Here is a 72,089-nt window from a genome sequence, read left to right as displayed (position 1 = left end):
GAGAATGGGCTCTCCTGTATATTTCGGGCTAAAGGCAACATTCTTTTACACAAGGGGCGGAGCCAGCACGACTCAGCACAGGCAACAGAGCGGATCTAATATGGAGTCAGAGCTGTTCTTCCCTGTTACACACTCACACGTGCTGTGTTTCTCCAACACGTCTCGTTCTGCCACCACCAAAAAATCCCCCACAAAAACCCAAAGCCAGGAACGTGCTTTCTCCTCTACCATGACCAGTCTTTCCTGGAGAATTTGCTAGAATTCAGGGATTTCCGCAAAAGAGCTAAGTGGACAAATGGGGAGCCGTGCTTCAGCTCGCATATGTTAAACATATTTCTCCTGTTAGGCACAATGTATTTAGCTGTGAGAATAGAAACTACGCCTCCACTTTCCTCGCTTCCTGAGAACTTTATCTGAAGCGTTTCTAAGTGGATCTAGAAACTACGATATGGACACAAACGCCATCCGCACAATCTGGGACTTTTGAGCCACAAAGCAAAATGATGTCCTCTGATGAAAATTTAGTTTTTTTTTTTTCTGATTGACACAAGATGAAGAGGGTCCCTTTTGCTCTTTCATCTGGGAGCTTGGTGTTTTGGACGTCAGCAAATACCTCAGACCACTTTTCGTCTTCACAGACCCTTGTGTTCTTATTCCCAATTTTGGTAAAGGAAAAAAATATATGTAATGTGGTAAGGGTGGTTATATAAATAGGAGAAAAGGAATGATTTGGAGCTAGGCATAGCCTAGTCTAATGTAACGCTCTTTATGAGACCATGAAGTCCCTGTGATTATTTCCAGTTTGCAAATGTGGAAACTGAGCTCGTAAGTGATGGGAATGGAATGATAATTCAGCCCTGTTTACTTGCAAAGCCCATGTTCTTTCTTCCTCCGCTGCTCTCCTGCTGGTGGTTTTGGCTTGGTGGTGTGCCCACGGCTGCTACCAAATTTACTCCTATCCCAGTATTGGAAAGGAATACGGGAGAAACGAAAAGCAAAACTAGGCAGCTCATGCAGGAAAAGTAATCATGCCTGGCTCCTCTTCCAATTTCAGGAGCTCTGTTGAGACTACGGGGGTTTTACTTAATATTCTCTCCCTTAACGGATTACAAGTTGACACATGAAACCACAGGGAAGTCTTTGAATCATCTGAATACCATCCCCCCACCCCCGGCCTTAATATATTCTGAAGTTAAAAGAATGCTCTTAAGAGGTTTTTGTCCCCAGGGTTCCATCCTTGGCTCAAGGGGCCTCATTCCAGAGCTTCACCCAGCCTGTTCCCTGGAGTTGCGGATTCATTTATGGAGGTGTCTGCTAGAGCTCTCCACCTGGATATCCTTCAGGCACTACAGCACAACAAGTCTGAATCTGAACCCCTCTTCCTCTTGTAGTTCCATCTTGGGGGCTGGTACCTCTGTGTCTCCAAGCACCTGGGCTGCAGACCCTGGAGTCTCACCCCCTCCCTCTTCTCAGCCTTCTCCCATTCAAATCCCCAAACCCTGCCTCCCAGACCCGGCGCATCGTCCTTTCCTCACGCTCACATGAAAATGCAGGAGTCATGAGTGACCGTGGCGTATATTTATTTATGTGCCTATTTTCCCAAGCATTCTGTGAGCAGCATGGAGGCAGGGGACATCCTTGATTTCATCATTCAGTAGCATCACCTAAGATCTCCATAAATATTTGTTGGATTAATATTGTTGAGTGAATGCTGTGTAGATGCAAAATGCTATATAAGCAGGAGATGCAACAAGGGTGCGTGAGGAGAAGTGGGCAGAGAGATGTAGGTATAGCTTATCTTGTCCATAAGCACTGCCATGAATTAACTGTGCTGGCGTCCGGTCCCTTAGGACTCTGAGGGAGAATCTGTCCCTTGCCTTTGTCACAGCTCCAGGTGATTGCTGGCAATCTTTGGCATTCCTTGGCTTGTAGATACGTCATTCCAAACTCTGCCTTCCTGTCTCGTGACCTTCCTCATGTGTGTGTCTGTGTCCAAATGTCTCCTCTTCATAAGGAGGACAGACATATTGGATTAAGGCTCACCCATGTGACCTCATCTGGCAGGACTTCAACACATGAATTTGGGGGAAGGAGGGACACACTTCAACACAAGCCAAGATGGAAAAGTTGAGGAGTCTTAAGGAAGAAAAACTCTGGAGGCAGAAGACCTTTCAAAGGGACAGTGGTCATCCCCTTATCCGCTATCTCCCAGTCCCCAACCAATGACCCAATGACGATGAGTGACGTATTGGTGGAATTCGTCAGGGAGCCAGCGCTATGAGTCTTCAACACATGGAGCCCTCAGGCTCCACACATACAGCAAATCTTAAGTTTGTTGGTGATGTTTGTTCATGAAAAAACAACTCTAAGAAGGTTGGCCATGAATAACCAAAGAGCAGTTGAAGGGAATCTTCTCTTTGTAGAGTTATTCTGCCAAACAGAGGAAGAAGAAAGAACAGATTATTAACATTCCGCAACCCCTGTTGAAATAATGGACCCGGCATCGCACACGGTGTCTCGTGACATCATTCAAGGAAGGACAGCTGGACTTTGATCTCCTGCTGGAACAACATGCCCTGGGTCGTTTTCTTGCCAAAATTCAAATCAGAACTGATCAAGCCTGTCGATCTGACTCCCAGTTTACAGAAAACGCAAAAGACAGAGAAAATTATTAAACGGGTACCACGAAGACGTAATTGGTAAAAGCCAAACTAGGAAGCACTGTGGGATGAAAGAAACTAGTTTATCTTTTTTTTTTAGCATCTTTATTGGAGTATAATTGCTTTACAATGGTGTGTTAGTTTCTGCTTCATAACAAAGTGAATCAGTTATACATATACATATGTTCCCATATCTCTTCCCTCTTGCGTCTCCCTCCCTCCCACCCTCCCTATCCCACCCCTCTAGGTGGTCACAAAGCACCAGGCTGATCTCCCTGTGCTATGCGGCTGCTTCCCACTAGCTATCTATTTTACGTTTAGTAGTGTATATATGTCCATGCCACTCTCTCACTTTGTCACAGCTTACCCTTCCTCCTCCCCATATCTTCAAGTCCATTCTTTAGTAGGTTTGTGTCTTTGTTCCCGTCTTACCCCTAGGTTCTTCATGACCTTTTTTTTTTTTTCTTAGATTCCATATATATGTGTTAGCATACGGTATTTGTTTTTCTCTTTCTGACTTACTTCACTCTGTATGACAGACCCTAGGTCCATCCACCTCACTACAAATAACTCAACTGGGCATATACCCTGAGAAAACCATAATTCAAAAAGAGTCATGTACGAAAATGTTCATTGTAGCTCTATTTACAATAGCCCGGAGATGGAAGCAACCTAAGTGTCCATCAGCAGATGAATGGATAAAGAAGATGTGGCACATATATACAATGGAATATTACTCAGCCATAAAAAGGAACAAAATAGTTTTTCCATAAATATTAAAGGAAAAAAAAAAGATGGAGGGAGGCTGTAGGGATTAAAAGACACTTTAGAGATACTGGAACCAGCAACCATGTGAGGAGATATTTCAGCTGCTAATTCAAACCAAAACACATAATATTAAAAAATAAAATCATAGAGATGTGGTTGGATGACGCATGATGTAGGGGAGGCAGGTGGAGATTTGAACACTGAGTGGATTTTTGATGATATCAAGGACTTATTGTTATCTTAAGACAGTGGTATCATAGTTATGTCAAAGAAAGGATCCTTATCTTTTAGAGATATGCTCTGAAATATTTATGAATAAAAGAATAAAGGTTGGGGAAAGTGGATGGAGGTGTACATAGAGTCAGATTGGCCCTGAGTGATCACACTGGTCTCACCTGGAGAATACAGAATGCTCTATTTCAGGTCAGATGCTTTCTACCTTAATTCCGTCTGCTACCATAATTCCCCTTTGTCACGTAACCTAACATATCCACAGGTTCTGTGGTTAAGACATGGACATCTTTAGGAGGGGGCCATAATTTCATTATCCTGCCCACAACCTGTATATACAAAACGAGTGATACTAGCATGCCAATAAAATGGAAACTGAATTACAGAGGAATTTAAAACATCTATGCTATACTAGCTGTTTTCTCTTTCCAGTAGAATTCATTAAACCGAGTTACCGCCTGCAGATTGTAGATTTGAGAGCTACTTCCACAGAAGAGGTGAGTAATTAAAGCCGTCGTGGGAAAAATACTCTTTGTAAAGACAGACAAGGAATCAGAAATGCCTGTCCAATGCCTCCCTTGCCCACTCCTGCTTTTAAACTGATAGAATGTTAGCTATAAAGGTACCCTTAATGGTCGGTCTTCTAAACCAGACCGTAGCATTCACAGATGAGGGAGCTGTGTCCTCAGATGTCATCATTTGTTCCGACTCTCGATCCAGGAACAGCTGGGAATGAACATCTCCCTGGTCTCCATCATCAATTCCGGACCATTTCTCCTCTCCTCGCGTGTGAAATTTCATACTCCTTTGATGTGTAATATTCTCTCCTGAGCAGTAAGTGTGCCTGGAGCTCTGCCAAGGGATGCTGGGCTAGAGCCTGTATCTGGGCAAGGATGGTCCAGGAATCAAGGGAAGGTCAGAAGCACCGATCCTATGAGTGTTCGGAGAGCAAGGATTGGAGTGGACACAGAGGGGTGGCAGCAGAGAGCCAGCCAGCCCCAGTGCCCTGGAGCATCTTGAGCTCACCAAGGTGATGGGATGGAGAGAATGGAGCATTTTAATTGGATGTTCAGGCTGAGCCAGTGACTAGAGGGGATCTGTGACATCACCAAGCCCGAGGCCCCCTAGCATCTGGCCTGCACCATCTGGTCGTACTACTTCTTCCTCTCACATCTCTGTCATCTACCAACCTCCTGTTCCATCCCTCCCTCTCACTGATGACTTGGAGAACCGACTCAGTCTTCCTCTCTGCACTGGGTTGGATAATGTCCCCCCCCCCCGCCCAATTCACGTCCAGCCAGAACCTTAGAATGCAGTCTTATTTGGAAATAATGTTTTGCAGATATAATTTGTGATGATGAGTTAGTGCATGAGGGCGGGACCTAAATTCAGTGTGACAGGTGTCCTTATGAGAAGAGGACAGAGGCACCACGACACAGAGAGGATAGCAGCATGTAAAGATGGAGACAGAGATTAGAGTGATACACCTACAGGCCAAGGATTTCCGGCCACCACCAAAAGCCAGGAGAAAGGCGCGGAACAGACCCTTTCTGTGAGCCTTCAGAGGAAGCAGGGCACTGCTGAAGCCTTGATTTGGGACTTCTGGGCTCCAGAACTGTGAGAGAATAAATTTCTCTTGTTCTAAGCCACCCAGCATGGGGTACTTTGTTACAGCAGCTGCAGGAAACTAATACACTAATACCCTCTCCATCCTGTATCCTACCACAATCCCAGGAGACTTAACCTTCCAGGAAGACAACCCTTCCAACAGTCACAGCTAGAGATTTTTGACTCCCCTTTAAGTCCGCTTTGCTTCAGTCACCCACACCAAGGGACACACCCTCATCTTAGCAGCACCTGGAATAATCTCACTCCAGAAACTTGTTGAGTCTGACCGCGTCCTTCTACCCTGCACTTGTCACAATGTTATTCCAAGTACAAGTTCTCTTCAACCTTATAGTGACATATGGGAATGATGACTCCCAATTTTCTTCAGCTTTGTATCCACTCCCTTTGTCATGTGAATGTTCAGTGCCTCTCATGAGATAGGCAGAGTCGATTTCTCTGCCTCTTGAGTCTAGGCTGGCCCCGGGACTTGCTTTGGACCGTAGAATATGGTACAAGTGATAGTGTGTTACTCCCAAGCCTCAGGAGACCTTGTGCGTCTCCACTGGGTCTCCCTGGTGGTCCTGACCGTGAGGGCACAAGCCTGAGCTATGCTGCCGGACAGTGAAAAACACGTGGAACAAAGGCCAGCCCACATCAGCCAACACCCAACCCACCCACGTGAGCCAGGCTGGCAGAATCCCCCAGAGTCACTTGGCCACGGACCACCCCAGATGTGTGAGCCACAGACGCTCGCTGGTCACCGGGATTTGCGAAGGTCTGTGGCTGCGCGTTACTGCACTTAGCCGGATCACAACTTCAAGACCTGCTTCATTACATCCATTTCTTCTGAGTTCTGTTTTTCCCCTTCCTAGTCTGGACCCCGTCATCAGGCATTGGATCCAACCATATGCCATTGGTTCCAACCATATGCCATTGGTTCCAACCATATGCCATTGGTTCCATAATGTGTACTTTTTGTATTTTAACATCTCTGATCTCAGGATATCTTACAGTTGATTGTGTCCAGCTGCAACAGTGATGTATTTGCTCTTCCTGATCTGTCCTAGAGAAGCAAGTACTTACAAAGCTTTAACACTTGCAGGATGGCTATCAGTGGTTTGGGGAAAAAGCAGAGACCATCGTCGAGAACTCTTTCCAGAAAGGCAGCCTCACCCACTGCCCCCAATCACACGTGGTTACCAGGTGTGTGGGAAAACCTGGAAATTGATGATTTGGTCTCAAAACGTTTCGGTGGAGCTGAACTCTGAATGTGACGAGGTGCGCAAACACCCTCGCCAACTTTGTTTGTGTTTTCCTTTTCTGCATATGCACATGGAGAGAGATGATATGAATCTCTACATGTAAATAAGTCCGAAAGAGTGCCTTTAATATGCATGTATTATGCACATTCTACGTGATAACACAGTATTCAGACCACAATTTAAGTGTTGGCATCATTTCTTTCTTAAAGGAACCTAAAATAGTGACAGGTCTTACCACTGATGCCGTCGTAGATGGGATGACACACAGATTCTCAGGAGCATCCCTGAGTCCTTGCATGGCTCTTGCCTGCCAGACCTGCCCAGCAACACTCCAAGCTGGGATGGATGGAATGGCACCTCTGACCTCACCCAGCCCACGGCTGCTCTTGTGATTTCCAGGGGCTGTGGCCCTCCACGCACACACCACATGACTCCAGGCTGCTCTGCTTTATCCCCGTGGCTTCGTCTGTACGGAATGAACTCTCTTAAGTGCCTGCCCTGAGCCTCAGACCCGTCACTCCTTCAGTCTCCCCCATGGCAACATAAGGCAATCCCAGCCTTCTGTTGGCTCACCCTCCCCAAACCCTGGAATCATTCTCCACATCTCTCATTCTCTCAAATCCCACATCTAATTGGCCAGCCAATCCCGCCAGGAATATCTGCTCATAGAACCTCAACAATTCCCACCTCCCTCAAAGCAGACCAAAGAATTTTCAGTGGTCACTACAGCTCAGTATGGTGGATCCCCCATCCCGTCCATAACTTCCTCTTCCACCCCTCTTCCCACGTTCATTCTGCATTCTTGCCTGTTTTTGTTGGATAGGCAGTCCCTGCCTCAGGACCTTTGCACTATCTGGTCTGCTATCTGCAGCACTCCTCTCCCTGACATCCCTACGATTCACCTCATCACCTCCTCTAGGGTTTGACTCCAATCCCACCTGCTCAGTGACAACTTTCCTTGCAACCTTATTTAAAAAGGGGACACCCCAGCCTTGTTTTTCCTGTTTTTTCCTTGTCATTTTAGCACTCATCAGTAACAAATTCTGTAGTTTACATACCATCTGGTCATCGATGCCACCCGTCCACAAATGTAAGCTTCATGATAGCAGGTTTTGTTCACTCATTTATCCCCAGGGTCTACAACTGCACATGGCACATAATAGAGGCTCAATAACCTTTTGAGTGAGTGTTTGTGGAATGAATTTCCTCTTAGCATTACTTACTTCTTTCAGTCCTTTGCCTTTTCCCACAAGAATCGGCTCCTCCAAGCAGCCTTCCCTGACCCCAGCCCAGCCCACACTCACCCCAACCTGGAATTCCTCTTTTTTTTTTTTTTTGCGGTACGCGGGCCTCTCACTGCTGTGGCCTCTCCCGTTGCGCAGCACAGGCTCCAGACGCGCAGGCTCAGCGGCCATGGCTCACGGGCCCAGCCGCTCCGCGGCATGTGGGATCTTCCCGGACCGGGGCACGACCCCGCGACCCCTGCATCGGCAGGCGGACTCTCGACCACTGCGCCACCAGGGAAGCCCTGGAATTCCTCTTTGATGTTTCCATAATACCTCACTCATATTCCTACCATTCATACACCTTGTTCTTTTGTAATGATCTGTTTATATGACGTAACATAAGTAAGCCACCGCCAGCGGAGACTGCCACATGGCAGCCCTTGTAAGAAGCAGTTATCAGCATCCTTACTAGTACGCATCTTCCTCTCCACTCCCCGAGTGGGAAGCTCTTGGACACCAGCGCTCAGCAGAGAGCTCTGGACATAGCAGGGACCACATACACATACAGAGAGAATGGAAAGATTATCCGATGCTCCTTCCAACTCAGATAAGGAACTGAGTCACATGCACCTCGGAGTATTTCTTGCCCTCTTTAAATCTGTACTCCACAGACAGCACACACTAAGTATCTGAATCAAATGAAGTGCCAGGGAGTTTTCAGTATTCATAGCTAGGGCTGCCCTTTTCCCCCAAATCTGTTTAATACCATTGCACTGAGAGCCTCGTAGACACACTCCCCAACACGTGAGCCGGTCAAAAGTCATCCATCCTCTTCATGGCTTTGAAAATCCCTTCAGGATTATGAATGAACACTTCAAGGGTGTATTATAAATTCAGACGTGTCTGTCAGGCTTTCAAGTGTCTCCGCGGGAACCTCTTACTCAGGCAAACCTGAGGTAAAAGGCTTCCCCACCTTTCCAAAGGCGCCCCTCCCCCAGCATTTTCCAAGCCTAAAGTTAAAGAAAAAGGGAAACCACCTGCTTGCGCGTCTAAAAAGCCCCTTCGTTTTGCATGAGGCAGATTTTTTTATTGCTCCAGTGTCACAGAATCGAACACAATCACCTGCTCAACTTACGTGGACATCCATCCCAAGGTACGTTGTTCTCACCGCTTTGCCCCAAACACAGCAAGCAACATAAGCCCGAATCTTTTTCATGCAGAAGACAAGCACGGAAGCCAGTTAGCTGAGCAAGTTAAGGAGAGAAATGAGGGTGGAAATAAAAAATCAGAGAGCAAAGGGAAGAAGGGGTGAGTGCAAAGGGATTTTTGTTATGGATCCTGCACCCCGTGCACTAGAGAAACTTTCCTTGTCGATGGCATACGTGGCAGTGACCCAGATGAGCGGGGATTCAGCCTGGAGTTACTAAGAAGGGCAGAGCACCGGACCGTTTCTCCCCTCCACCCCCAGATCTCTGACTCTGCCCTGGGTCCAGCCTTTCATCACTTCCCCTCACACGAGACTGTTTCAGTTTCTTTGAGTGCCTCCTGGGATGATCTAGCTTATCTCCTTGTGGACTTGTATTTTCCACGTGTATTTTCTGCAGCCCTATTAGATTAAAATCCCCATGATAAAAAGGACAACCTTTTCTGTCTTGTTCACAGTGGCATCTTCCGTGCCTAGAACGGTGCCTGTCCCGTGCACTCAGGAAACTGAGTCTTGAACGATGGCAAACCAGCCCCTTGGCCAGCATGGGATGTGGTATTCCTGTATCATGGTCCCAGTGCACCTCTGTCCCCCGCAGGGCCCACAGCCCCACATGCCTGCACTCATCCTGGGTTGTAATTTCCCACTGGGTCCACTCGAAGGCCACGTCTCTTTCCAAACTGAAGGTGTCTTTCTCCCCTGAGGTTTATCCGACAAGGCCTAGATGTTCAGGTTTCAGATTGTAGAAGAGGTAACAGAAAGCGTTTCAAGTGTTGGGACCATGTCCCCAGTTTATATTAAAAAAAAAATTATAAAGGCATTTATACCCAGTAAGGGGGTTCAAACATGAGTGACTTGGATGGGGTCTCTGGGGTAAGAAACGCTTCTGTTGAACAGAATATTTGCAAAGGACACATTTAGAGAGACGAGATGAGTGCAGACCAACCTTGAAGTGGTCGGAAGTGACCTTTCCCTCTGGCCACTGGTTATAGGAGCTCTGGGCAAAATTTTAACCACCTGCTTGGTCCTGAGTACCCAGCCACTTGCTGCTGGGTCTCATTCCCTGTGGGAGGGAAGGGCCCCTTCACAGGGACTCTTTTAGCTGAGAAGTCACTCTGGTCTTCTACTGCCCTCAGAGACGGTCTCCTTCAACACACAAGTCACACACACACATACATATACACACATACACACACAGATACATATACACACATACACGGATACACGCATGTAAATATACACACATACACACACATATATGCACACATATACACATGCACACATATACACGCATACGCACACATATGCACACATATACATACACAGGCATGCACGCATATACACACACACATATACAGACTCACATACACACACACACACAGAATTGTATTCATCTTCAGTATTTACGTATTAGGATGTAAATACCCTGCCTGGACAGGGCCTGATTTGGGGGCAAGCGGAAGCCTGGAACATCATTGAGTGGGGCTCAGTCTGAGGTCTGCGAGGGTGGGGTAGCCCCCAGAGTGATGCCGCCTTCAGTTTGGCAGCCCAAGCCCCTCGCAGCCTCCCCTGAGTCAGACCCCAGTGTCTGGACGTCGACTTTCTTTTGAGAACTCAGAAGGTTTGACCACATGGGGCCAGAATCCTCACGTGGACCCGGAGGCTGGCTCTGAGGTGGACCTGGCCCTGGAAATGGAGCGGGGACCCCTCCACCCGCTGTGACCTCATACCTGATAGTTCCTCTTTGTCATCACCTGCCTGGCTCCTGGAGGCTCTTGTAATTCTGCCCCTTCTCAGGATAAAACTGCATAGCATTTTGTTTGTTTCTTTATTTGGTCATCTTGAAAATACTTATTTAATAGTTGCAAATTTTATATAATATAATTTTATTTACTTTTTGTAGATTATATACATGTTACACATGTATATATGTATGTATATATAGAGAGAGAGTTTTTATGTTTTTTCACTTTTTTTTAAGTATAGTTGATTTACAGTGATGTGTTAGTTTCAGGTGTACAGCAAAGTGACTCAGTTATTCATATCTATTCTTTTTCAGCTTCTTTTCTCCTATAGGTTATCACAGAATATTGAGCCGAGTTCCCTGTGCTCTACAGTAAGTCCTTGTTTTTTTTATCTCTTTTATATATACTAGTGTGTATATGTTAATCCCAAACTCCTAATTTATCCCTCCCCCCTTTTCCCCTTTGGTAACCATAAGTTTGTTTTCTATGTCTGTGAGTCTATTTCCATTTTGTATATAAGTTCATTTGTATCTTTTTTTTTTTTAGATTCTACATATAAACAGTATATGATATTTATCTTTCTCTGTCTGACTTACTTCACTTAGTATGTAACCTCTAGGTCCATCCATGTTGCTGCAAACGGCATTATTTCATTCTTGTCCATCTGTCAATGGACATTCATGTTGCTCCCATGTCTTGGCTATTGTGAATAGAGCTGCAGTAAACATAGGGGTGCATGTATCTTTTTGAATTAGAGTTTTCTCTGAATACATGCCCAGGAGTGGGATTGCTGGATCCTATGGTAGCTCTATTTTTTGTTTTGTGAGGAACCTCCATACTGTTCTCCACAGTGGCTGCACCAGTTTACATTCCCACCAACAGTGTAGGAGGGCTCCTTTTCAGAGAGAGTTTTTAAAGCCACATGTACCACTTTATCTGCACATACTTATGTATTTCTAACAGATAAGAATTTTTTTGAAATATACCACAGTACCACTGTCATATTCAAAAAAATGATCAGTAATTCATTAATATAATACCCAGACTGTGCTCAATTTCCTCAATTATTGCTGAAGGTTTTTTTGTTGTTGTTAAAGACTGTTGGTTTTCCCACCATTTATAAATTTGTATTTTTGTATCATTAATATGAAACCAAAAACAAAAACAGAAGAAAATACAGAGGAAAAGACCAAAAGCCCCTCTTTACACAGCTTATGCCCACACAGATTCACTGTCCCTCCCTGTGCCATAAAGTTACCATTATTAAGATTTCTGTGTGTGCCGCCATTTCCTCAGCCCAACATTCGCGCGAGGAAATGAACACACGCGTCTATTTTTGTACTAGTACGATCGTGATGTGCTTGCTTGTCGGCTCCGTGCTTTTTTCCACTAAATATACGTCTTGGAGACTTTTCTGTGAGCTTCTGTAAACCTTAGCTGTTCTTTTAATGGCTCCATACTCATCCGAAATATGAAATACGTTCGTTAACCACGTGTGAACATCTGGCTTCCTTTTTATTTTATTTTATTTGCAATTACAAAAATAATGCAATGAACCTCTTTGTCCTTACACCTATGTGCCCTTATGCAAGTACTTTTGGAGAACGGTTTTCTAGGAATTACTGCTGAGACCATGCTCGGTGTTCTCTGACATGATTATGAAGGGGTTGGAGTGTGGTTCTGAGTTAAAATTTCCAATGGGATAACTAAAGGCGTGGGTGACACAGCAGCGTGACAGTCCTTCAGATGGAGTGCGAATCAACCCAATGCATCATCTTACTATGTTAGCTCCTTTGACAAGATAATGTTTACAGTAATTTCTACACTCCAGTGCTGGCATGAAATAACGTTTTATTTATAATTTCTAATAAATGTCACATCAAATATCAAATTTATGATATTTAATAAAGTACTCATTTATCAAGAGCAATAGTTTTCCAATTAATGATTATTATTTTATGGCAGCGTGAGGCAGGGAGGCATCTTTTGCTGTACTATAAAGTAGCCCTTTGATTGGAAGAGTTTGGGAAGTATCTAACAGGGCGCGTCTGGAGACCTAATTAACCACCTTAAAGCTGGTGAAATAACGAATTAGGAGTGGTCCTTTGTTATCATCACAAACTATAATCAGAACAGGGGAAATATACATTTGGAAGAGCTTATCAACAATATGGTCTCAAGAAATGAGCACCTGACCGAGATAAGTTATAGACTCCTGCCCTTGGAGTATTTCCTGGAAGCAGCTGTATCTCGAGGAGGGACAAGTTTTTGTTCAAAGACGGCGGCATGGGCTATGTAACATCTTAATGCTCCTTTGGTTTTCGGAGGCTCTGTACTTTATCCGACTTCCTAAACAATGGAGTTTCTAAGAGATTGTTAGTTTTTGTGCTGCATGCCTAAGTTTCATGCTCTAAATCCTCTGAGGTGGCCTCTGTTTCTAGAAAAGAGTGTGGAACTATTTCCTGAGCACTATTTCTTTCTTCTCATGCTTTTCTCTCCTCTTCCCTCCTTCTCAGCACTTTAACTCATTGCCCAAAATTATTCTGCATCTTCCTTCCTAAAACTAGCCTTTCAGTGAAGGTGTTGAGCTGAGGTCATAGATGTGAGACGGGGAAACGTGATTCAGACGTAAATGGAGATATACGTCTGCAGGAGCCAGCAGGGTTAGCAAGACTGTGAAGCACCCAGTGTCCCTACGTCCCGTTCCTTACTTTTGGAAGGCTGTCTAATAACCTGAAAGTCTAATAGGAGCCAGGCAGTCAGGGGAAGAGGGGAAGCCGGTGAGGTGCTGATGGGAAATCCTTTCCAATGATGTCTTCTGGCTGTGCATGCACCTGGGAGGGGACCGAGGGAAGTGGGTCAGGATGAACGCACTGCTGCCTCCTGCAGACTCCTTGTGACAAAAATAGCTCTAAGGAGCCGCTTTCATTGTGTGCAGCTGCCTGTCCATTCAGACACTCTGAGGCGGCTCCTGGCAATGAAATACTGGTTAGGCCACACGACAAATCAGAACGTGAGCTGACCGAGATCACGCTCGGTGTTCTCCGACGTGATTATGCAGGGGTTGGGTTATTGTCTTGTTCTGTTTTTGCTTTGCCCTGTTTGGAGATGGCATATTGTGTTGGTTCACAAGGAGGCGACCACACGAGAATGGAGATTTTAGGCACGGCAGGTCAAAGGTCTCAGAGACCAAATATGGAAACCAAAAAAAGTCCAACCAAACCAGACCAAATGGGGAAAATCTTCTAAAAGAGCCTTGTTCCACCAGAAGCCACCTTTCTTGATCAAGAAAGTCACCTCAAGAGGAATGTTGCTAAGCACAGCTTTGTGTCCCCCCAACACTCAGTGTTGAAATCTAATCCCCAGTGAGATGGTATTAGGAGGAGGGTCCTTCAGGAGATGATCAGGTCATGCGGGTGGAGCCCCCATGAATGGGATTAGTGCCCTAAAAGAAGAGCCAGCTTGCTTTCTCTGTCAAGTGAGGACACAGTGAGGCGTGGCTGTCACCCAGAACCTGACGGTACCGGCACCCTGATCTTGGGCTCCCAGACTCTAGAACTGTGAGAAATAAATATTTCTAGTTTAACCTACACAGCCCATGGTAATTAGTTGTAGCAGCCTGAACCCACTAAGGCACTCAGTAAATGAGTTGCCTCTCTCAGAAACAAATGTCCATATTGATTAAACCTTGCCTACCACTGGGATGGGTTCCTGGGACCCAGGGCAAAAGGCCAAAGGCAGAATGACTAAAATTGCAAAGCCCTCAGGATGTGGCAGAGGCTCCCAAGAATCCGTTCTTCCCCGATTCCCTATTTCTTTGTAGAAATAGATCCTCCTGGGTTTGAAGTGAACACTTAGGGAGAGTCTGCACATGGGGTGGCGTGTGCAGCTCTGGAGCCATCCGGTATTGAGGAAGGGCTCTAACTGCTCATCCTTTATGCCTCTTCCCCTTCCGGCGGGCTGAGCGCCCATGGGGTGCTGGTGAAACAGCTGCTACCGGGCAGATGTGGGTGAGGCTCTAGGGATTGGAAGAGCCATGAGACGGAAGGAACCTGGGTCACTGGATAAGCTCGTGGAGCAGACAGACCTGCCCACCCTGGGCCACCCACCTCTGTGACTCTACAAGTGGCAGAAATAAATTAAATGTTCATCAGTCAGTATACTTCTGCCTCTTATTGCAGCTTTGCCTGCATCCTAACTAAAATATAGAAAAAACTAAGAACGGCCCTGGATAATTCTGCTTTACTCCCAGGAAAGTATAATCAGCAGGCACTTGTTGGTTGGATGCATATGATCTGGGGCCTCTGGCCGCGTCTTGCTTTATTTCTGAAACCACACAATGTGTTCATGACACACACATGGCAGGGAAGGGTTGACATGACATTTTTTGTAAAAAAATGGTTTTTGTAACACAAAATGTTATTTTTGTTAGCATGCAATGGTTTTATTATTGTTATTTTTAAATGAATAAATAATTATTTTAACAACTGTCAGTTTTAATTTCCAACAAGGTATACAATATAGCCTACCTGCACAAAAGCCCTCTGGGGTCCTCAGTAATTATTAAGTGTATAAACAGGTCTTGAGACCCAAAGTTTGAGAAGTGTTACTGTCAGTCAAGAGTCTCCAGAAACACCTTGGATTTGCTTTTCTCTGTTCACTATATCACAGCCCACGTATACACATACACAACCCACACACGCGCACACACACACATGATCCGTCGTGTCTGACTTTCTCCTTTAGAGCAGGTGGAGATTTCTCTGCCCACAGCTTCCCCGTGAAATGCCTCCTTGAATGAAGACAGTTCCTGTCCACCTAGTACGTAAAGTCACTGCCTCAGATGACAACATGGCATGGCTGTAGGTATTTAAGTAACAATAGCTACACTGATGAGAAAAATATGTGACTATTAATACTATTTTTTTCCTCCTCTCCCCATTTTCCAGTTAAGGTGTTGTTTAGATGCATCAACCCATCCCAGGAGCAAGGCCCTTCGTCTTCCTTCTGCTGACCCTCTTGTTCAAAATAGCACTGGCAGTAACCCCCTGTGACTCCCCCAGACTTCCCAATTAAATTCTAGAAGACGGGGAAAAGAGGAAACATCCAACACTTAATACTAAGACTGACCACAACTCACTGCCACAACTCTACGCCCCCCAGGAAATAGACCCTTCACTCATGTACCTGTGGACCAGTGATGAAACAACAACTGGGCACAAAGAAGCTTTAATACATTCAAAAAATGTTGACATTGGCCATGTTTTCTGACCAGAATGCAAGAGGAATTATAAAGGTTTAAATAAGAAACCCAGTTTTCTAACAATAAAAATGTACCTTCTAAAAGTCTCTTGAGGAGTAGAGGAAACAGTGTTTCAATTAGAGACATAAGAAGAATAATGACAAAAACATGAAATATTAAAATGTATTGGATATGTCCAAAGCTGATCTCACGGGAAGTTTTACTAATCCCCAATTAGTTCAATATTTTAAAAAAGAAAGAATACTTCAGAGAAAAAGAGCAAAACAGAGACACCCATTTAAATCAAGAATCTAACAAAGGTAACAAATAATATATCAAAGTGATTTGTACACACACATATTTCTCCAAAGAATATAATACAATAAAATGAGGAATAAATGCAAATATGAAAAATAATTCAAGTAAAAAGGTGAAATAAATCGAAGTAAAAGAAACAAATCGATGATACAAGAAACCCAAACATTTTCTAAATATACTTAAAAATACACAACACATACACACCCTTTATATATTTGTTGTTCTTATTTTGTTTTCCAGGAATAATGTATAAAACCAGGAAGAAAACTAAAATATTTTTCTGAGGCTCATCTAAAAAGGACCTCAATAAATGTACAGGTTCTTCAGGAAGAATAAAGTAAAGCTCTCAGTACTAGCCAAATTCATTAAAAACTGTAACGCATTTTAATAAAAACTTTCCATGCAATTATTATCGGCTTCCTCTTTTATCAGCCCCTCTACCAGGGTGGTTGGGATCCTCCTAGGAAGAAGTGAGTGGCCTGTGTGGACTGGAGGAATGCTATCCTTGTGAGATACAGTGGTGTGATTTCTCAATTTATTTTACTTAAGTCAGTGATTCCCAAGTCTTTGATTTGGCGGGTCTGGGGTGAGGCTTGTTCTATACTTGCACCCAATTCCCTGGGCGATGCTGATGCTGCCAGCCCAGTGACCACACTTGGAGAACCAGGGGTCTAAGTCAATGGACGGTCTCAGCTGCAGGAAAACTAAACATCAGTGGAAACTTAGCCAAATGAATTTTCACCAGCGGAAAGCAAAGAACCACAACAAAGTAATTTCTAATTTTGCCCCAACGAGGGGAGAACAGAAGAAGTTTGGTATCAGCTTCAAGTGTCACGCTGTGAAGTCTCACTGGCCCTTCTCTTGGTGAGCCGGGCTGGATAGGTTTTCAGAGATGTCTACCGCTGGGAAACATTACAGTAACCCCCTGCCCCTGGACACAGTTCAAAACAAAAGGTAAGTAAAGGTCCAGCAAATGTCCAGGATTTCCCATGCAGACTGGTCTTTAATGCTCCCTTTGAAATATCAGACTCTTAAAGTTGCATTTTTGGCGGCCCCACTTTTTTGGCATCTCAGACACGTTATTAGTCGGTCTATTAGGTATCCCGGCACCGGTCAGAGAGGAAATCTCTGCGGTGACTTATGCCGCCGGGGAGAGAAGCGCGTGCTCAGGACGTAGCATTGTTGATCTGCCTGAAGCTGGATCGGGTGTCTGGTGCCCGGCTTCCTGCACTTGGGAAGGCCGCGTCAAGGTCAGAGTCCCTAGGTTGGTGTCTTTTGCTGGGTTGCAGTCTGAGCCGGAGCAGGGGAGAGGGCTCCCACCGCTCTCTTAGGGGACTGGCTTGCCTGTTCCCAGGATGTAAGGCCAGCCTGTGTCGAGGCCCCGTCTCTTACCAGATACGGACCCACCCCAAGCCCCAGCTGCGTGAACTTGGGCTGCCCTCTGCAGAGACCCCTGAAGGCAAGCCAGGCAGGGGAGGTGTGGAGGGGGAGGGGAGACACCCATAGACGCCTGGATCGTACAGGGCTTCTCAGGTGGAGCCCGGCATCACAGAGAGAGGAAAATACCACCGTGGTCCAGTTAGGGCCAGCCCTCGCCTACTTACAACCCTCCTGGGTGTCTCCCAGGATGTGCTGTGCCCCACCGCTGAGGTTTGCCCTCTCGTGGGGAGGGGTTACCACCATCCAGCCCTCTTTTCCTAAGAAAGCATCCCTCAGCCTTCTTGAGAGCTTGTCTTGGAGACCTACTTCCCACTACAGAAGCCCAAACAGCTTCCTGTCCTTTCTGACCCGGCTCAGCCTGGGGATGGCAGCCGGGTAGGCCTGGCCAGCAGAATGGGATTTTTGAAAATCATGACAAATGACCTAAGGTCGCCGTCTCTGCTTTCCTGGACGCAGGACGGTCAGAGGTCCCCCAGACTCTGCTCCGCGGCCAGCGGGCCAGGCATTGGCCGGGACGACCCTGGACGAGCTCGGAGGCGGGTGGGGTTGAGCAGCCAGGTCCCGGCAAACAGCTGTTGAGACTTTTGAAGCCGGCGCTTCACTCCAGGCCCGGGGGCAGTTGTTTCTGCCTGCTTGTCCCCAAACGCCTGAGTCAGCACGAGGGGTGGACCACGGTGGGGAGGGGGAAGGGCCCGGCTCTGTCTGCTGCGTTTCATCTGGAATTCGGGTCGCAGTCCATTGGAAGATGACGTCACTGGAGAAACAGCTCTGCCTCCTTGATGCTGGAGCAACCGAACCTCCGTGTTCCGTGCCTTCAATCATCAGGGTTGCCCCCTGTGTCCAGGAAAAAGGGAGGAGCGGGGTGGACCACATCCATCAACGGACCCTCAGCAGGTGCAGCCCCCCCCCCAGCCCCCGCCCCCCCCAGACTACAGACAGCCAGGGCGGGACCACGCAGGCAGAGCCCCCTGCGATCTCTCCAGAAGATGCAGACACGTGATAACCCCGAGACAAACACAGGCGGCACATGGCGGTACATGCCCTGCATTTCAGAGCCTAAATCCTGAAGCCACAGGACCCTGGTGACTGTTTTGTTTGATGTCACGTGACAAGACTCCACGCTCTGCTCCCAGAGGGACTGCGGCGTGGAGAGAGCGTTTAGGGTGGCCGGCCTGGGAGCAGGTCACCATCACCCATTACCTCCTGATGCTGTGCTGCTTCTGCTGTGTCTCTGAAGTGGCTACAACTGGCTGACACAGCGAAAGCCCTTCGTCCCAGAGTGACTTGCCATTGGGAGGGCTGGGGGGGGAAGACAGGAAAGGTGTCCCCTGGGACCGTCCCAGGTGCACTGGGTACCACCTGGAGGCTCTGTGCCCACCCCAGGGTGCTTCTCTGAGCCCCACTCTTCACCCTGTTCAGATCATTGTACCCACAGATTTCACATTTCTTTTTTTTTTTTTTTTTTGCGGTATGCGGGCCTCTCACTGTTGTGGCCTTTCCCGTTGCGGAGCACAGGCTCCGGACGCGCAGGCCCAGCGGCCATGGCTCACAGGCCCAGCCGTTCCGCGGCATGTGGGATCTTCCCGGACCGGGGCACGAACCCGCGTCCCCTGCATCGGCAGGCGGACTTTCAACCACTGCGCCACCAGGGAAGCCCAGATTTCACATTTCTTAAGCCAAAAAAAGACATGGGGTCGTGCCTCCCATGGGAGCAGGACTTGGGAGAAGGCCACACTCACTGCCTTTCCAAAAATCCCTGAGGGGCAAATTCCATTGCATGCACTGGGGCGGGAGAGAATGCTGGCGACCAGACCAAACTGGAGGCACGTACACTGGTCCAGATGGTAGGTGGGGGTTGAAAAATCGGCTCGTGGCTCACGGAAAAGCAGAGCAGGAGAGCGCTCTTACAGACCAGTGCAGAACAGATATTCCTTGGATACAGGGACAGGGAAGGAGGGATTCAAGATGGTGCCAAGGATCAAGAAGATGTGGTACGTGTGTACAATGGAACACTACTCAGCCATAAAAAAGAATGAAACAATGCCACGTGCAGCAACATGGATGGACCTAGAGATGATCATACTAAGCGAAGTAAGTCAGACAGAGAAAGACAAATACCATGTGTTATCAGCTATATGTGGAATCTAAAATATGACACAAATGAACCTGCCTATGAAACAGAAACAGACTCACGGACGTAGGGAAGAGACTGGTGGTTGTCAAGGGGGAGGAGGTTAGGGGAGGGATGGAGTGGGAGGTTGGGGTCAGCAGATACAAACTATTATATATAGGATGGGTGAACAACAAGGTGCTACTGTAGAGCATCGAGAACTACATTCAATATCCTGTGATAGACCATCATGGAAAAGAATACAAAAAAGAATATATATACATATATGTATGTATGTATAACAGAATCGCTTTGCTGTACAGCAGAAATTAACACAACATTGTAAATCAATGATACTCACATTTTAAAAATGGTGGCCAAGGGTTTGGGTTTGGATAAGGATGTGCTATTCATGGATTGAGACGGCAGGGGTGGACCGCAGCTGCCAGTCTCCCTGGCCCTGAGTCACAGGCGATGCTCTGGACAGGTGCATGGACTGCGGTCCTCACTGCCCCGAGAAGCACGGCCACGGGTCCTCATTTTCCAGTGAGCCCGGCGAACGTGCGATGACTCGCCCGAGGCCATGCAGCCCGTGGATACCAGGAGGCGGGGTCTGGACTCAGCCCGGGCGACTCGAGCATCTGTGTCGTCACAGCCACTCGTTAAACATACTTTGTTTTTCGCCTCCCGGGGCTACCGTAACAAATGAGCGCCAAGTCGATGGCTTAAAATAACAGAAGTTTGTTCTCTTACTGTTCAGGGGCCCAGAACTGTGAGGCCAAGGTGTGGGCGGGGCTGTGCTCTGTCCACGGACCTCCTTCCTCCCTCCTCCAGCTCCTGGTGATGCCAGGCTCCTCGGCTGGTGTCCACATCACTCCAATCTCAGCCTCCATCTTCACCTGGTCCTCTGCCCCGTGTTTCTGCGTCTCAAATCTCCCACTCCTTTCTTTTTTTGGCGGGGGGGTGGCTTGCGGGATCTTAGTTCCCCGACCAGGGATCAAACCAGGAACCTCGGCGGTGAGAGCGCAGAGTCCTAACCACTGGACCGCCCGGGAAGTCCCCTCCTTTCTCTTATAAAGACGCCTGTCATTGGACTGAGCGCACATCTTAAATTCAGAATGATCACATCCCAAGATCCTTAACTTGATTACATCTGAGAAAACCTTTTTCTTCTCAATAAGGCCACATTCCCAGAACCAGAGGTCAGGACTCAGACGTGTCTTCTGAAGGACCCAATTCAAAACCCTCCAGGGGAGTTTATTCATTCCGTTTGGGACGGGGAAATGAAAGAAATGAACCGTGAGAAACACAGGAGGGGCTGGGAACGAGGGAACACATGGGGGATCCACCTTAGGCAAGGGCACAGACTTGGGTTTAAGGCAGGAGTGAGAGAAGGGTGATGACAGTTGTCACGTATTGGGATCCACGGCGGCCTCATGCCCTCGAGCTTTGCAGGGAGGAGTGTGGCTGGTCTTGATGAGCGTGTGAGCACCCGGTGGAGCTCAGGGTCTGGGGAGGATGACACTCCATGACACGGGGCTGCCAATCAGAGGGGCTAGAAAGACCCCAGAGGAGCAGAAGGGGCCCAGCCAGCGTGGGAGAGCGTGGTTTTCTATTATAGCCCATCTGTCCTAAAGTAAGAGAAATGCTTCCCTCCTCTTTGCAAACTTTCTCCCTGGAACCATCTAATCTCTACACGAAACAAACCTACCATCCAACTGGATTAAAATATCAACCTAACAAGAAATGAAAACACACGTCCACACAGAAACTCGTACGCAAATGCTCACAGCCGCACTATTCGCAGTATCCCCAAAGTGGAAACAACCCAAGGGTCCACCAACTGGTGAGTGGATACACAAAGGTGGCCCGTCCGTACTTGGAACATTATTCAGCCTTGAAAAGGAAGGAAATTCTGATCGCCATGGATGAACCTTGGAAACATAATGCTAAGTGAAAGAAGCCAGGCACAAAAGGCCCCATGTTATATGATTACACTTATGTGAAATATCGGGGACTGATTAAACCACAGAGACAGGAAGTAGATGGGTGGCTGCCAGGAGGTGGGGGTGGTGGGGAGGAATGGGGCCGACTGTTAAATAGAAAGGCTTTTCTTTGGGGGGTGACGGAAGTGCTTTGGAACTTGATAGAGGTGCTGGCTGGACAACGCAGTGAATGCCCTACGTGCCACTGACGTGTATACTTCCAATGCTTCATTTTCTGTTATGTGACTTTCACCTCAATAATTATTTAAAGAAAAATCCACCTAAAAGTGAAGCAGGGAGGGAAGCAAGTGTGCAGTGGGACCAGTCGGGTCACCCAGGAATTCCAGGGGATCCATCAACGCGACCACCACTGTGACCAGGTGTCCCCCCCGAGCTGCAGAGCTGGGGAGAGCCTGACCTCTGCAGTCACATACCTGGGGCTCTGCAGGGCAGGTGCGGATGGCTGCAGACCCCTCTGACAGGTGAAACCTCAGGGGAAACACAGACCCCTCCTGGCAGGAGTACCGTCTCCACCTCCAGGGCAAAAGCCTTGAAATCATCAGGTTGCAAACTGCAAGCAGCCCCAGTGCAACTGGCTGCCGGCGCTATATTTAGGAGATGACACTGCAGATCCAGTTACTGCCTGAACCAATGCTTGTTCTCTCTTGACCTCTGCGAAGGGCTCCCCAGTTCTCGCCACTCACCGTTTTCTACTGTGTATTTGCTGTCTCAAAACATTCTGCGTATTGATTGAGCCATTTAGCCCATGCCAGGAGCTCTTAGGCGACCAGTGACTGCTCTGTTATTTGTGTCCTTTCTTTCTCCTTCTTTTCCTGAATCCTCATTTTCCCCTCCTGTAAAATGGGGATAACACCATATCTCTGTGGGAACGGAAGGAGATCACGTCTTTCAAACACTTTATAACCCTAATGCACATTCAGTTGTAAGCTTTGCCTTTTTTCTCCCATGCCTACCCACAGATAGACATTCAATGAATGTGGAAATGAATTAAATTCTTACATGGCAAGGAGACGTGGTTCAGTATAGCTTCTGAAGAAAACGGATGGCACTCAGAGGATGTTATGTGCTGAATGTTCGTGTCGCCCCAAAATACACATGTTAAAGCCCTAATCCCCAATGTGATGGTATTTGGAGGAGGGCCCTTTGGGAGGTGATTCAGTTGAGATGAGGTCATGAAGGTGGAGCCCCCAGGATGGGATTAGTGCCTTTATGAGAAGAGAAAACAGAGAGATTTCTGCACACACAGAGGAAAGGCTGTGTGAGGATACAGCCAGAGGGCAGCCATCCCTAAGCCAGGAAGAGCGTCGTCACCTGCACCTAAATCCACTGGCATCCTGACCATGGACTTCCAGCCTCCAGAACTGTGAGAAATAAATGTCTGTGGTTGAAGCCAGCCAATTTATGGTATTTTGTTATAGCAGCCTGAGCTAAGAGAGGGTTTACCTGGGGAGAGTTTAAAGGAGGGATTCTTTTTTTTTTGCAGCACGCGGGCCTCTCACTGTTGTGGCCTCTCCCATTGCGGAGCACAGACTCCGGACACGCAGGCTCAGCGACCATGGCTCACGGGCCCAGCTGCTCCACGGTATATGGGATCTTCCCGGACCGGGGCACGAACCCATGTCCCCTGCCTCGGCAGGCAGACTCTCAACCACCTCGCCACCAGGGAAGCCCAAGGAGGGATTCTTGATGGAAGTGTGGCAACGCTTAAAAGAACCAAAAGTGAATGGCAGGGCCCTGAGAGAACCGCCAAGAGGGGTTCCATGAAGCCTCTGGTCTGATGGGGCAGAGGAGAGGTGAGCAAGGGCACCCTGCAATGGATGGAACCCTGAAGAGGACCCGCAGCCAGACAGGAGTGGGGCTGTAGGGCAAGGAATCCCTCTACTGCCAGGATCAAGAGGAAATACCCCGGACCTGGGCACACCCTTCTCCCATCCTCTGCTCTCCCATTGGCCAAAAGTGACCCAACCCAGAGGTCAAGGAGCCTTGGGAGACACAGAGAGCAGGGGTCAGCCTCCCAGGGAACAGAGAGGGAGGAGAGTGAATCTGAAGGAGCAAATGGAGAAGCAGCAGAGAATGTGTGTGTGTGTGTGTGGGGGGCGGTCCTTAGAGGGACTTGGACCTTCCCAAATAACCCAGATAGAGTTAGTGATGGACGCATACATCATCTGTGGTTCCTTCCATTCTTCTTGGTTTTTGTGTTTTTGTGTGTGTGTTTTTGGCTGTGCTACGAGGCATGCAGGATCTTATTTCCCCAACCAGGGATCGAACCTATGCCCCCTGCAGTGCAAGTGCACTGCCTTAACCACTGGACTGGCAGGGAAGTCCCTAGTCTTCTTCTATTTACAGCACCAAGCATGGACAAAGGTATCCAGCCGGTGACAAATAATGACCTGCCACTTTAAGGAACTCAGCTGCACTCGTGAGGACGTCTGTGCCCTGTGTCATCCCTGCTAGGCATCCCTGTGAATAGGAACTAACAGGCAGTTCTAGGAATCGCGAGCATCTTGCCGGCCGGCGCCTTGGCCGAAGGTGGTTTAGGAGGACAAGTCTATGCTGTTTTTCAGGTCCTGGTGACCAGTCTTTCTGGTCTCTGCTGAGCGGAGCTGGTGGTGCGACATAATTAGTAGGTGGAGTGGCTTAGGAAAACATTCTTCTTGCCAATTTTATTTTTTAAAGATGGGAGGGAAACAAATGTCTCTGGTGTGGACCCCTTGGTATCCTGGCTTTGTTTTCAATCTGCTCAGAGATCACCACCCTTTGTAAATGAATTCAAGAAATTATGTAAGCACGCTAGACATGTATGTGCTTAAAAAGTCCACTTTGGACAGCAGTAGCATATCCATTTTTCATAACAGTGAGATTTTCAAAGTTTTTTTTTTTTAAATAAAAATCTTAAAAGAAAAAAAATAGTGTGTTCATGTCTTTGCAGTCCTAGATCATTAAACATTTCCCAGGAATATTGTCTCAAGCAGAAATTCCCACATCTGTCTTTTCATGGGCATCTACCCCCTCTGTCTTGGGGTTTCTACTTCTTCTTCGTTCACGTGCCAAGTGAGAGAATCTCCTCTACGCACAATCAAATGTAAAGGTTGTCGATGAATAAATCTGACAACAGGTGAAAGAAAGGCCACGTAGTCACTCTGATAGAGCCCTGAATTTAATGAGCCTTATGCTTCCTGAGGTCTTAATCTAAATAAGAAACACACTGAAAGCTATAAAAGCTACAGCCCTTTCTTTGAAACCTCAATTAAAACCAACACAAATCAAGAATGCTTAGCGTCCCCATGCAGGACTATCTTTCAGGAAGAAAAAACAAAACAAAACAAAAAACCCTGGTGATTTACACGGGAACCACCCCTGTGTCTGAAACTCCTGTGCCGTTTCTGTAAAAAATAAATAAATCTTACAAACCAGGAAGGATGTCCTGAGATAGGACACGGGTCCCTCCACCATCTCCAAATCAATTTCCAAATGTTTTCAGTTCTGGCTCCGAGCTGGAACGTGTTTTGACATGACTCTTCCCCCCTTAATTTATAACCTTTGTGTATCTGCGAGGAAATTCAACCCTTATGTTGCTGATTCCTTTACACTTAACTCATCAAGTGTTGCTCTCTAAGAGCCATTGGATGCTTAGAGGCTCAGAGCCCTTCTTTATGAGGCCTTTTAAACCTGTTCCCCCTTAGAAACAGGAAGCCAAGTTTTTCCAGAAGTAAACAAACTCAGCCCACAAAAAATGTCCCTCACCGGCCTGGTGAACAGACCCGGAGTCCAAACCTGTCAGCACGGTTGACAAAATCGCTCCTAAGCTGCCTCTTTCAAGGATAAAACCTTGAGTTAAAAATTAGCATGCTAGGGTTTCCCTGGTGGCGCAATGGTTGAGAGTCCGCCTGCCGATGCAGGAGACACGGGTTCGTGGCCCGGTCCGCGAAAGTCCCACGTGCCGCGGAGCGGCTGGGCCCGTGAGCCATGGCCGCTGAGCCTGCGCGTCCGGAGCCTGTGCTCCGCAACGGGAGAGGCCACGACAGTGAGAAGCCCGCGTACCGTAAATAAAAAAAAAGAAAAAAAATAAAAAGAAAAATCGGAATTTCTATTAACACCAAGCTCTCAAATCTTCAATGGCAACAATGGTCTGGAACTTAGCTGTAGGTTCCCTTTTAGACATAGATCCCATAGTCCCTATAACACTCCTTGTCTATTGTCTGATACTGTTTCACGCACTGTCTTCCTATAGCCCCTATAGATATTTTAATTTGCATCCCCTGATCTAGAAGAAAGGTGATTATCCCACTTTTTTGCATCAAAAATATTATTTATTTTTTAAAATTTATTTTATTGAAGTATATTTGATTTACAATGTTGTGTTAATTTCTGGTGTACAGCAAAGCGATTCAGATATATATATATATTTATATACATTCTTTTTTCAAATATTCTTTTCCATTATTGTTTATCACAGGATATTGAATATAGTTCCCTGTGCTATACAGTCGTACCTTGTTATTCCACTATTGTTTTTTTTTTTTTTTTTTGCGGTACGCGGGCCTCTCACTGCCGTGGCCTCTCCCGTTGCGGAGCACAGGCTCCGGACGCGCAGGCCCAGCGGCCATGGCTCACGGGCGCAGCCGCTCCGCGGCACGTGGGACTTTCGCGGACCGGGCCACGAACCCGTGTCTCCTGCATCGGCAGGCGGACTCTCAACCACTGCGCCACCAGGGAAGCCCTATTCCACTATTTTTTATTGCTCTGCAATCTCTCTCTCATTTTTCTCTCCATCCATCCATCTCTCATCTAACATTCTATCTATCTAGCTAGCTATCTAATCTATCTACTATATCTATCTATCTGTCTATCACCTATCTACCTATCTATCTAATACATGTTTATTGACAAAAACTGAAATTGAGAAAGTATAAAGAAGAAGGTAAAGATTATCCATGACTTGCACCAAACATCCTTTGTAAACGTTTTATGCCTTTCTAGGTACATACACACATTTTCCAAAAACTGAAATGTTGCTACACAGAATGCATTATATAACCTGCTTTGTCAACTTATAACAGGGATAATATTCAAAATGTTTAACCACTGATATGGCAGAGATATGAACAAATCCGAAAACATGCCAAACGTAAACAGCCAGCGGGCTGTGCTGGTCCATCCTGGCTGACGTTAGCAGCCTTAGTAAAATGTGGTCGCCGTTTTCCCATGTCAATAACATGGTTCTACATAATTACTTCAATGACTACACAATTTTCTAAGAATTTACTGTAATTGAACAGTCAGCCTGCTGGTGTACATTTAGGCTGTTCCTGATTTTCAACACATTTAATAGAAGTAGAATTGCTGGGTCGGAAGATATATATATATTTTTTAAATGTTGGCTACATGTTGCATTTGCTCTCTAGAAAGGATGATCCATTTTATATTCCCACTAGCATGGTATGAGGAGCCCGTTTCTCCACACCCAAGCCAAATCTACGTATTAACAGCCTTTAAAAAAAGTACCAATCTGTTAGGCAAAAATCTTGTTTTTACACATGTATCCTGTGATTATCATGAGTGAGGTTAAATATCTTTCCGCAGATTTATGGGTGAGTAGTATTTCTTGTAATTTGAATTGGTGATGCACAGACCCAGACAGGAAACTACAGTTTTTGCTTTTTTTGTAATGGAGGTTTTGCATCTTTAAATTTTTTATTTATTAACTTTTTGCCATACAGAATTTTAATATTTTTATGTAGCCAAATCATGACTTTTAAAAATAGTTTTGGCTATGATGTCATGCTAGGAAAACTGCTTCTTTTTTTTTTTTTTTCGGTACGCGGGCTTCTCACTGTTGTGGCCTCTCCCGTTGCGGAGCACAGGCTCCGGACGCGCAGGCTCAGCGGCCATGGCTCACGGGCCCGGCCGCTCCGCGGCATGCAGGATCCTCGCGGACCGGGGCACAAACCCGCATCGACTCTCAACCACTGCGCCACGAGGGAAGCCCAGAAAACTGCTTCTTGATAAGTTTATAGAAGTATTCACCTGCCTTTCCTTTCTACTGAATGAAGATTTTAGAGAACTTTTTTTTCCCCCTACTGGTAGTCTTATTTTTACATTTAAATCTTATAAATCTTTTAACAATCCAAAATGTATTTTGATAAAAGGCATGAGGTAAAGGTTTAATATAAAAATATCCCCAAATCTAAAACAAGCCTCAACACTAGTGATTGAATAATCCATTCTTTCTTATTTGAAATAAAGTTCCAAATTCAGTTGCAATTCTTTCTGGTCACCATATTTTGTTCCATTAATTTGTCTGTTTTAATGCCTGTCCCATGCTCTTTTAGTTACTGTAGGTTTATAGTGCACTTCACTATCTAATAGATTTTGCCCTTGCTCATCACTTTTACAGTTTTTTCCCCCCTTGGGTATTTGTTCAAATACGATGGATTTCCTACCATTTTGTAGAGTTCCAAAAATTACAGCTTTTAAAATTGGAATTGCATTATATTTAGGAATTAATTTGGCAGATAATTGACATATTACCAGGTACATGGCATAATTTTTCCAATTACTTATGCTTTTTAGTAAGACAGCAACATTTTTTTCAAAAAGTTTGCATGTTGTTAAGTTTATTTCTAGGTAGTCTGCCTACACTTTTTTCAAAAATTTAAGTGTTGATTTACAATTTTGTGTTAGTTTCAGGTGTACAGCAAAGTGAAATATATATATATATTTTTTTTTTTCAGATTCTTTTCCCTTATAGGTTCTTACAGAATATTGAGTATAGTTCCCTGTGCTATACAATAGGTCTTTGTTGGTTACCTATTTTATATATAGTACCTATGGTTTTTGTAGCTATTGTAAAGGTGGTCTTTTATTTTGTTTCTATTTTCAACTGGCTACTGATGGTATACAAGGAAGCTACTGATTTTTGTAGATCTGTTTTGTCTAAGTCTCCTTATCAATTCTCATGCATTCCACTTTTGGCTAATTCTCCTTTCAATCGCTTTCCAATGATTTTACCTTGTCTCACCTCTTCTTGCCTTACTGCATGGTCTAACACGGCCAGGGTAACATCGAATCATAGTTGACAGCCCTGTTCGGTTCCAGCTTTGATGAAAATGCATCTAGTGCCCCATTATTATGTATAATATTTGCTGTGGGTGTCCAATGATCCCACTCTATCGTATCCTTGTCAAACAGTTCCTGGAGAATTGCATCCACTTGTGGGCATCTTCCTTAGCAAGGGCTTAGACAAAGGTAAGCACACTCTGAGGACAGTCAGCAAAGGGAGAACCAAGTTATTTGGGCAGCAGTTTTAAGAATCAAAATAGATGCAGAGAGCACATAACACCCAACTTCAAAGACATAAGGTGCTTTCATATGGAAAATGCATCAGATGTGTTATAGGAGGACCACTGTCATAAAAGTAGAACTAGTAGGAAATAGTCATAAGGAAACAGATTTTGACTCAATATAAGACATGCCTTAAAACTGAGAGCTAGGGCTTCCCTCGTGGTGCAGTGGTTAAGAATCCGCCTGCCAATGCAGGGGACACGGGCTCGAGCCCTGGTCCAGAAAGTTCCCACATGCCGCGGAGCAACTAAGCCTGTGCGCCACAAGTACTGAGCCTGAGTTCTAGAGCCCGCGAGCCACAACTACTGAAGTCCGCACACCTAGAGCCCGTGCTCTGCAACATGAGAAGCCACCGCAGTGAGAAGCCTGCGCACCTCAACGAAGAGTAGCCCCCACTGGCTGCAACTAGAGAGAGCCCGCGTGCAGCAACAAAGACCCAACGCAGGCAAAAATAAATTATTTTTTTTTAAAAAAAGTGTGGCACTGCCATTTAAAAAACAAAACAAAACTGAGAGCTAGTCCAAGATAGGACACCCAAGTGGTGGTTATTAGTAGATCATAGTAGGGTCAGGAAAGTCAGCAACGTCAGCCTCACCTGGGAGCTTATTACACATGCAGAATCCTGGGTCCCACCCAGACCTATGGAATCAGGATCTGCATTTTAGTGAAAGCTCCAGGTGATTTGTATGCACCATAAGGTTTGGGAAGCACTGGACTATTTGGTTCTAACAGATATATTTTCCTGCAAGTCACAGAACACCAAACTTGCTGACATTCAGAGAATATAGGCAGTTAATTACCTTGAATAACAAGAAGCCTGGAAGTGCAGTAGCTCAGTGAGTCATCACAAAGTTGGCTCTTGTTTTGCACCTACCGTCCTCGGAGTGTGGGCTTGAATATTGAGTTTATTGCCTCATGGTCACAAAATGATTGCAGTAGCTCCACATACGGCTTTCACACTCCACATTCTGTGAGGAAAACGACAGGCTTCCTCAACATCTGTCTTTTTATCATCTAGGAGAATCTTTCCTTGAATCTTCCCTGACTTCCACCTGCACATTCCCATTCTTCTATCCCACCAGGAGAACTTATCTTACATCTCACTTACTGGTCTGAGTGACATGCACACCCCTAATCCAGTGGGATTATTTTACCTGATTTAGTATTGATAATTTTGGTTCATCCCCTGGGATACGTGGGAAAATTTTGCCTTGGTAAGAATAAAACCTCTAGAAGGGAGAGGTGGGTTGAAAGTAAAAATGATACATCTAACTTTGTTTGATGCTCTCCTGTTTTTTCTAATATGCTCTGTTTACCCAAGAGATGTGACCCAATACTCTGAGCATTGCTGCATATTGGGTTTTGTTGACTGAAAAAAGGGTTGCAATCATGACACCCATAAAAGAATGGCAAACTTTATAATTGGTTTTTTCTATCCTCCATATTGTTTTTGTTTGGTCCGCATCGACCTGTGTCACCATTATAGCAAAATCAGAAGTACAAACTCCTCACAAATCTCTCATGTTCTCTTTATGCCGTGTGTGGATTTTATTTTCTCAATTTTTAAAGAAAGTCCCTTTCAGAAACAACAACAACAACAACAACAACAATATTTCAGTTGGCCAAAACTATTTCTGAATTTAGTTCAAATTGAAGCCATCTGCTATGAGCCTGGAAGCCAATGAAACCTACATGATATTGACACAGCTTCAGGAATATGGCTTCAGATGAGCTGCAGGAAGAAAATCACCTTGCAAATGAAGTATCTTACTCAAAGCCAACAAAATCCAACTGTTTTAAGAGAGGGGTGGCCCTGGAAGGTACACAGGGGCTGTTCTGCCCCGGGGTGAGAAGGGGAGAAGAGTGGCCCCAACCCCAGGGCTTGTCACTTCTGATCAAAGTCGGCACCTGCACCTCATAATCACCGGCTCCCACCTTTTAAAGCAGACACTGATTTATCATCTGTCAGGTTGATGACTTTGTAGTTCTGCCTAAACTATTGAAAACTTTGTTAGAATAGGTTTTTAAGGGTTTGTTTTTGTTTTTGTTTTTTTAGTGCAAATAGTCCCTAAAATGCCACAAATTGCTCCCTTTGGGGACATCTGTTTTGAGACACCACCTGTCGTCAGAGACCCCCTGAGAACATCCTCTCCCACCATTACAGAACCCCTGAAGCCACCGACTGCAAAACTTCCTTTGGGTGGGATGGAGGTGGGTGTGTTCCAAGCATGGATTTTAATGAATCCCTTCCTATAAACCGAAGCCCCCTGAATGCCAGACTGGTACCCCGCCCCCCCCAAAAAATGTCTTAAAATAACAAAGTGAAACTCAGTGACTTTGGAAAAGTCCGACTGGGCTGTGGCCATTGTGCAGGATCTAACAGCATCATCTTCGTAGGGGTGGGACTGTTTAAGTCCCCAATTACAACCTCGGCAACTGAAACTTATTCTTTGCAGATTTCAAACGCATCTCCTTCCCTCCTCCCTCCAGCTTGGCCTTCACACTCTTAATAAAACATTAAAAAACACTCCACACTATGTTGCCAGAGTGTGTTCAGCGAGTTTCCCTGAAGTCTGGCCGTTTTTCTCCATCTCCACATTACAGCCATCTTATCCATTTGCGTACAGAGGCGTCGTCCGCGCGTGAGGTCTGATTTCCTGGGAAGTCGGCTATGATGTGAATGTGTTCAAAGAGAAAGACAGAGAATATTTTCCACCGCTGCAGAGGCACTGTGCCTGCCTTTTAAACTTGAAAGATCAGCGGGTCTTCTGTGGAACCTGAACACGGGCATTGGAAAAAGTGTTTCTCTAAGAAAAACAAAAGAAAAACTCATTCTCTTTAAAGATCATTACTTATTAGCGTGCCGGGTTGAACTTTCTGGGGGAGGGGAAATAAACAATAATAGTGTTTATTGAGATGAACTCAATGCTGACAATCTTCGAAGCACTTTACACATATGATTTTATTGAATCTCATATCTCCTGGACTGTGGTGAGGAATGGACAGATTAATGCATAGAGAGCTATTGAAACCACTGGGCACCTAGGGAGTGACAGCCCAGGGAGGGGGTCCACTATCACCTCCATTTGGGTAAAGCAACTTCCCAAGGGGCTGCGTCAGACTGGACACCAGGGCATAGCTGGAGCCAGATGCTGTTCAATCCTAAACGGTGTTATAGCGCCACGTCCTTTAAGTGTAAGATGCCAGTTTGCACTCCGATCTGTTATTCCTTGCTGTGTTTCTCTCTCTCTCTTCTAAAAAATCATATGGTCAATAGGATCATATCTATTGTCTCGATAATACTTCTTGATTTTTGTTTTCTGGTTTTCGGTCTTGGAGCAGCTCAGTAGGTGCGAGGATTAAAGAATGCCAGCCTGTGGGGCTCACGTTCATTTTGCTCGGGTGGCCCAAGGGTTAAAGAGAAAGAGGCAGTGCCCCAGGCACGGGCGGGTAAGAGAGGAGGGGTCTCAGGCCTTCAGCCCCCTAACTCCCCCTTATCTCTATCTGGATCACATATTCTGACTCTGGATGAGACCATTTCCATCATCTCCTACGATCCTTTTACTATAAAAATGAATTGGAGCCTGAGGGGTTAAGTCAAGGCTTGACTGCACTCTGTCCTCCTCCCTCCTCTGTCCCTGGAGAGACCCCCACCCGCCTGACTATTCTCCCCTGCAGCCCTGACCATCTCTGGACACCCACCTGTGTGACACCCCCATCACAGCCTTGTCCACATGGAGGTATCAGATACGCTCCAAGTGTCTACACCGCATTCATCTTTCCTCCTTCATCACACGCCTCGCTCCATTCTCTTCTGTTTATCTCCTCCTGTCCCGGGGACATTCACGCTGGTCCCCTGACCACCCACGTCAGAAACACGGTCCTCCCTGACCATCCACTTCCTCTTGCTCCTTCTCTGCGTAAAGCGAAGCCCTGCTGCGTCTCCCTTCTAAGTGCCTCTCGATCTACCCTCTCCTCATCCCCGCTGCTATGTCCTCAGCTCACTTTCAGGACTAGTGCAGAGAGGCGGCTTGTCACACCCCCTGCTTTTCCATCCTCCCATGCTGGCGAAGGGAGCTTTGTACTTCGCCAACGTGATCCTGGGCCTCTTTTGCCCGCAGCAAAGGCACGGAGGGCTGCTGTGAAGACGAAATGATTTGATCCACGTCAAGTCCTCAGAACCACCGAGAGAGGCAGGAGGGCCTAATGGTCAGAGGGGCAGGTTTGGAGGCACAAAGCCAGGGTTCCCATTCTGGGCTCCCTGCCTGCTACCCTGTGGCCTTGGGCAAGAGACTTGACTTCTCTGTGCTCTAATTTCCTCATCTATAATACGGGGGATAAGAATAGCTCTACCAAAATTTGCTAGAGAATTGAATGAATGCATGTAAAGTGCTTCGCGTAGTAGCTGGTACAAAGTGCTAAGCTAAAAAAAAAAAAGGGCTAAGCTATCATTCATTCATTCAACAATTACCTACGGAACTGCGATCTATTATACTACCAGGTTCCTGTTTCGGCTCTAATTGCTTGCTGTATGACGCTGGGAGTTTACGTAACCTCTCTGTGCTTCCGGGTCTTCATATATGAAGTGGGGCTGATAAGAGTACCTACCTGAAAGGAATGTCCTGATAATTAAATGACACAACACTGTCAAGCACTCAGCACACAGGAAGTGTTCTGAAAGGTCTGCTACACTGTGACTATCATTGTTACTGTTGTAGTTATTATTACGACTCTGAGGTGCCGGGCATAGTCTAGGTCCTCATGCAGTTTCCTATTCCCTGTGTGTAACTCAGCCATCAACACGTAGCTTCAATTTCACCCTGCAGTGAAATTATACGCGTGGAGTCTTTTGCCTTCTGTGAATTTCGAGCCACCCCTGGGATGCGTCCCTGAATCAGAATATCAGTACATATAAGATGCGTCGTGCCCAAGCGCCCGTTATAGCTACGCAGGTTTCCTCCACCAGGCTGTGACCTTCTTGAAGCCAAAGCCTGCTTCTGTTTCCTGGGCCCTGGCATATATACTGGGTGGTGGATACCTGTGTGTGGATAACGGAATGAATCAAAGAATGAGCGGACAGCTGTGGCCAGCAGCGTGACCTTGGCCCATCACCTTCTTTGAGCTTCTTCTTACCAGGACCTCACCCCTCCGGTCTGTCACCCAAGGCAGGTTTCCATTTTCCTGGAGCTAAAGGCCGCACGCAGCCTTTGGTGCGGGGAGGTCTCCAAACGAAGGAAGTCAACAGTCCTTTTGGAAATCCTGCACATTCTAAACCAGGGCTCCGTGGCCTGTTAGGAACCGGGCCACACAGCGGGAGGTGAGCGGCTCCCCGTCACTCACACGCATGACCGCCTGAAGCGTGCCCCCGCCCCCTACCCCGTGCGTGGAAAATTGTCTTCCACAAAACCGGTCCCTGGTGCCAAAAAGGTTGGGGACCGCTGTTCTAAACAACAGCAAAGGCTCTCATGGATGCCTTGATTTCCCTTGGACCCACCGTCAAAAGCCTACGTACCTGAACACGGGCAGACCCGAAACCGCCAATTAGTCTAATGATTTCAGAACTGAGTATTTTAAGCTCGTACCCAGCTTGGACTCTCACCACAGTGCTCTGACAGTTACCTTCCTCGACTTCTCCGAGCTCCCCAAATGTCCTTTTTATTTTTCCTAGGAGTTACAGAAAGGGTACGTGACATACATACACACGTACGTAAATATCTTTAGTCTTTTCGGGGGCTAGATGGGAACAATCGACAAATAGGTTTCTATTTGTGGGCATTTTTGTTTTAAACGTTTTTTCTTTTTTAATGCACTGAAGGCTATTCTGGATTTAACCTTAAATTACCTGACCTACCTAGTTGCTGTTTCTCAAATCATCCAAGTTCCCTGCTCCTGTATATGCTACAGCAAACCCCCCTCCGAGCCCCCCTAAAAAAAAAAAAAAAAGATTGATACCATTGTTCAATTCTAGTGTCATTGATGCAAGGGTGGCCTGGGTCCTCAGGCTTAATTCCTAAACACCATCTGCAGGAAACAGGCTGCCCTGTCCTTCAGGCTTCTGTCCATCCTTAATAAGTGTTTAATCAATGCTCAAAATGCTTAAGAGCTCTTTGTTCAACCTGGACCTTGGCATCAGGATGACCCACAGATGGCTGGGCTTGTGCTATCAGATCCCCAGGGCAGTTGGTCTGAACGGTGCCCTTGGGTTAGAACTTGAGTTTAGCAGTGCCTCTGACAAGAGGAACCCAGGCCCACTTCAGGTCTACAGCACACAACTCAGACAGCAAACACGGGAGGAGAAGCGAGTACGAGGGTGTGCAAAGCAGATGAACTTCTCCTAGATGACTCAGCACTCTTAGCAGATAGTTTATCCTGTCCAGATCTACAGTCTGTTTTGTAAACGCGTCCAGGAGTTGCTGTAAAGCCAGCATCCTTTGGACGGCTGTATACCATTCTATCTCAGTACAATTTGACCCCAGCAGGTCAACTGAGCCCTACTCTGATTTAATTCTCCTAATTGGCTGGCTCCATTCTCCGGACCCTAGTGCAGGGGCACGAGTGTATCCACGCTTGGTACCCAAGCTGCTCCTTAATGAACTGTGCTAAACCGGACCCTTGCATCCTGCCACTCAAGAGACAGCTTCCAACCACAGCCGCTTCCTGCATGGAGGAAGCCTGAAATTAAATCATCCTGTGCCCACTTTGGAATCCGTCCATTTGCCATTTCACATAGATAACCAATGACCTCTAGAGAGAGATGCACACGCAGGATTTGCTTGAAAAGCAAACAGAAGGAGAAAGTTTTCTCTGTTCTCTCCACGCACTGAGAAGGGTCACCTAACAATGCACAAGGGAGCAGCGCCAAACTAAAGAACATCTTTTATTTTTAATAAAATAGTGAAGCATGAAAAATATCATATATTACAGATAGACACCAGCAGGACCACTCTTTCCTGGCGTTTCCTGGTGAGGAGAATAAACTCCAAGGTTGGTAGATGGCTTCCCGCGTCTATTCATGGAGACCATTTGTTTAACAATAGAAAGAGTCAATGAGCCCTTTGGGCACTTCTGAAGGATCCTTCCCCCCTCTCCACCCACCCTTCCGCGAATCAGTCCAAACGTGTGTCACATTGGCTTGGTTTCCATTAAAAAGCCACGAACTGTAAAACTAAAGGGGTTCTGAGGGCTGGGCCTCTTAGTTCTTTTGTTAGGAGATTTCTTTTGTTGTCTTTATGTACAGCAAAATACTTGTTTCTCTTTTGATTTTCACGTAAAGAGAAAAAAAAATGTATTGCACATCGTTGGCATCGACCAATATGAGGTTTGGTGGAAGTTTCTATGTCGGAGAAAGACCATTTGTGGAGGCTGGAGTCTCTTTTAAGTGACTCCAAATCCACTGGAGGGTACTGAGTTGTCAAGCTTTCTCTTTCTTCCTGTTGGCACAGAAGTTGCTGTCTACACGCAGCCTTCCTGAGGGTGGCCCTGGGCTCCCCTGCCGGACAGTGACTCTCTCTCTTTCTCCCTCTTTGAAACTCAGCAGAGGCTCTTTAATTTGCAAAGAAGTTATCTCTTCTCTGATTTGTAAATGGATAGCAAAGCCAACTCAAACACACAGATGTATATTTATGGAAGGTTCTAAACAAAAGTTTTCTTCTGGGGGCCTGAATCAACTATGTTACCACAAATTAGTTACACAAGAGGCTACTTAACTGGGAAGGTTCTCCTTCACTGAAAACAAAAACAAAACAAACCCCTTTAAGTACATTTTGACTTTCAGTGTTATCACAGCATCCTGAATTTCAGGGTAAAAGCTTTTTATTTTTTTCCTTTTACTTTTATTTAAAAAGAAAAAAAGAAAAAACAGAACAAAACAAGCAAGCAACCAACCGACGGAGAAAAGCACCATGTGTTGGCTCTGACTCTGCCACTGTATCCTCCCTGGGAAAGTTTTCCGCGCCGGCCTTCCCTCCATTCACACGCAGGTGGGAGGCTGGGCAGGGATTTCATATTTCCCGAGGTGGGTTTTGGGGGGATGCTGGGCTTTTTTGTAAATTCCACTGCTGGTGATCACGCTGGCCGGTTTTCTTCGGCTCTTTTTCTTGAACCTGCGGCTGCAAACGTTCTGCCAGGACTGCAGAGTCTTGGATGTCCAGACCCACATGCCACTGGTGATGCCCACCACCAAGAGCATGAAAATCTTCACCATGAAGATCTCCACCGCGGGGACGGAGGCGGCCATCAGACAGTCCAGGTTTTTAGTCTGGTTGTTCATTTTGCACTTATGCTGCGTGGCCAGGATTTTCCAATACTCCACGTTGAGGCGTTCGTAAAAGTAACAGGCAATCACACAGGTGGCCGGCACCGTGTAGAGCACGGAGAAGACCCCTATCCTCACCATGAGCTTTTCCAGTTTGTCCGTGTTCTCCCCACCCGTTTTCATCACCCTCCGGATGTGGAAAAGGGCCACGAAGCCCGAGAGGATAAAGGAAGTGCCGATGATGAGGTAACAGGCCAGCGGGATGAGGACGAAGCCGGTGAGGGCGTTGACGTCCATGCTCCCCACGTAGCAGACGCCGGTCAGCTCGTCCCCCGCGACCCTGCGCATTACCAGGATTAGGATGGTCTTCACGGCCGGGATGGCCCAGGCGGCCAGGTGGAAGTAGCTGCTGTTGGCCTCGATGGCCTCGTGGCCCCACTTCTTGCCCGCAGCCAGAAACCAGGTGAGCGTGAGAATCACCCACCACAGGGAACTGGCCATGCCAAAGTAGTAGAGGACCAGGAAGACCAGGGTGCAGCCCGTGCTCTCAAGCCCCTCCTGGATGACGTACAGCTGCCCGCTGTCCCGGTCGCAGGCGACGCTCTCGGCGCCCGCGAAGAGGCGGATGATGTAGCCCACCGAGTAGACGCAGTAGCACATGGAGAGGAAGATGATGGGGCGCTCGGGGTACCTGAAGCGCGCCGGGTCGATGAGGAAGGTGAGCACGGTGAAGGCGCTGGAGAAGAAGCAGAGCACGGACCAGACGGCCAGCCAGACCACGGCGAAGTGCTTGTCGTCGCGGCTCCAGTAGACGTCCACGCCCGGCGTGCAGAGCGGCGCGCACGACGCGCTCTTCTCCACGTGGCGGAACTTGCCCGGGTTGTCGCAGCCGGCGCGCCCGGGTCCCCCGTCCTTCAGCTGGTTCTCCTGCGCGCTGTGCGGCCGCTGCGGCCGGAAGAGCGGCGGGAACATGCCCGAGCCCCGCGCGGGCTCGTCCGAGCCGTTGTTGGGCGCCTCCATGCACAGGTAATTGGGGTCGTTCTTGTTGGGGAGTTTGCTGCAGTCCAGCGAGTCGGGCCACTTGAAGTTGAACTGCTCCATGATCGGGGAGCACTTGAGCCGGGCCTGCTCGCACATGACCCGGCAGGCGGGGATGGGGGTGGAGACTTGCTCGGTGCACATGGGCGCGTACAGGGAGCACAGGAAGAAGCGGAGGTGGCCGTGGCAGCCGTACTCCACCAGCGGCGCGAACTCGTGCAGCTGGATGGCGGCCTCGCGCTGGTTCTCGTGGCCCATCAGGTTGGGCATGCGGGTCATGTTGTAGCCAATGTCCTTGCACATCGGGATCTCGATGGGCTGGCACCTGCCGTCGCCCGGACGCTCCATGTCCATGGAGCTGATGGCGGCGCACGAGCCCATCACCTGAAGGACCAGCCACAGGCGGGGGCCCGGGCGCTGCATGGTGGCGTCGGAGGTGTCCCCGCGGGGAGGTCGGCCGCCCTCAGAGCCGCCGCTCCGGGGGTCGGGCTGCCGGCTCCGGCTCCTCGTCCCCGCTCGGGCCCCCGCCCATGCCCGCCCAGCTCAGCCCGAGCGATGCGCACGGAGCGCCCCCGGCCCCGCTCTCCGCGCGCCGCCTCCGCCGAGATGAGGCCGCGGAGGAGACGAGCAAAGTTTGCGAACAATACCGGGAAGCGACAGGACCCCCGGAGCTCTCGGCGCGCGGGCCGCCGCCGCCGCCGCCAACTTTGGCCTCTCGTGGGAGCGCGCGGAGAGGGCGGGCGGCGCGGGCGCACGGGGGCCGGCGGCTGGCGGCGGCTCCGCCCTCCCCGCGCCGGCCTCTGCCCGGCCCGGCCCGCAGCCTTTCGGAGATCTGGTCCCGGCCGGAGCCGACGAGCGAAAAGGCAAAGGGGGAAACAGCCGAGCGGTGACAGGCCCCGCCCCCGGGCCGCGCGCCCCGCCCCGCCCCGCCGCTGCTTTGCATGAGAAAGCGCAGCTCCGGGCCGCCCGCTCCCGCCGCCGCCCCCCGGCCCCCGGCCCTGCGCCGCCGCCCTCCCGAGCGTCCCTCCCGCCGCTCCTTCGCCCTCTGCGCCGGCCTCCAACTTGGCCTCCCGCCGCCTCCCCGCCTGCGCCCCCTTTCCCGGGGAGCCCCCGGCCTCGTCCCCCGCAGCCCAAGGACGCCGGGGTGACTGGGAGTTCGGAGCCTGGCCGGAGGAGGGGCGGGCTGGTCCGCGGCCGAGGCTGGGGGCGCGTCGCCCCTGGTTTTTATGGTGGGTCCCGGGCGGAGGGCGCTTTCAAAGCGAGGTGGGATTTGCGTTTTATGGCCTCGGCCATAAAGTGGCCCCTTAGCTTGTAAACCTGCTCGCATCTTCCCGAGGCTGCGGAGTTACCAGGCCTGCGTCGGGTCTCCGGCTCCGGGGAGGGGTCTCTTTGAAATTTCAAAGAGTAGAGCTAAGGGCCGGGGGGGGGGGAAGGGCTCTGGGAATCCAGATTTTAGGACCGCTCCTCCGCGGTCTCCGCGGAGAAGGCGGGGAGGGGGAGGAGGAGGGGGAGGGGAGGGGCGGGCAGCTTCCTGGGGCTCTTTAGGTCCCCCCCCCCGCCTCGGGCCGTGGGGGGCTTGGCGTGTAGCAGAGGGACCCGCGCCCCCGACAGCGCCGCGGAGTTGAGGGGCCTCGCGCCAGGCAGGGCTGCTGATTTCTTCTAGGCGGCTGGGTTTATTTATTATAGGAAGTCATTCGCTCGTCGGGTATTTATATTATTTGGCCAGTGATTTGCCCGACTGCTCCCTCCTGGGCCGCAGACCCGCGGGATGCTGCGGCGTTGAGGGTGGGAGGTGGGCGGGCGCTGAGTCAGCTCGCTCCGAGGGTCCCCAACTCCCCGGGCAAGGGGAGGCGCCCGTGCCTCTCAGTTCTCTTAAAAGGTGCGGAGGGAGCGCCCTGGCCCAGTGCCCTTAGATCACCCCCTTCGGATGGGGGGCGCCAATTGGGGACGAAGTCACTTCGGCCACGCACGCCCACGCCCCACCTTCAGAGAACTTGCCCGTCGCGTCACCTGGCTGCCCGTATTAACCCTTCAGTAAACAGGACCCCTAGGGGGTGGCCGGGCCTCTCTCCTCTTAGCCGCTCTCGAGATCAAGATCTCTTAAAGTTTTCCGGAAACTCCCAGGATCACGCATAGCGGGGGCAGTTGGAGGACTTTCCCGGGCGGGAGGAGAGGTCAGAGGAGCGGGCCCTGCGGACCGGGGCCTCCTTTGTCCTCCTGCCTTTCTGGGGTTAGCCCTCTGCAGGGGTGTACCGTGTGTCCAGACATCCCTGAGAGTCGGTGCGGGGGGCCCCCGGTCTTGCCGCCCCCCCCGCCCCCCCCGGGGGGCTTTGCAGGAGCGGCGGGCGCTGCGGGTCCCCGGCTATTTCTAGGAAGCGCCGAAGAAGGAAACACGACTGCTAGGAAGCTTCTTGTCGGCGGGGGCAGAAGTGGGGCACTTCCTCTGAGAAGGCTTTTTAGAGTGTTGGCTTTTACTTGAAACAAGTCGTAGGATTGTACATCTAGTGAACTTGGGAGAACTCACATATCCACCTTCCTTCCTTCCTTCCTTCCTTCCCTCCTTCCTTCTTTCCATCCATCCATCCAGCCATGCATCCATCCATCCAGCAAACACTGAGACGAATGAGGCTGGGAGTTGCACCGGGCACTGAATCAGTGTCCCTGGATCTCAGTGTGAGGTGTTGGAAGAGGTTCGGATGAGGAAGAAAGTGGAGAAAAAGGTGGTCAAGGTGAACGCTAAGGCAGTCAGAACAACCGCCTTCAACTGGATTGTTTGCCGAGATGCTTTTTCCAAGGCTGCCAGTTTTCTTATGATAGTTTGTTTGTTTGGGGATGGGCGTTTTTTTGTGCGTGTGTATATATTTTTTGAGTCTAGTGAGCTATTTTCCAAACCTTTCCATTAAAAAAGATTCAGTGGACATCCCTTGGCTTTTCTAGAATTTTCCTTGCCAAGATCCTTCCTTGGACATCATTTTCCTTCTTTTCCTTTTCCTTTCCTTCCCTCAGAAGCTCTGAAAATATAAATGTGAGAGAGTCAGGGGCAGTGCCAAACACCGGGAGTGGGGTGTTAGCTATTTGAGAAGGTGCCTCCTAATTGATCTTTTCTGTGCTGTTTTTATTCGGCCATGTTCAGACCCATTATTTTCACTACAACCACTTCAGATTGCTTTCTTCTCTCGTTTTTTTTAGAAAAAATGTCTGCAGAAGTGCTTCGCTCTGCCCAGCTGAGATGGAAACCAACAAATAGACATTATGATAGAAAAATGAGGGCTCTGAGAAATCACCAACTGCAAGATAACTCTGTAACTAATAAATGAAAAGGGTCTTTTGATGGCTCCGGCTGAAAAGATATTTTATTTTATTTTATTTTCCTGTGTGTGGGATTTGAGATGTGTGATTCTAAGAAGCAGCGGGTTCCCTGCTGCTCAGCCCGGGCTGGCAACTGGCCCCCCTCTGGCAAATGTTATGGAGAATTGGGAGGAATTTTATGGCTGTCTCTCCCCTCAGCTCTTTTTTCTTTTGTCTTCTTTGAAGAATGACTTTAGACATTTTATTTACATATTTAACCACGGATGAAAGAGGGAAAAGAAAGCATTTGGGGCTGTCGTGGGAATAGCGATATGTTTAAATTAATGGAAATCTTATTAGGCCTCTAAAATTTTGAGCAAAGGTTTTTAATGAAGCTTTATAATTAAACGTGATTTCAAATAACATGCAGGGACAAGGAATATATATATATATATATATATTTGTATATATATATGTTTCACCCCAACTGCCTAAAAATATATATATGGGAGAGACACTCTTAAACATTAACTACCTTCAAGTTCTTGCAAATGTTTGCCCAGAAAAGTATAAGGTTTTTGAATGGGAATATGATTTCAGGAGTCAGGCAATATTTTGATGGAAAACTAAATATTTTGGGATGGAAGGGAATTGAGAAAGAGGCAGAGTTTCATCTCGTTCTAGTGAGGTCCGAAGTAGAAAACACTTTGACACAGATATTGCTAAAAATCAAAGTGGTATCTCCTCTTACGGTGTTCTAGTCAGTGGAAATTATAAGCACTGTGTGAGATCTTTCTGAAATGAGATTTGAGAAAACTCACAGTAATCTCTTTCAGATAAAAAGTACTAGCTCTTTCAGCAATAGAGAGAAATTGAACCATAGACTTAGCACGTTACAAGCTAATTGCAAGAGTGAACTTGTAGCATATCAGCAGAGTTTAGGAAAGGAGAAGGGTATTAATAAAGTTGAAGGTAGAAAGTGGTTCAGGTTATCTGTGTTTTCCAGGAACAGTTGCTGGGAGCATCTCTCTTGGCACACTGATGTTTGATGATCCCATGAAGTGAGCGTGGTGTTACTTCTTTTATCTCCTACTATCATCAATATTTGTATTTCATCAGCGCGGTTCCGATTCTCCTTTCAAGTAAGAACGAGATGCTCATAATTGCCCGACATGCAGAGCGATCTCTGATACCAAAAGGCGCCATTTCCCTGACCTCCTCTTGGGTTACGTTTCTGCAGACACTTATTATCAGTTTTAAAAAAAAAAAAAAAAAAAAGCAGGCATGGAGAATTCTGCTTTCTAACCAAGCAAGCGTGCCCTTTCCCCCCACCCCTACCGCCCCACATTTTTCTCCAAGGAAAATACCTTTGGTCATCTGAAGGGATGCTTTACTAAACACACAGCGTGCGCCACCCGAGAAGCCAGGCGAGCTGCAGCAGATTCAGCGGGCACAGAAGTTTCAATTCCACCTAAAAACACTCGTCGGAAGAGGTTGAGATGGGGGTGGGGCGATGAGAAACAAACAGCAAAGCGTCCACATCATAAAACGGATGACTGGAGGGCACTCTGTCTCCCCAGCACAATTTAGACAGCGATTTTAAGGCCACTTCCCTTGAAACGTGGTTTGAAATATTACCAAAGGTTCCACGGGGTGCATTAGTGTGAATTGCAAATCAGAGCATGTCTCTAATCCCCCTTTCAAGGCCCGGCTTTGGATCACTGGCGTCTACGCGGCTCCCCACTGCTTCTGGCGCTGGAGCGACCATTCAAGGGGACAGCTTTCCCCTCTATTCCCACACTCCAAAAACAACACCGCAGACAGACACCCTCCAACTAAATTAGATTAAACTCCTTCTCCTCCACATGGCATTAGCCTTTTCACTGCCCAAGATTCATTATCCGGCGCCTCCTAATTTAAAGATACAGTATTTCTTTTTCATCTCAACAGAGACGGGCGAGAGCGACACACACGCTGAAAAAGGGGACAAAGCCGGCCTTCGATGTAAGTGCTTCCAGATTACAAGGACATTATCTGTTTAAAATATAGGAAGGCTTAGCACACGTCTGCTCTAAAATACAAACAAATTGACCCTTCACCTCTGACAGAACCGGCCCCATCAAAGTACTTAAACCTGTAATTCTGTACGGAGCTGCTTCGGGGGGTGGGAGGAGAATTCTATGGGAAGAAAAATCAGAATTCCAGAAAAATGAAACAAAAGGGCATCCTTGTGTGTATGCGTGCGTGTGTGTGTTGCAGGGATGGGGGGTGTGTGTTTTGTTTTGTTTTGCATTTATATTCCAAACAGCTTTAAGAAACGGCCTTTTGGAAATGAACACACATGATAGGAGCTCAGACTTCAGTTTTGGATGGGATTGCTTTGCTTCTGCCCCGCCCCCTCCTCCCCACCCCCCCCTTGGCTGTTGGGTGTATATTGATTTAATTACTCACCTTCCCATCTGTTTCCTTTCTGCTTTGCGCCTCCACCGTGGGACCCTTTTTCATTGCCTGTCCTGAGATGGGATGCTAAGAAAGAGGCCAGTACCACCCTCTCCAGAGGCCGCTGCCCCTGCACAGGTGAGGGGGGCGGATTAGATGGGGAGACCTTCCCTTCAGGGACAGAGCGGATACACCCACAAGCCTGGTCCTGCCTTAAGAAGAAGGGGAAAAGAACCAACCTCCCAGTTTTGCCCTGATGAGTCTGAAACCACTTTGCCAAAACCAGGGGCAGCTCTAACCCGTGGTGGTGACTATGTGGGATCTGGGTCTTAATCCCCTGCCCCATGTTCTAGCCCCATGACCTAGGGAGAGTTCCTTCCTGTCTCCATGCCTCAGTTTTCTCATCTGAAAAATGGGGCAGCAGTGGGGTTCCAACCTCACAGGGCATGGGGAGGATTGTGCTGTGATACACGGGGAGCATCTAGAGCAATGCTAACAAGTGCAGGGTTCACCGCAGCTGTCATGGTGGTTGCAATGCAGTGTCCGTGGAAGCTGAGAGCACCATCAAGGATGCAACAGGGCGTGACATTAGTGAGCAGGGGGTTTGGGCAATGACAATGTTAGGCCTGAAATAATATAAGCCAATAATCATGTATGTCAATAATTAAAGTGCTAACCAGAGTAAACGTTGATTGAGCTTTTGACCCATGCCAGGCACTGTTCTAAGCCTTTCACGTGACCCCGTGAAGCAGGTCCAGGGGAGACTCCCACTTTCCAGATGAGGAACCGAAGTTCGGGAGTCTGAATAACTTGCCAAGACCACACGGCTGGTGGGGCAGAGTCAGGATTCAAAACCAGGCAGTGGGCTCCGAGCTCCCTCCACTGCCCTGCCTGCCCCTGGATAGGAGGTGTGCAGGAACTCAGTGCGGACTCTCAGAAAGGGCCCCTGTTTTGGTATCATGTCAGCAGCCAGTAGAAGGACAAAGCCCTGGTTTATGACTTTTTTCCCTTTCCTCCTGGACTGGGAGGCATCTGCCACTCTCTGATCATTTTGATGTTCTGCTTTCTTGTGTTTGAAGGGATTCTTTAGGGTCACAAATGGTGAGGAAAAGGTAGAGGAAACACCACGTGTGAGTTTCCTGTGTTGGTTTACCCCTGGCCTCAGCTGTGTGATCTCAGGCAAGTTACTTAACCTCTCTGAACTTTGTTATAAAATGAGGATAATACCAACACCTCCTTTATAAGGTCTGGGGTAGGATTAAGTGAGACAACTCAAAGTGCTTCGAACTGTGTCTGGCACTGGGATTAACCAGTGTATAAACTCTGGTCAGTCGCCTTTTGACTTTTCTTTGTTAATTTCTTCATTTATCGTCATTGGTTAGAAGGCAAGACAGCCTGCCGATAGCATCATTTACGAGTCTTTTTCTTTCCAGTCCAACTGCTACACTTATAGCTTCCCTCTGCTTCCTTGAATTTAACCAGGAATAAGCAGCTGACAAGTTGGAAGCAAAGATGGGGGTGGGCCTCGCAACACAGCTGCGGAGCCCCTATCCTCCTGCTGGAACCACTCTCAGCGGCTGCAGATCCCTTTCCAGGACGTCTGCTTCCCCTTTACCTCCAGCCTAGATCTGAAACGCAGTGATGAATTTCTGCTGCTTTCAGAAACAGTTCGTTTCTCTTGTGAATTTCACTTCCAGAAAAGAAACTCCTTCAGATCACCTGCTCGGCTCTCCTCCTTGTAAATGACAATTCAAACGCAAAATCCCATTTTTCTTTAAGGCCCAGAATAGGGTAGGGAAGATAGTTTTGCTGTCCCTGCATGCATTTCACCCTTTTTTTCCATATTATAACACTTGGGAAGGTCTTTGTGACTGTTCTTGTAGTTAAGAATGGTAACTTGAAGAATAAAGATTCTCTCTTCTGCCAATGTCTTTCCCCTTCTCTCTCTCTCTCTTTCTGTCTAATATACATGTATTAAATACATAATCTAATTATATACTCTAAATACAGATATATAAATCTATATGTGTATTCAAAGTCTAATTTTCAAGCTGAACTTCCAAACTCGATCCTCTCTGCATTCCCAGGACCAAGAACCATGCCCAATGCATGTCTTTTCAACGATTCTGTGGGTGACTTTTTTCCACACTGACATCCTACACAAAAGATCGTGCCCTCTCAAAATCCCCGAGGTTGCAGCTGAAAGAGGAGACTCATCCTTTTTTTGTTCCTTGAATATTAGAAAATATTTATTTCCCTTCATTCCTGAAAGTCTGCGTAATAATTACAAATTGAAAACAATTTCAAGACGTTGAGGAACCTCCTCCTGTTCTGTCCCGTGTATACAGGCAGGGAGATGGACGGGTCCGTCCTAGGATGCCCCTGTGTGATGGAAGACTCTGGGCGGCTACATCACAAGGACTATGGCTGGAGAGATGCTGCCTGGACCAGGAGGAAGTGAGGGAACCAGAGGGGCATCCTCAGCGTCCTGATCACCATGGTGATCTCATTTATTGAACACTTGCCACCAGCCAGGCACTGTCCTCAGCCCTTTAGGAATTTTGTCATTTTTTTCATCCTTGCTAGAGCCCCACCTAGTTGGGACTATCGTTATCTCCGTGCTACAGAGAAGGAAACTAAAGTTCAAAGAGGTTAAGTCACTCATGCAGCCCGAAGACCTCAGGCAGACCCTGAAGCCAGGCTCCGCATCACTCCCTTCCGCTGCCCTTCAGCCTCTGACAGTAGAAGCAGAAGATGCCACAGCTTAGGAGGTGGGATAGAAAGGATAGGGCAGCTCTTACAGATCCTGCAGGAGGGTCAAAAAGCTCGCAGGGTTTGATTTATATGTGATTAACGTACCATATAACTAATCACGCTGGGACACGAAGGGGGAACCAGGCAAGTCTGGGCCACCCCTGCAGATGGAGAGAGATGACCAGAGACCCTTCCAGCCTAACACCTGTGACACGGTGAGAAGAGCAGCGATCGCAGGTGGTTGTGACGGTCAGCATGATGTGTCCACTCGGCCAGGCCATTGTCTCCAGCTTTTTTTTTTGCTTTTTTTTTTTTAACATCTTTATTGGAGTATAATTGCTTTACAATGGTGTGTTAGTTTCTGCTTTATAACAAAGTGAAGCAGTTATACATATACATATGTTCCCATATCTCTTCCCTCTTGCGTCTCCCTCCCTCCCACCCTATTGCACACCTCTATGTGGTCAAAAAGCACCGAGCTGATCTCCCTGTGCTATGCGGCTGCTTCCCACTAGCTATCTATTTTACGTTTGGTAGTGTATATATGTCTATACCACTCTCTCACTTTGTCACAGCTTACCCTTCCCCCTCCCCATATCCTCAAGTCCGTTCTCTAGTAGGTCTGTGTCTTTATTCCTGTCTTACCCCTGGGTTCTTCATGACATTTTTTTTCCCTTAGATTCCATATATATGTGTTAGCATACGGTATTTGTCTTTTTCTGACTTACTTCACTCTGTATGACAGACTCTAGGTCCATCCACCTCATTACAAATAGCTCAATTTCGTTTCTTTTTATGGCTGAGTAATATTCCATTGTATATATGTGCCACATCTTCTTTATCCATTCATCCGATGATGGACACTTAGGTTTTTCAATGAAACCTGCATCCAGGTATTACTGGGAAGGTGTTTAGTAGAGGTGATTACCATCCACATCAGTTGAGTTTAAGTAAAGGAGATTATCCTCAATAACGTGAGTGGGCCTCGTACAAAGAGGTGAAAGATCATAAGAGAACTAAGGTTTCCAGCCTGCTCTGTGCATTTCAAGTTTGCCCAGCCAGCAGCCCTCAAAATCACGTAGGCTGATACCTTGCAATAAATCTCTCTCTCTACCTCCTACTGTAGGTTCTGTTTCTCTGGTTGGCCCCTAACTAATACACTGGTCAAGAAGCTTTGGGGTCAGATGGATGGAGATTCCAGGCTTGGTTGCATGACATCGGAGTGGGGTCATCCGTTGTACTCTGTTCAGGTGTGCAGACGTGACCCACACAAAGGCACTTAGCTATGGGGGCAAGGGAGCTGCAATCCAGCCCCCGCTGCCTCACTCCTAAACCATGCTCCCTGGCCTGGGCCTGTGTCTGCCCCTTCTTCCAATTTGCAGAAGCATCCTGAAATCTCATTCCACCGAGGTGTGTGCCCTCTGCTGAGAGGGGCCATCCTTTCCTACTTTACACAAGGGCTGGTGCCTACCTTGTAGACAGCCTTAGATAGCTCACTAAATCTTTCCGAACGTCTGCTCCTTACCTGTGATATGGGAGCTATGTCCTCAACAGGTTATGGGGAGGGTTACATGAAAGAATTTATGCAAACAGCTTATCATGGTATCGAGCACGGGGCACCCGTCAACGTTAGTATCTGTTAGTATTAGAGCATTTGTTTTTCATTGCATTAGTTAGGAGTCTCGTTAGCAAGTGACAAAACTCAACTGGAACTGGCTTAAACCAGAGAAGTTCCCTCTATCTGGGATTTTAAAGGGCGATGCTTTGACAGAGGCTGGGGCAATAAGAGCCCTGTGATTGGCGTGGACCAACTGGGATGCAGCCCTGGAGCTCTGGGGAGGAGGGCAGGTACCCAAGCAGGGCCAGACCTCATCGGCAGGGGAGAAAATAAAAGGGGCTGGACAGGCATCTGTAGGGTCTGTTTTGGTGTCTCAGAGGACAGCCAAGGCAGTGAGCTGAGGGAGACGGCATTTTGACTGCGGTGGCTGCATTTTCCTCAGAGAGAACAGTGGGAAAAGCCGTCTTTTTGGTCACCCCGTGGCTCTTTGGTGAGAGCTGTTTGCTGCGGTCAGTTGGGTTTTGTGGTTGAAACCGAGTTTCACACGCTGGTACCTCCCTGGCTGCACACAGAGTTGGAGCGAGGTATCTGGGGGAACACGGGAGTCGGCCCTGAGGATCCCACTGAGGAAGGCATGCGTTGCATCATCTTCTGGCAGGTTGAATGCATATCCACTGGGCCCAGGGAGCGGCTTAATTACCAGCCTAATAGCAGGTCCACTTATGGCTTCAGGTTTCATAGAGGAAAAAGCATCATTGCAAAATGCTTTTGATGTGGTTTATTAAAGCTACGAGGCCACGGTGACATGTGAATTTTAAGTGCTTGGTGCAGGGTATGGAAAAAAAGGCACAGGCCATACTTTGTAGAGAAGGAATGTTCAGATCCTAGATGCTAAGTTTGGAAGGATATCGGGAATATTTCCTGCTCCCTCCTTCTGCTTCCTGCCAGGTCGGGTCTCTATGCCATCCAACATGAATGGCTGTTACAAAACAAACAAACACACAAAGAGTTTCCAGAGAAAAAGCCTGCAGAACCACCGGAAGCTGCAGCTTTTAACATTCTTTGTAATCAGAAAGCGCTGGTATCTCCCTGAAATCGCCACAGCTGTAGTTGAAGCTTATTCCTTCCTGATTTGCTCTTAGAGGTAAAACAGATCCTCCGTTCAGATCATGGGTGTGTGCGTGTGTGCGTGTGTGTGTGCGTGTGTGCATGCGTGTGTGTTGAGTGTCTGCCACACAGCAAGCACAGGACCCCCACTTGGAGGAAAAGGGTGGGTGGGAAGATGGCATTTTGCTCTCGGGGAGATTATGGCCAGTGGGGGAGGCAGATGCCACCAAAAGGTGGCTGCCTTTTGTGTAAATTCACATTATGTGAATTTCAACTAGGTTGGTACAACCAATATTAATAGAGTTTCACTAAAAGAAAATTGGAAAAAATGTCACCTACACCCCAGTTTTATTTTATTTTATTATTTTATTGAAGTATAGTTGATTTACAATGTTGTGTTAGTTTCAGGTGTACAGCAAAGTGATTCAGTTATACATACATATATAACTATTCTTTTTCAGATTCTTTCCCCTTATAGGTTATTATAAAATATTGAGCAGAGTTCCCTGTGCTATACAGTAGGTCCCTGTTGGTTATCTATTTTATATATAGCAGCACCTACACCCCAATTTTAAAATTCAATTGAAAAAATCAAATCATGTGAAACCCGGCAGACTAAGTCAATAGTACTGTATTTATGGCTGCAGCTCTGTCCCCTTTGAGCTAGAAATACTGACAAGGTCCTTGTTGATATGTACTTCTTTGCAAAAATTAGCCTTGAATTATGCAGCAGATTTACAAAAGGCAAGATCTTCGTGAACAAATCCTCTACGTAATATGCCTCTGCCCTATATTTCAGGACAATGTTTAAACACCGTGCTAGCCGTCTGCTGGTTCTTTTATTTATATGACAACTCTTTCCTTAAACGAAGCAGGAGCTGGCAACGACGTCCTGCGATCCACCCAATGCCTGCTTTTGTAAATAAAGTTTTATCGAAACACACCCACTCCTTGACATTTTGCAGATGGCTATTTTCCCAAGACAATGAGGGTTGAGTCATTGCAACAGACTGTCCAGACTGAAAGGTGGAAAGTATTTATTATCTGGACCTTTGGAGAAAGCCTTTGCTGCCTCTCAGAGCAGAGGGGTCATCACAGGGACACGTGATTCTATTTGCCTGTGTCTATGGGGCAGATTTTCCAGTCTTACTGCACTTTGATTGTCCCAGCTCTGTGATATATTGGAGCCCTCTGAGTGGCGGGAGGGTGACTGCTTTGATGGGGTGGTCAGGGATGGTCTCTTAAGAGGTGACATCTGTCCTGAATGTGGAAGACAAGAACAAGCCCGGCAGGCAAAGTTCTGGGCACCGAGCCCCGGAGTGCATCTTCCTGCAGTTCTTACTCAGTAAGCACGTGGCACATTCTGAGTGCCAGCCACGGTGCTAGAATGTTACGAAGTCCTGTTCCCTGTCACCATTCAGGAATTCCCAAGTGGTCTCACATAGTGGTTGGACCAGATCCCTGGGTTTGGAGTCTAGTTCTACCGCGTAAGTGCTCTGTGACCTTGGGCAAGCTGCTTCACCTCTCCGAGCCCCGGTTTTCTTAACAACAAAATAATAGTAGGACTCAGGGCAACGGTAACATGTAAAGGCGAACGGCAGTACCTGATACAAAGACAGTCCATCACTTACACGGCTTGTGCACCACACAGCCCTAGGGGTGCAGTTCACTTAGACCCCACCCTGGGCAGGCTGCGGCACTACCTACCGAGTGCTCTAATAACTAGTAGCGGCAGGAAAGAGAGGACACACGTGAAAGTTCAGGACTGCGTGACGAGTCTTCTAGAGAAGGGCTGGTAGGATAAAGGCAAGGATGATTTGTTTTGTTTTGGAAGATAGGAGAGGGGTTTCCAGAAAAGGCAACATTTCAACAGTCTTAGAAAGGTGGGTAGGAATCCCAAAGACTGAGAAAGGGGGAAGGGCATGCGAAGTGGAGGGAACAGCACACACAAAGGCACAGGGTCTCAAAGCTTTGTAGCACGTTTGGGGAGCAGAGATGCATCCCTAGGGTCAGATGCTGGCTTTCAAAAGGTCCTTCTGGCAGCGGTGTGAAGGGATTGGGGCAGAGAGTGTACAGACAGAAGGTAGAGAGGTTTAGTAGGTATCGACTCAAACAGTTTAGGTCAAAGAGGTTGAGGACATTTTCTTTTAAGGGATGCATTCAAGGGCTATTTGGAAATGCTCTCTGCCTGGTGGATAAGATGGGGGTTGGGTGAGTGGAGTTTCTGGCCTGAGTGCTGGGGAAATAACGTACTGGCGATGGAAATACTACCGAAAATGCTAATCACATAGAATCTGATAGGCTGTCAAGCCGAGCTGTCCCATTGCGCAGCCCCAGATCCCATGGGAGCTTGTCCGAATTGCCCTCTCTTGAGATAGTTCGAGTACAAATGAAGACGTGCTCTAAGGGAAGAGTCACCCAGAATTTCAAAGACTTAAGCGTCTCATTAGTAGTCCTTATACGGATGCACATTGCGCTGATAATATTTTGGATTATTGGGTTAGATAGAAGATATTATCACAATTAACTGTAATTTACCTTTGCGTTTTATTATTTTTATTTTTTTAACTTATTTTTTGGCCTCGCCGCACAACTTGCAGGATCTCCGTCCCCCGACCAGGGATTGAACCTGGGCCACGGCAGCGAAAGCCTGGAATCCTAACCACTAGGCCACCAGGGAGAACTCCCTACCTTTACGTTTTTAAAGTGGCAACTAGAACATGCAGAATCACATATGTGGCTCACATCACATTTCCGTCAGACTATGCTGATCTAGGTAAACGGTCCAGATGTGTTCCTAAACCCACTCCACACACATGATTTATTTGGCCTGGGCAGTGTTTTAAAGAAATTTTAATTGATTAGTAACTTTACAACATTGCCATATTTTCACAGAAATACTTTCAGAGTCTCAAGAAATCTCCAGATCTGAGCACAGATCTGGCTGGAGACAGAGGTTACTGTCCCCATCGACAGGACCCCTGGGGTCCAGTTCTCTGTGGGCCCCGTGCTGCTGCTGTCACCTTCATTTGGGGTGTGGCCTTGGGGCCAAGGGCAGGCGATGACTGACCCAGATCCAAGGCTTGGGGGAATACGTCCCAGTTCATCCAGGATGACCCCTGCTTCTAGGCTAGACAATGAGACAAGATCACTTGGGTGACAGCCCAGTCCCCAGATCTGAGCCAGTGGAGGTCTCTGCCTCAGTTTGCTGCGTGTGAAGTGGGCATACTTGTATGTACAGACGGGAGTTGGGAAGCTTAATGACTGTTTGGGAAGCTCCGCCGGGTGGCTGGCTTAGGACTTGTGGGAAGGGTTCTCATTGAGAGTTTGCTTTGGGTTCAGGCTCCAAGCTAAAGCCAGGGGAGCCATCGGGCTAATGGATACAGGCAGCTCTGCCAACACAAACAGCTGTTTTGCGGCGGCCTCGGAGGACGCTGGCCTGGCCTGACTCAGACAGGCTGAGCGGCTCCTCTAAATCCCCAGGCCTTTCCCCTGTAAGGGCTGCGGGCCCAGGGCTGCTGAGTGTCGGGAAACGGATGCCCCGTTATCTTCCGACCTTCAACTCAGATGCACCGTGCCGATGGGCGTCTCAAACGCACGGAGCCACTGGGCGCTTCGCCCGAAGCAGCGTAATTCTCAGCCCGCCTCTGAGCCGACGCCCCTCACCAGCCAGGGCTCCCAGTGCTGCCACGGGACCAGACGGGTGACCTCCCTGCCCCGCGGGGCCGGCTGGTGGCGGGCTGGTGGTGGGTTTGGACTTGGGGGCTGACAAGCCCGCAGGAGACCCGGCCGTGGAAGAGGGAGGGACCCACGGACACAGGGAGGTTGGTTGGTGAACAAGCTGTGAGGTCGTCCTGTCTCTCCGCAGGGCCCTAAGGCCCCGGGGGCTGTGCTCTGCTGGTCCCTGTACCCAGATCAAAGGAGAAGGCAGGACCCTGGGCCTCAGGCTGGCGTTGTCGAAGGACCTCCATAAGGAGGTTACTGCCCGTGTCCCCATTAAGTCACCTATGGGGGAAGGGGCACAGTGATGGTGCCACGGAGGCGACCGCACTTAATTAAAAAGCCTCACGGGCGCGGCTATCAGCGCGGACCCCAGAGACGGGCATGAGACGCTAAGGCGGCTGCTGCCGCCACCAAGAAGCCTGTGTGCGAGCACAGGTCACTCTCCACCACCTCCTCCCGGGAGCCTGTGCAGCCCGACACTGCCAGGGTCCCGGGATCCAGGGACAAGTTCCCCGGCAGAACGCACGGCGCGCCTCAGGCTGGTGCAACATCCCGCTGGCCTCTGCCGCCGCAGGCCCGCCCCGCATCCATACCCCTCCCTCCCCCGGCCTGAGTGAGCCAGAGCCCCTGAATCAGCGGCTCCTTTAACCCCGTCCTGTCTGAGCGAAGAACAGACGCCCTCCGGCGACCTACATGCAGAGGCGGGGCCAAATCCAAAGCTGAGCCCCCGGGAGCTGTGAGAACAACGAAGAGAAAGGGAAATCTCTCCCAGCAGCCTCAGGAGCAGCAGATTAAAGCTCCACAATCAACTTGATGTACCTGCATCTGTGGAATACATGAATAGACAACGAATCATCCCAAAATTGAGGAGGTGGACGTTGAGAGCAAAGATATGTATATATTTCTCCCTTTTCCTCTTTTTGTGAGTGTGTATGCATATGCTTCTGTGTGTGATTTTGTCTGTATAACTTTACTTTTACCATTTGTCCTAGGGTTCTGTCCGTCTGTATTTGTTTTGTTTTTTACTTAAAATTTTTTTCCTTAATAATTATTTTTTATTTTAATTACTTTATTTTATTTTACTTTATTTTATTTTACCTTCTTTCTTTCTTTCTACCTTTTCTCGCTTTTATTCTGAGCGTGTGGATGAAAGGCTCTTGGTGCTGCAGCCAGGACTCAGTGCTGTGCCTCTGAGGTGGGAGAGCCAACTTCAGGACACTGGTCCACAAGAGACCTCCCAGCTCCACGTAATATCAAACGGCGAAAATCTCCCAGAGATCTCCATCTCAACACCCAGCTTCACTCAACAACCAGCAAGCTCCAGTGCTGGAGGCCCCATGTCAAACAACTAGCAAGACAGGAACACAACTGCATCCAGTAGCACAGAGGCTGCCTAAAATAATAACGCCACAGACACCCCAAAACACACCACCAGACGTGGACCTGCCCACCAGAAAGACAAGATCCAGCCCCATCCACCTGAACAGAGGCACTAGTCCCCTCTACCAGGAAACCTACACAACCCACTGAACCAACCTTAGCCACTGGGAGCAGGCACCAAAAACAACAGGAACTACGAACCTGCAGCCTGCAAAAAGGAGACCCCAAACACAGTAAGATAAGGAAAATGAGAAGACAGAAAAACACACAGCAGATGAAGGAGCAAGGTAAAAACCCACCAGACCTAACAAATGAAGAGGAAATAGGCAGTCTACCTGAAAAAGAATTCAGAATAATGGTAGTAAAGATGATCCAGAATCTTGGAAATAGAATAGACAAAATGCAAGAAACAATTAACAAGGACCTAGAAGAACTAAAGATGAAACAAACAACAATAAACAACACAATAAATGAAATTAAAAATACTCTAGAAGGGATCAATAGCAGAATAACTGAGGCAGAAGAACGGGTAAGTGACCTGGAAGATAAAATAGTGGAAATAACTACTGCAGAGCAGAATAAAGAAAAACGAATGAAAAGAACTGAGGACAGTCTGAGACCTCTGGGACAACATTAGACACACCAACATTTGAATTATAGGGGTCCCAGAAGAAGAAGAGAAAAAGAAAGGGACTGAGAAAATATTTGAAGAGATTATAGTTGAAAACTTCCCTAATATGAAAGGAAATAGTTAATCAAGTCCAGGAAGCACAGAGAGTCCCATACAGGATAAATCCAAGGAGAAACACACCAAGACACATATTAATCAAACTGTCAAAAATTAAATACAAAGAAAAACTATTAAAAGCAGCAAAGGAAAAACAACAAATAACACACAAGGGAATCCCCACAAGGTTAACAGCTGATCTTTCACTTGCAGAAGCTCTACAAGCCAGAAGGGAATGGCAGGACATATTTAAAGTGATGAAAGAGAAAAACCTACAACCAAGATTACTCTACCCAGCAAAGATCTCATTCAGATTTGATGGAGAAATTAAAACCTTTACAGACAAGCAAAAGCTAAGAGAATTCAGCACCACCAAACCAGCTTTACAACAAAGGCTAAAGGAACTTCTCTAGGCAGGAAACACAAGAGAAGGAAAAGACCTACAATAACAAACCCAAAACAATTAAGAAAATGGCAATAGGAACATACATATCGATAATTACCTTAAATGCTCCAACCAAAAGACACAGGCTCGCTGAATGGATACAAAAACAAGACCCGTATATATGCTGTCTACAAGAGACCCACTTCAGACCTAGAGACACATACAGACTGCAAGTGAGGGGATGGAAAAAGATATTCCATGCAAATGGAAATCAAAAGAAAGCTGGAGTACCCATTCTCATATCAGACAAAATCGACTATAAAATAAAGAATATTACAAGAGACAAAGAAGGACACTACATAATGATCAAGGGATCGATCCAAGAAGAAGATATAACAATTGTAAATATTTATGCACCCAACATAGGAGCACCTCAATACATAAGGCAAATGCTAACAGCCATAAAAGGGGAAATCAACAGTAACACAATCATAGTAGGGGACTTTAACATCCCACTTTCACCAATGGACAGATCATCCAAAATGAAAATAAATAAGGAAACACAAGCTTTAAATGACACATTAAACAAGATGGATTTAGTTGATTTTATAGGACATTCCATCCAAAAACAACAGAATACACATTCTTCTCAAGTACTCATGGAACATTCTCCAGGATAGATCATATCTTGGGTCACAAATCAAGCCTTGGTAAATTTAAGAAAATTGAAATCGTATCAAGTATCTTTTCGGACCACAATGCTATGAGACTAGATATCAATTACAGGAAAAAATCTGGAAAAAATACAAACACATGGAGGCTAAACAATACACTATGTAATAACCAAGAGATCACTGAAGAAATCAAAGAGGAAATCAAAAAATACATAGAAACAAATGACAATGAAAACACAACGACCTAAAACCTATGGGATGCAGCAAAAGCAGTTCTAAGAGGGAAGTATATAGCAATACAATCCTACCTTATGAAACAAGAAACATCTCAAATAAACAACCTAACCTTACACCTAAAGCAATTAGAGAAAGAAGAACAAAAAAAAAAACAAAGTTAGCAGAAGGAAAGAAGGCATAAAGATTAGATCAGAAATAAATGAAAAAGAAATGAAAGCAAAGATCAATAAAAGTAAAAGCTGGTTCTTTCAGAAGATAAACAAAATTGATAAACCATTAGCCAGACTCATCAAGAAAAAAAGGGAGAAGACTCAAATCAATAGAATTAGAAATGCAAAAGGAGAAGTAACAACTGACACTGCAGAAATACAAAGGATCATGAGAGATTACTACAAGAAACTCTATGCCAAAAAAAATGGAAAACCTGGAAGAAATGGACAAATTCTTAGAAATGCACAACATTCCGAGACTGAGCCAGGCAGAAATAGAAAAAATGAACAGACCAATCACAAGGACTGATATTGAAACTGTGATTAAAAATCTTCCAACAAACAAAAGCCTAGGACCAGATGGCTTCACAGGCGAATTCTATCAAACATTTACAGAAGAGCTAACACCTATCCTTCTCAAACTCTTCCAAAATATATCAGAGGGAGGAACACTCCCAAACACATTCTACGAGGCCACTATCACCCTGATACCCAAACCAGACAAAGATGTCACAAAGAAAGAAAACTACAGGCCAATATCACTGATGAACATAGATGCAAAAATCCTCAACAAAATACCAGCAAACAGAATCCAACAGCACATTAAAAAGATCATACACCATGATCAAGTGGGGTTTATCCCAGGAATGCAAGGCTTCTTCAATATATGCAAATCAATCAATGTGATATACTATATTAACAAATTGAAGGAGAAAAACCATATGATAATCTCAATAGATGCAGAGAAAACTTTCGACAAAATTCAACACCCATTTATGATAAAAACCCTCCAGAAAGTAGGCATAGAGGGAACATTCCTCAACATAATAAAGGCCATATATGATAAACCCACAGCCAACATCATCCTCAGTGGTGAAAAACTGAAACCATTTCCACTAAGATCAGGAACAAGACAAGGTTGGCCACTCTCACCACAATTATTCAACATAGTTTTGGAAGTTTTAGCTACCGCAATCAGAGATGAAAAAGAAATAAAAGGAATCCAAATTGGAAAAGAAGAAGTAAGTCTGTCACTGTTTGCAGATGACATGATGCTGTACATAGAGAATCCTAAAGATGCTACCAGAAAACTACTAGAGCTAATCAATGAATTTGGTAAAGTTGCAGGATACAAAATTAATGCACAGAAATCTCTGGCATTCCTATACACTAATGATGAAAAATCTGAAAGAGAAATTAAGGAAACACTCCCATATACCATTGCAACAAAAAGAATAAAATATCTAGGAATAAACCTACCTAAGGAGACAAAAGACCTGTATGCAGAAAATTATAAGACACTGATGAAAGAAATTAAAGATGATACAAATAGATGGAGAGATATACCATGTTCTTGGATTGGAAGAATCAACATTGTGAAAATGACTCTACTACCCAAAGCAATCTACAGATTCAATGAAATCCCTATCAAATTACCACTGACATTTTTCACAGAACTAGAACAAAAAATTTCACAATTTGTATGGAAACACAAAAGACCCCGAATAGCTAAAGCAATCTTGAGGAAGAAAAATGGAGCTGGAGGAATCAGGCTCCTGGACTTCAGAGTATACTAGAAAGCTACAATAATCAAGACAGTATGGTACTGGCACAAAAACAGAAATATAGATCAGTGGAACAGGATATAAAGCCCAGAAATAAACCCACACACATATGGTCACCTTATCTTTAATAAAGGAGGCAAGAATATACAGTGGAGAAAAGACAGCCTCTTCAATAAGTGGTGCTGGGAAAACTGGACAGCTACATGTTAAAGTATGAAATTAGAACATTCCCTAACACCATACACAAAAGTAAAGTCAAAGTGGATTAAAGACCTAAATGTAAGGCCAGACACTATCAAACTCTTAGAGGAAAACATAGGCAGAACACTCCATGACATAAATCAGAGCAAGATCGTTTTTGACCCACCTCCTAGAGAAATGGAAATAAAAACAAAAATAAACAAATGGGACCTAATGAAACTTAAAAGCTTTTGCACAGCAAAGGGAGCCGTAAACAAGATGAAAAGACAGCCCTCAGAATGGGAGAAAGTATTTGCAAATGAAGCAACTGACAAAGGATTAATCTCCAAAATTTACAAGCGGCTCATGCAGCTCAATATCAAAAAAACATACAACCCAATACAAAAATGGGCAGAAGACCTAAATAGACATTTCTCCAAAGAAGATATACAGATTGTCAACAAACACATGAAAGGATGCTCAACATCATTAATCATTAGGGAAATGCAAATCAAAACTACAATGAGATATCATCTCACATCAGTCAGAATGGCCATCATCAAAAAATCTAGAAAAAATAAATGCTGGAGAGGGTGTGGAGAAAAGGGAACACTCTTGCACTGCTGGTGGGAATGTGAATTGGTACAGCCACTATGGAGAACAGTATGGAGGTTCCTTAAAAAACTACAAATAGAACTACCATATGACCCAGCAATCCCACTACTGGGCATATACCCTGAGAAAACCATAATTCAAAAAGAGTCATGTACCACAATGTTCATTGCAGCTCTATTTACAATAGCCAGGACATGGAAGCAACCCAAGTGTCCATCAGCAGATGAATGGACAAAGAAGATGTGGCACATATATACAATGGAATATTACTCAGCCATAAAAAGAAATCAAATTGAGTTATTTGTAGTGAGGTGGATGGATCTACAGTCTGTCATACAGAGTGAAGTAAGTCAGAAAGGGAAAAACAAATACCATATGCTAACACATATATATGGAATCTAAGGAAAAAAAATGGTCATGAAGAACCTAAGGGCAAGACGGGGATAAAGACAGAGACCTACTAGAGAATGGACTTGAGGACATGGGGAGGGGGAAGGGTAAGCTGTGACAAACTGAGAGAGTGGCATGGACATATATACACTACCAAACGTAAAATAGATAGCTAGTGGGAAGTAGCCGCATAGCACAGGGAGATCAGCTCGGTGCTTTTTGACCACATAGAGGCGTGCAATAGGGTGGGACGGAGGGAGACGCAAGAGGGAAGAGATATGGGAACATATGTATATGTATAACTGCTTCACTTTGTTATAAAGCAGAAACTAACACACCATTGTAAAGCAATTATACTCCAATAAAGATGTTAAAAAAAAAAACAAACATAAAACAAAAAAACAAAACCAAAAAAATGTCTGTCCTCAGACACAAGCACGGAGACGTTGCTGTGACATCGGTGACACCGCTGCGCCCGGTCCTGCCAGCCTTTGACTGTCCCCTCCCCCTCATCTCTCCTCCAATCAGGGTCACGCTGTTGAGTGTGGCCAGCGCTGTCCTGTTCTCTCTGACTCGGACCTCTGAAGACGTTGCCTACTTGGAGACAAGAATTTCCTCTTTCTCTCAGTTTTTTTTCCCCTTTCTGTGGTGCCCAGGCCAGAGCTTGGATGGGTGGACAGATGGTGTGAAGAACTCTTGGCCAGCTCTATGTGGAAATCATCCTCAGTTTTGATAATATCAACACTGCCCCAGCACTTCCTTTGTGTTTTTACATCCTCTAATCCTCGCCACCAGTGCCAGAGGTAGATCAGACATTACTATCCCCATTTTACAGCCCTGAAAACTGAGGCCGGGGAGGTTAAGCAACTTGCTCGAGGTCACCGAGAGCCACGGGGCAGAGCCTGTGCCCACTGCCTCAGAGCCTGTGACCTTCGTCATTCACGTGGTGCTGGGGGGGAGGAAAGAGCCCTCGAAGGGGCTAGTCGGAGTGTGACTTCTGAGCTGTTACAGGTTAAGAAGAAGAACACGGACGGTTTGCATGATGTAGCTGTGGAAGCCGATGACCCCCTCTGTGTGGCTGAGAACCCATGGCAGCAGGGGCGCCCTGAATGGCTTGGTCCACCTCTGGGACTCAGGGCTTTGGGCCCTCATCGGTCCACTGGGTCCACAAGTGCCACGGCAAAGACACAGATACAACCCTCCCCCTGTCACTCAACCACTGTGTCCTCGGCCTCGCCTGCCCGGTGGTGCTGATGTCACAGGAAGGAGGGGCGGTAGGCAGAGCCGTGGGGTGACAGGATGAGGTTCTGATGATGTTGGCAGGAATCCAGACCACGGGTGGCCTTGGCCGTGCCCTTGGGAGGGGGCCGGGCGTCACTAACAGAGCTATCATGAAACCGGTCCCAACCACGCTGTCCTCTGAAATTTGATCCTTCCCAGAAATCCCTTTTACAAAGCTGTCTTAAAAATAATAATAAAAGCTTACTTTCTGATCACAGAATGAGCACATGTTCGTAGATAAAGTGTGTATAACATAAAACACAGGCAAAAAGATTAAAGTCAAAACCGGAATCCACCCCCGGAGACCCCCGTGCTTTTGCTGTTTCATGCAGAGCCTTCCAGTCCTTTTTGGTGTGGGGTGTTGTTTTTGGAAAGGCTGCCTACCGCAATTATGTGTGATTCTGTAAGCGCAATCGTACTGTACCTACCTTTTCATAACCTGCCTTATTGTTCACTCAATAAGATACCACGAGAATCTTTCCCTATCGTGAAATATCCCTTTCAAAGATCACCGTGATGGCCAGTCCACACTCCACTGTGTCACAATGTTTCATGAATTCCCCCAGTATTGGACGTTAAGATCATTTCCAGTTTTTTACTTCTCAAGGTAACATTTTATCTTCAGTATCATATTTACACCATTTTAGAAAACTCGACCTAGCTGTGGTTTTGTTCTCCCTGAAACGCTTGGTGATTGGGTTTCCGGGCCAACGGGAGGTTGACTTTTGGGTTCTGGTGTGGGGCACACACGAGGCAAGCTTGGTTCTGGGTTCTGTTCCCCATGCAGAGTGCAAGCTGGCTGTTCATCCAGTTTTGGGGCTGTGCTGAGAATGTGGGAGGGCTCGAGCCCCACGCCACCCCAGTCCCCTATCTGGATGGACAGGTTTCCAGGGGTGAGATGAGGTAACGCCAGAGTGGTGGAGACGCTGACCCTAGGGCACAGAGCTAAGTGATACCCGGAGCCCCAAGGCAGCTACCCCCGGGGCTGGGAGTCGGCCCCTCAAAAACACCTCCATCTCCCTTTGACAGTGAGGAGGGCCTCTGCTGTATTCTTTGCAACCCAGAATCTGCACATCAGCCTTTCTGACCCGCCCCTCTTGCCTGTGTTTGGAGAGTTCTCAACATTCCGTGGGCTCAACCCCCAGCCCTTTCCTCGGGCTGTATACACTCAATTTGCAAAATATCTCTTTTCCTTTCCATCTTAACCTAATGCTTTTCACTTTTTAATCTCTGGCTTGGAGGGAAAAATGGTCTGTCCTGAGCCACTTCATGTTTTTCTGTTTCAATCCACCACCTGGAAAATGCACCTCAAAGTTTTGGAATGAAAATGTATCTCCTAAGACTCCTTCTGTCTCTTACAAGGACGACAAAGGCATTTTATGGCCCTGAGTTTACCATAAACACAACTGGAAACAATATGACAGTCCCTGGGACCCCGCGGGAGGGTCTGTGGAATATGTAGGGACAGATCCTTTTCCTCTTGGATTGCTTTTGAGAGCTAAGTGTTGTTGCATGCCTACTTCTGCGAGGGCCCCTCTTAAAAGGATTATGAGACGGTATTTTGCCGGAAACTTCTCTTTCTGTAGCGACCCATTAGCCTGGGCTGGGTTAGGTGTGGCAGGAGGGCTCAGCAGAAGAGGCAGTGGAGAAACTTCTGGGTGGTCTGCAAAGGTAGGATAGGGCTGGGGTACTGCTGGGATCTCCTAGGGGTCACCATCCCATCCATCCCCTTGCACGGAAAAACTTCTCAGGCAGGAGGACAGAGTTCTTGGCAAGAGGGCGTGCTTGATGGTAGATGTTCTGCCTTCCTGGGTCCCGCTCAAGAGTGGGGTCCCCCTTGTGCCCCACGCCTGCGACTCAGGTCAACAGAAGTTGAGGTGGTTGAGGGACATCCCCGGCGCTCCAGTGGTTGGGACTCCGCACTTCCACTGCAGGGGCCGCAGTTTCCATCCCTGGTCGGGGAACTAGGATCCCGCATGCCACGCGGCGTGGCCAAAACAATAAAGAAGTTGACGTGGTTGACACTTTGCTGGTTTTAAAGCACAGGCAACGGAGATCCAAAGACGCGGCCGCCCAGTCTGCTCCACTGATCACTAGCTCTGTGACCTTGGGCAGGGTGGTGACCTCTCTGAGCCTCTAACTTCTCATCTGAAAAACGCAGCATGTGATGGTCAGGTTTATGTGTCTACTCGGTGAGGCAGTTTCATCAAACCCTAACCTCGCGGTGTTGCTGCGAAGGTATTTCATGGCTGTTGTTAGCATCCACAATCGGGTGACTTTAAGTTCGGGAAATTATCCTTCGGGGTGTGTGTGGTCCTTATCCAATTAGCTGACAGCCTTAAGAGCAAACACTGAGGTTTCCTGAGGAAGAAATCCTGCTTCAAGACTGTAACATATAAAGAGGCAGACGTAGAGAATGGACTTGGGGACACGGGGAGGGGCAAGGGTAAGCTGGGACGAAGTGAGACAGTGGCATGGACATATATACACTACCAAATGTAAAACAGACAGCTAGTGGGAAGCAGCCGCATAGCACAGGGAGATCAGCTCGGTGCTTTGTGACCACCTAGAGGGGTGGGATAAGGGAGGGCAGGAGGCTGTCCCCACATGAAACACACACTGAGAATGCGGACGTCAGAGCTGGGCGGGGAGGCAGTGCCGTGTGATCCCCAGGCCCGTTCCCCTTCCTCTCGGGATGCAGAATGGGACCTTTCTTGGTCCCCTTGTAGTTGAACGTGGCCACATGACCCAGTGTGGCCAGTGGCATTGGAAGGAGGTGACGTCATGTTTCCAGGGTGGGCCCTGCAAACTCTCCAGTTCTGCTGGATGTCGTCTCTCTTTCTTTATCTGTGAGCCAGGCCTGGAGGACCCAGCGGGGGTCTCAGAGCCCCAGGGGATGGCAGAGCCACTGGGTGGAAGGAACAGACCCTCCCCCCCCACACACACACACTTACACACACATGACACACACAAACATGCATATGCACACATCACACATGTGTGCGTGTATACACGTGCATGCATGCACACCTACACACATATACATGCACATACACATATTCACACACATGCACACAGCACACATGGACACGTGCATGCATGCTCACACATACATACCCATGCACACCTGCACACACATACGCCCACACACACACACACACACACCCCTGCCACCCCAGCCCGTCCCCCATCAGCCCTCGATGTGAGTGTGTTCAGCCCTGGGGTTGCCGGTGGGCCACAGCTCTGCTTGCCCTGACCAGTGTCTGCCGTTGCCACGGGGACGGCTGGGCCTGGGCAGGCACAGGCCTCAGACGTCCACACGGGAGGGGCCTGCCTTGCTGAGCTGTTTTCCCGGGATCGCCGGTGGTTTAATGGCCTGAGGCAGCGGGAGCTGAGCTGCGTGGATTCTGCCCGGGCCCCGCTTCGTCTTGTTCTTCCCCCATCTTTCAAGTCCAAGTTGAAGTCTTATCTTGTTCATCGGGTTTATTTTTTTTACTCTTCACAGGATCTCTTTTAATGTATTTAAAGGGCAACTGTGCACTTTGTACCTGGGCCTCGTGGAGAACCCACCTCCCAGGGGCGCCCAGTTGGGGGAGCGGCCAGTGGAGTCGAATCCCAGATGAAGGGCCTGCGGGTGTCACGGGTCTGGAGGCCAGACATCTGAAACCGAGGTGTCAGAAGGGCTGGCTCCTCGTGGAGCCTCTGTTCCTTGTTTCCCCAACTCCTGGGGTGGCCGGCGGTCCTTGGAGTTTCTGGACTGGTAGAATCTTCATCCCGGTCTCTACCTTTGTCATCACGTGTCTCTGTTTGTCCTCTTCTTTAAGGACACTCATCATTGAATGGAGGGCCCACCCTGATCCAGTGTGATCTCATTCGGTCCTTACCTTCATGACGTCTGCAGAGACCCTTATTCCAAATGAGGTCACCTTCTGGGGTGAACATGCATTTGGGAGAGACACCGTTCAACCCACTACCAAGAGTATCTGGGGTTGGCGGGGCAGAGGCTCATTGGGTCAGGGATGCTGTGGTCCAAGACCTGCGGGTCTTGCCTTCATGCAGACGCCTGGCTTCAAATTCCATCCCTGCCCCAAAGGATCCTGCAGTTTCCCAATGGGGCATGTCAGCGCCCAGAGAGCAGCAGGAGCAGGGAGCCACCGCCCGCGTGGGCCGCAGGGACAGCAGGAGAAGACGGTGTCGCCTGACCTGGGAAGCCAGCCGGATCTAAACCGGAGGCCGGGGCTTGCACAGCAGGAGAGGGACCCAGGAGGAGGGACCCTCAGTGGGGGCTGGAGCCACGGAGGAAAAGCCACATGTACCAGAGCAGAGGGAGGGGGGGCGAGACGCTGCCTCCTCCGGCCGTGCTCCCCGCTTCTGCCTACCTTGGTCAGTCTCCCTCTGTTTGAATCTACCCTAAGCCAGATGGCAAGGGAGCCCGGATGTGAAGCTTGCTTTGATGCCCAGCAGGGTGGAGAGGGTGCAGATGAGATCTGAGAACAAACATCCTCCTCCACTTTTGTTTAGGAGGGTCCTGAAAAGGCTTTAGAATCCCCTCCCCGCATAAGATGGACAGTCCAGGAAGGTGCAGGGAAGACGTGCCGTTGAATTTGATGCTTTTCGTCCCTTTCTTTTGCTCATTTTATCTAGATGTCTCTCTGGGGAGCCCAAAGTTCTGTGCAGGTATCACCTCATTTCATCCTCCAAAGGGTCCCGTGATGTTGGCATTCTTGTGATGCCTGTTTTACAGATGGAGAAGCTGAGGCCACGGCCGTCCCGTTGGGATTTAAATACACGTGGTCTAGCTGCAGAGCCCTCCTGGCTGCTTTTCTGGGGTCGCCCTCACCGGCATGTGTGTGACGGTCAGGCACTGCTGGCCCCGGCGGAGCTCTGGGGGTGGGGCTGGAGGAGCTCTGCTGCCGTCAGTCACAGCGTTGCTTACGTTGCTGCACCTGGCAGGGGGAGACGCTCCCACGTGAGCACGTCTGTGGGCAAAAATGCAGGCACGGGAGTTAACAACAAGGCCCCTCGGGAGCGGGGCGGAGCGTGGTGTGCAGAGTGCCGAGGGGATTGTCTCTGATTCTGGCAGCAGGCCTAGGGGAAGGAGTAGCAGAAGAAAACAGACTTCTGAGCCAGCCAACTGGCTTCCAGCCGTGCTTTGCTCCACTTCTGAGCTGTGTGGCCTTAGGCAAATGGCAGCCTCTCTGAGCCTTCACGAGCTAATCTATCAATCTATCATCATAGTGTTTTATAGGCTGTTCGGAGAACTAAATATGAGACCAGAGCCACAGAGCTTGGTGCAGGGCGTGACCCTCCAGATTCTGAGCTTGGATTTTCCCTTTTCCGTGCACAGGCTTTTCAACCTCTGGGAAACGGTCAGCACACAGGTTCTCGGTCAAGTCGTTCTTTGGGGTCGTGTGTGTCTTGACTCCTCGGCCAATGACCAGGTATTTTAAACACTTGCTGTTTTTTTCACCCTGGCTCTTTTTACCGATGTCCCAGGCAACGCCTGCAGCCAACGTCAGTCAGCTAACAGACAACTGTCCAGCAGGTCTCTGGGGCGAAAATGCTGGTGTGGTGATCTTTCCAGGGTACTCATTAACTTTCTCTTTCCAATCGTTCAGAATACTTGTGTTGTCTTGAATGCCTGCGGATCCAATAGGAAGACATTTTATCCTATTACGGGGAGTCTCTACTGTTGTTGGCCCCATCTTACAGGTGAGAAAGTAGGCACAGATACATTAAGTTGTGGGTGTGCACAGACCCAGCTGATTAGTGACAGAATCGGGATTTGAATCCCAAGAGCCTGGCTTTACATTCTTCTGACTGAAATTTTTGTTGAAATAATTGGAGCGTCATAAAAAATAACACAGAGATAGCCGGCATATCTTTACCCAGTCTCCTCCATAATGATAACATCTGACAAAACTACAGCACAATATCATGACCGGGAGGTGGACATGGGTTTGGCTTCACTTCTAACCCAAACACTGTTACCACCCAGGTTGATATGCTGTTTTCTCCGGGAAGATGCTTTTAATTCAACTCCGAATCTGAGATCAATCTGTCCACTTTTAGTGATGTTTAAGGCTATTTTATGGTGCCTACGACTACTTTAAAACACCTGGAATGGGGTGGAGCGTGTCACTGCAAAGATACCTTGACTGACTAGCCTATCGGAGTCTCACCCATTCACCGTCTGTGGCAGACTGTATGTCACAAAATGGCTGCAACGTCACCGTCCATCTCACATGCTCTTCTCACAGTGTGACATTGACCCCAACTCTCACATCAGGAGGAGAAATCTATGTTCCTTCCCCTAGAATTTGAGCAGGCTGGTGACTACAGAAGTGATGCTACCAGACTTCTGAGAATAGGTCACATAAGGTGACACTACTTCTTCCCGGTTCTTTTGAAGACGCTGCCATGCTGTGAGGAAGACCAAGCTACCCATGTGTTAAGACCACATGGAGAGGCCCATGTAGGTGTTGTGTCCAGCAACCCAGCCAAGTCCCAACCGACGGAAAGCAAATGCCAAGTACATGAGTGAAGAGACCTCCAGGTGACTCCAGGCTCCAGCCATTGAGTCACCCCCAAACTTGGGTCTTCAAAGCTGAGACCTCAGATGCTGCAGAGAAAAGACAAGCCATCCGTGTTGTGCCCTAACCAAACTCTTAACCCACAGACTCATGGGTATAGTCACACGGTTGTCTTCCGCTGTTAAGTTTCAAGTGGTTTCTTATCTAGCAATAGTAACCAGCACTCCATCCAGCGAACACTTCTTGAGCACCTACTGTGTGCCAGGGATGATGTTCGGTGCAGGGGGTGTGCTGGTGAGGAAAACCAGGCAGGAGTCACACCCTCATGGCACCTGTGTTCTAGCAAACGCAGAAGATGAAAGGTAATCAGAGTTTTGCTACTCTTCATGCCAGGATTTGTTTTTGTTTCTGTTTTATTTTATTTTTAAAAGAGGAGAAAACTTGGACTCAATCTTCTCTGGGCTTTGATGCTCTTGCCAAATGAATTAGCCCAAAATATTTTGGTCTGGCTGTGCCAGTTGAGTGCAGCCGAAGCAGAATTAGCTGTGACTCGCTCTGTTGCTGCCCTGAAGGACTGACATCCTGGGGTGAATGTACTTTGGCCTTCAGTTCTGCAGTGTCGGACCTTGAAGGTGGGGTTGGTATCACAGAGATCTGTGGGAAAGAGCAGAGGCCTGGGCCCTGGGCTCTATGTCCCCACGGGGTCTCCACATTTGGAGCCATTGCTGAGCATCTGACAAGGTACCAGGGTAGCTGGGAGAGGATAAATGCCCACTCACAGGAAAGAAGAATTTCGCCTGGGCAATAGACATGGAGCCCAACCACGGTGGGCAGGTGCTAAGGGCTGGCAAGGAAGCCTAGCTTGTTTGGAAGCTTCAACTGGGATACCCTTCTCTCTGGCTCATCAGAAGTCCTGCCCACAATGTTCCCAGGGCTTTTCCGGAAGCCAGTTTGGGATGGTGGTGGGCGGATGGAAAAAGCCTTATTTCCCTGGTTTAAGGCCAAGACTCAAGTTTGAAAACAAACACGAGTGAATATTCCTAGTCCCAGCATGACAGAAGACAACCAGAAGGGATTCCAGGAGGGCAGCTGCAGGATGGGAAACTGTAGAGAAACTGGAAAAGACCCAAGGTTAAGTGCCCGTGACCAGACCCAGAGGTAAACTTTCACATGGGAATAAAGCGTCCATGACAGTGTCCTCGTCTCTTGCTGGAGGGACCGGGAAGGGTGGATCTGAGGGTTCACTGAAAGGATGGTTTCTGCAAACGGTGCCCCAATATCCCCCAAACACTGTTTCATGGAAGGGGCCACAGTGCTGAACCAGCTGGTTTTCTAGTAAACCAGTGAATGCCCAGTATTCCTGTAGTAGACATTGTTTTGTCACTCAGCATCCATTTCTCCATCTTTGGGTAACAGTCTCCGAAATTTTGAAGAACCTCTCTTCTTATTTACAACCTCCATCATTCGCTGTCCGCTGGGATGCTTGTGGGTATCACACCTGGCCAATCAGAGCACTGTATCTCTTTGGCCGTTTGATTGGTTCAGGGATAGTCATGTGACCCAATCTTGGCCAATAACCATCAAGCTGAGAACTTCTGTTCACACAGGTGAGAGAGAGAATGTTTTGTTTCCACTGGTCTTGAAGCAGAGAGGTTGTCAGCTGGGGACTCTAAATTAGGGATGCTGTGGGGAAACTACACGCTGAGAGTGAGGACGTGTGGAAGAGGGCAGGGCTGGGAGATTTGCTTATTCATTTACTTATTGGAGTAGAGTTGATTGACAGTGCTGTGTGAGTTTCAGGTGTACAGCAAAGTGATTCAGTTACGCATATACGTATATATTTTTTCAGATTCTTTCCCCTTATAGATTATTACAAAATATTTTTCCTGTACTATACAGTAGGTCCTTGCTGACTATCTGTTTTATATACATTAGTGTATATATGTTAATCCTAACGTCCTAACTTATCCCTTCCCTGCACCTTTCCCTTTTGGTAACCATACGTTTGTTTTCTACGTCTATGAGTCTGTTCCTGGTTTGTAAATAAGTTCATTTGTATCATTTGTTTTTATATTCCACATATAAATGATATCATTTGATATTTGTCTTTCTCTGTCCGACGTACTTCACTTAGTATGATCATCTCTAGGTCCATCCATATGTTGCTGCAAATGGCATTCTTTCATTCCTTTTTATGGCTGAGTAATATTCCATTGTAGAAATATACCACCAAATCTTCTTGATGATAGCATTTAAATCTAACCATGCCTCAGACTCTTAACTTTCCATTTAAGTGAGTCAATACACTCCTTTTTTTTGTTTCTTAAGCCATTTTGAGTTGGGTCTCAGGGGCTCATAAATGAAAAAGTCCTGGCTAAAACCTACCCCATCTCAAAAATAATAGAATATACCTTCCAAAAGAAGGTGCATCTTGCCACAGAACAGAAGAAAGAGGTGTGAGTTAGAATTCCTGGAAAAGATTCTATGGCTGCCCTGACAAATTATCACAAATTTAGTGGCTTAAAACAACCCCAATTTGTATTCTTTTATAGCTCTGAAGTTCAGAAGTCCAAAATGCGTTTCACTGGACTAAAATCAAGGTGTTGGTAGAGTTGTGTTCCTTCTGGACGTTCTAAGGGGAGAATCCATTCCTTCCCTTTTCCAGCTCCTAGAGACTCCCACATTCCTTGGCGCACAGCCCCTTCCTCCATCTTCAAAGTCATTGATGTCTCACCTCTCTGACACTTCTTCTGTCATCACGTCTCTGTGATCACAGCTGGGAAAGGTTCTTCATTTTTAAGTATCTATATGATTAGACTGGACCCACCTGAATAGTCCAGGACAATTTCCCCTCAAGATCCTTAACTTTAATCACATCTGCTGAGTCCCTCTTACCCTGGAAGGTAACACAGCCACCACTTCCAAGGTTTAGGATGCGGACATCTTTGCGGAGTGTGGGGCGGGGAGGACATTGTTCTGCCTAACACAATTAGTATTCAAGCATTTATTATGCACCGATCGTATACTGCGCTCTTTGGGGAGGACTAAAGGGGTTATGAAAAAGTAACAAAATCAAATCGAATCAAGAAAGCTTGGAGAAACCACAGGTTCAGATGTCCCACGATTGAAGGTCTGATGTGTTTAGAACTCTAAAAACTGAACCGCTTCCCTGTACTTATGCGCAACCCTGGGGCTCCTCGCTGACAGCCAAAACAAGAGTCACTTTTCTCCTTTGATTTTTCGAGAGACACGTGCAAAATAACACAGAGAGACTGGAGGAATCCTTCCTAGGCTGAGTTTTAGAGCCTTCTCTTGGGTGAAGCTTTCTTGTCATCAACTTCAATCAGCACCTTTTTCTCCCTGTCTGGCTGGCCAAGCCCTGCACGTGGTTTCCTGGTATGGCTGTGAGATACATGTGGGCAGGAGTGGCAAGCCCCGGGAGGGAGCCGCCTGAGGCGTCGGGGAGGGCCTGGGAGGTGTGTAGGTGCGGCAGACGCGCCTCCCCTGTGTTGCAGCTGCGCTAAGGGCAGACTGGTCTTGCTGAATCACCTCACCCCTGCTTGTACCCAGCTAGTTGCAAGCCACACAAAACCCAGCTACCCAGTGACTCCTGCCTTGGGGCAAGTCCCTGTCTCAGTCCCACTTGGAGTAAAGCCCACACCGTCTATCGTGGTCTCCAACGCCCTCCCGCCCCGGTCTGGCCTCCCCACCTCTTAAGCTCTTCTAGCTGCTCACCCCATCTCCCCACATGCCACCCCTCACAGGCCTGTCCTCTGTCCCTTGAGAACCTGAGCTCCATTCTACCCTACAGCCTTTGCACGTGCTGTTCCCTTCAACCCAAATGCTCTTCCCCCAGAGAATCACTTCCGGTTCATCATTCAGATCAATCATATTTCCATGCTTTATCTAGGTCTTTCTGTCTCTTTCAGGCTGCACCACATGGCTTGTGGGACCTGAGTTCCCCAGCCAGAGATTGAACCCGGACCACGCCAGTGAGAATGTGGAGTCCTAACCACTGGACCGCCAGGGAACTCCCTCTAGGTCTTTCTCTAAAATGGGGGTCGCTACTCCCAACTACCCTATTGATGTTTTACTCGCTATCTTTCCGCCTCTCCCCCACCCCACCTCCTGTTGCAGGGTCGCTGCTGTGAGAACAGAACCGTGTGCCTCTTGTTTATCTGTTGCTGAGGACAGTGGCTGACAGCTAGTAGGTGTCCGATAACAGCCATCGAGCGAATCGAGTGGATGGTGAAGGAGGCCTTATTCATGCCTGGGCTGGGAGCCAGCTTCCAAGATGGCGTCCAATCCTCACCTCCCAACACCCGCGCCCTCATGAACGTCTCTCCCACGCGGAATCAGAGAGATGCCACGTGCCTTCCAAGGCTACTCCATCTAAGGCCTTGCAGCTCTGCCTCGGGGTCTCGGAACATATGCTTTCAGCCACGGTGGAAGATGCCCTTCTGCTTTGAGGCCAACGTTAGAGACGCCACAGGCAGTGCTCAGGTCAATGCTGCTAGCTTAGCTGAGCCTTACAGCCAACCCTGTCCAGGAGTGAGTGACGTCATTTGGGCCCTCAGGAACAGCCCTT

General features: G+C 47.6%; 1 protein-coding gene and 1 long non-coding RNA gene across 2 annotated transcripts; one reads left to right on the top strand and one right to left on the bottom strand.

Moving 5' to 3' along the window:
• Positions 1-36,023: 36,023 nt before the first annotated feature.
• On the bottom strand, positions 36,024-39,190 carry FZD10 (frizzled class receptor 10). Its single transcript, XM_027125142.1, has one exon. The coding sequence runs from the start codon at positions 38,877-38,879 to the stop codon at positions 37,134-37,136; it is 1,746 nt and encodes a 581-aa protein (XP_026980943.1). The 5' UTR covers positions 38,880-39,190; the 3' UTR covers positions 36,024-37,133.
• Positions 39,191-39,512: 322 nt separating this feature from the next.
• LOC113629988 (uncharacterized) lies at positions 39,513-41,789 on the top strand. Its single transcript, XR_003436780.1, has 2 exons — positions 39,513-39,685; positions 41,646-41,789. It is a non-coding gene; the product is annotated as an uncharacterized LOC113629988 (long non-coding RNA).
• The last annotated feature ends 30,300 nt before the right edge of the window (positions 41,790-72,089 follow it).

Source organism: Aethalodelphis obliquidens, unplaced genomic scaffold (genome assembly GCF_003676395.1).
Source record: "Aethalodelphis obliquidens isolate GAN/ISIS:26980383/991018 unplaced genomic scaffold, ASM367639v1 scaffold28, whole genome shotgun sequence".
Lineage (NCBI taxonomy): Eukaryota > Metazoa > Chordata > Mammalia > Artiodactyla > Delphinidae > Aethalodelphis > Aethalodelphis obliquidens.
Note: the sequence above shows the minus strand (reverse complement) of the source record. Positions and strands in the feature narration are given on the sequence as shown.

Coding starts and splice junctions, on each gene's coding strand:
- FZD10 (XM_027125142.1), bottom strand. CDS start 38,879: ATGCAGCGCCCGGGCCCCCGCCTGTGGCTGGTCCTTCAGGTGATGGGC.